This window comes from Helianthus annuus, chromosome 14 (genome assembly GCF_002127325.2).
Source record: "Helianthus annuus cultivar XRQ/B chromosome 14, HanXRQr2.0-SUNRISE, whole genome shotgun sequence".
NCBI classification, from domain to species: Eukaryota; Viridiplantae; Streptophyta; class Magnoliopsida; order Asterales; family Asteraceae; genus Helianthus; species Helianthus annuus.
In genome coordinates, this window is record NC_035446.2 from 121,628,426 (window position 1) to 121,700,514 (window position 72,089).

Sequence of the window (72,089 nt, forward strand, 5' to 3'; positions counted from 1 at the left end):
TATCTTAAATAAGGTAATAATTGCATTACATCCCTGTTGAAAAATAGAATTGATAAATTTAGGGAAAGTGAGGTTGAAAGATGTTAACCCAATAGTGGAGATCTCATTCTACAGTTTCAATAAATTAATGGTATTCTCATATAATTCTTCCTAGATGCTTCCAATGAAGCGGCACTTTGGACATCTATTGTCTTCAAACATCTATTATCTATTATCTATTATATATTCTATCTATTATATATAATAAATGAAATAGATAGACTTTCATTTATTATATATAATAGATAGAATAGATAATAGATAATAGATGTTTGAAGAACAACAGATGTCCAAAGTGCTGATTCTTTGGAAGCATCCAGGAACCCTTATATGAGAATACCCTTAATTTATCGAAGCTATAGAATGAGATTCTCCACTGTTGGGTTATCATCTTTCAACCTCACTTTCCCTAAATTTATCAATTCTATTTTTCAACAGGGATGTAATGCAATTATTCCTCTCAATCAAATATACCGACCCTTGCTTCCTCTCAAAGTGTTATGGAATGGTTATAACAGCTGATCATGCTAAGGACTGTTATAACTAACCACTGCTCCTTATAAAAACTGTTGGACTTAAAGACTGATGAGGCCTATCCATTATTGAAGACAAATCCCTGTTAAAGTTCCATGTGCTAAGGACTGTTATATCTAACCACTGCTCCTTATATAATCATCGTTCCAGTATCATTGTTCCAACATCGTCGTTTCAATGAAGCTTCCCATCACACATCAACCTTTCAATATCGATGTTGCAGTATAATTGTTGCAACATCGTGAAAAGTTGCATGTGCTACCTTCTTTGATGGGAAAGTTGCAACTTGAACGGACGATATGTATCTCTCCCTCAAATCTCTTCTTCTCAATTCTCGGCATTTGTTCATAAAGGATAAGAGAAAACTGAAGCTCTCTCTGACCCATTTTCAGAAAAAATTTTGGTGATATGTGGTTTGCCTTGATAATGGTATGTGTTTTTGTTTATGATTTTTACTGAAGTTTTGTTATCTGAGTTGTGACTAAATGATGATTGTGAATGATCTACTGCAGATGATGATGATGATTGTTCTACGGTTGTTTCCAGTATCATTGTTCCAACATCGTTTAAAGTATGTGTTTTTTGCTACTCCAATTTTGAAATTTTGAGTTTTTTTATTTTGAAGTGAGATACTCTAATTCTCGCTTTATATTTCAGTCTAATCACAGTTGTTTGAAATTCATACAATCTGCTGCGGGTTATTATAGGTTTGTATTAAAAGAAGCATAAAGTTAAATTAAACACAAAGAAAGATTTTTAAATCTACATTTAAAATAATTTTTGCTGGTGACTAATTGATGATTATATATGACTCTGGGCAGATGATGATGATGATGATGTAGAAGCCGCAGTAGTTCCGACTAATCGCAAGAAAGCATCTGCTATTGCTGTAAGATAAGATTTTATCTTACTAGAGTAATGGTCTTTCCTGCCTTTTTTGTATTAAAAGAAGCATAAAGTTTGGTTTAAAGCAGTTCTTTATGAACAAAGTTAAGGATTAAGTATATGAGGACAGGGCTACTCTTCAACAGCTGAAGAAGTGTTTTCATGTACTGCATCTTGGTCTGTTCACGAGAGATCAGGTTTCTATAAATCCTTATGTTGATGCATTGAGTACTTACGTGGAGTTCATGGCGATTGTCGAAGATATAAATTGATGGAGTTTAAAGCTAAAAGCACTAAATTTTTGTTGTTAGGTTCGTAAATTTCTTGGTGTTGTTCTTAGATTTTAAATTTTTGCTGTTAGATTCGTAAATTTCTTAGTTTCGTTTTTTTTTTTTTGAATTCTATGTAATTTTGTAAAGAAGTACAATAACAAATAGTGGTTTGAACATCTGTTTGCATTTTGGTCAATAGTTAATGGAAACCCATGTTAGGTTGAACAGTGTTTTTAAGAGGAAAACAGTGTGAGAAGACAGTAGATCTTATTAAGTTGAACATTTCTTCAGGGTTAAACAGATGTTTGGCCTTTAACAGATGTTTGGCCTTTTATATCAGAGGTTTGGAAATAAACAATTGTTTGACCTTAAACAGATGTTTGGCCATAAACAGATGTTTGACCTTAAACATATGTTTTACCTTAAACAGATGTTCCGCCTTGTATATCAGATATTTGGACTTAAATAGATGTTTGACCTTAAACAGATGTTTGGCCATAAACAGATGTTTGGCCTTAAACCAAACATCTGTTTAAGGTCAACATCTATTTGACTATTGGCCAACATTTGATTGACTTTTGGTCAACATATGTTTGAATTTTGGTCAACATCTTATTTTGTAAAGAAGTACAAAAACAAACATTTTTACAAAATCCCAAATCACCCTATCATTTAAGTGCATTGAAGTAAAAGTGGAAATGATATTATTCATGTGGTCCTGTTGTGCTTTTGTTTGACCTCTAATATGGGTTCATGATTCAATCCGGTGATTTGAAGACATTGTTGTTTCATGTTTATACTAATAAATAAAAATCAAGTACACTTGGATGATTATTAAGCTCCTCATTTTGATTGTTTGGGTATAGTATTCTTGAAATTGGTCTTTTTTTTCAAACAAATGTTTATGGGCAAACATTTGTTTAAGCTCAAACATTTGTTTAAGGCCAAACATCTGTTTATGGCCAAACTTCTGTTTATGGGCAAACATCTGTTTAAGCTCAGACCTTTGTTTATGTTAACAGTGTTTATATGTAACAGTGTTTTTCACATCAGTGTTTTATAGTCTGTTAGGTTGTTAGATGTCATCACCTCAGTGTTTTATATGTAACAATTTTTATGACATTAGTGTTTATATGTAACAGTGTTTATCACATCACTTCAGTGGTTTGATATGTACTATAAATTGAACAGTTGTTTCATTTTTATACTAATAAATAAAAATCAAGTACACTTGGATGATTATTAAGCTCCTCATTTTGATTGTTTGGGTATAGTATTCTTGAAATTGGTCTTTTTTTGCAAACAGATGTTTATGGGCAAATATTTTTTTAAGCTCGAACATTTGTTTAAGGCCAAACATCTGTTTATAGCCAAATTTCTGTTTATGGGCAAACATCTGTTTAAGGTCAAACTTCTGTTTAAGTCCAGACAACTGATATATAAGGCGAAACATCTGTTTAAGCCCCAACATCTGTTTAAAAGCATGTTACAACCATTGTGTTGTTTGAAACATTTGATTGTTAAAAGTTATCCACTACTGAAATACAACCTCTGTTTCTTCAATTTTCGTGTTGACCACTGTCTGACCAAACATCAGTGTTTAAAAAACTGTTGGGTATCCACTGATAGGAAAAAATAGCCAATGCTCACTTTTTTACTGTTGACATCCATTGATATTGACCATCAGCGGTTTTCCTAAAAAACAGCCATTGTTCACATTTTTATTATTGATGGTGTTAATTAGTGATAGATTGAAATTATCAAATAAAAACTAGAATTACAATGAAATTACCATTTTATCTAATCGTTACATTCCAATGAGATAAGAGTTCCTCCAACATTGTTTTCGTGATAAAATTTAAAGTTAAATTAAAAAAAAATCTTGATGACTATTTGTTGCAAATCAAATCAGTAATTAATGATAATTTCTTGAGCTTTGGACATTTAAAATATGCAAAATATGAATTTCAAACTGACGGTTATTATCTCTTAATTAAAGTTAAAATAAAAATTAGAAAAGTCATCATGACAATTGCTTTCAAATCAGATCAGTAATTACTGATAATATCAGTAATTTTGAAATTCAAAATATGCAAAATGGTAATTTAAAATTGACGTTCTCTCTTTTTTTTTTCCTACTTTGCATTTCATTTCTAATATTTAATTAGTTTAATAAAGCAGGATATAAGGATATACACTACTTACCTTTCAGTTCCCAATAAACATCATGACAATTGTTTTCAAATCAGATCAGTAATTATTGATAATATCAGTAATTTTGAAATTCAAAATTCAAACCATATATTCTTATCCTATAAATAAGATATAATTATCTAGTTTCACATTCAAATCTCGCTCGCTCATATATTTGAGCGTATCTCTCTCTCTCAAATTCATCTTTCTCGTGATTCAGCCGCTAATCTTCGATTACACTTCTTTGTTCGAATGTTTGTTGATTATGTTTACATGTTATCGTTCCAGTATCATTGTTCCAACATCGTCGTTTCAATGAAGCTTCCCATCACACATCAACCTTTCAATATCGATGTTGCAGTATCATTGTTGCAACATCGTGAAAAGTTGAATGTGATATCTTCTTTGATGGGAGAGTTGCAGCTTAAACAGACGATGTGTATCTTCTATCATGAAAAGTAACATGTGATGTCTTCTTTGATGGGAGAGTTGCATTGTTCGATTTTCGTTAAATTGAAAGTCAGGTTTTGTTGCGTTAGGAAGATTTTCTCCTTTTATAGAAAGTATAGATTCGTGCAATATCATGAAAAGTCAGATCTGCTACAACAGTTGAAGATAGGGCTACTCTTCAAGAGCTGAAGAGATGTTTTGATGGATTGCAAGTTGGCCTGTTCACTAGAGAGCAGGTTTCCAGAGATCTTATGCGGATGCCTTCAACTTCCGTTCGTGAGCTTTGTGTTGACAGTAATATAGAGTGCGGTGATCGAGACGTGCAGTTCATGGCGATGCTGAAGGACATACATCGAGAGGTTCAGCAATCGATGGAGTTGAAACTAAAGTTTCTTAATTCTTGCTGTTATTCTTAGATTTGAACTTTAATATTGTTCAGTATGTGATGTAATTATTGGACTTTTAGTTTTAAGGTCATGAATAAATGAATAAATTTAATTTTATGAATCTATGTTGTGTTTTATTTTTACTTATTATTTAGTGTTTGAGTAAGATTTAGATTATGTTGATGTTGAATTTTGTCTGAACATCTGTTTGGTAAGTCAACAGAGGTTTAATAGTGTCAAGGATTGGTTTGATGGTAAACCTCTATTTCTTCATTCTTCATGTTGAACTTTAATATTGTTTATTCTGTGATGTAATTATTGGACTTTTAGTTTTAAGGTCATGAATAAATGAATAAATTTTATGGATTCTGTTTTTCAATAGGGATGTAATGCAATGAGTCCTCAATTGAATAGACAGACAATTGCTTCCTCTCAAATGGTTCTTGTGTGGTTATAACAGCTGATCATGCTAAGGACTGTTATCATTAACCACTGCTCCTTATAAAGACTGATGGAATTAAAGACTGATGAGGCCTATCCACTGTTGAAGACAAAGCCCTGTTAAAGACAAGCACTTATGTACCTAAAGCCTGATCAACGAAAGGAAAACCAGTGCTCAGTAGCAGCAGTGGTTCAACATCTACAGCGGATTCAACTTTAGTATTTCTATATCAGTGTTTCTTATGTAACAGTGTTTAGTGTAGTAGTGGTTCCCTATAGTTTATCTCTCGAGACTAACCTTTATACAAACTTAAAGACGAACCACTGCCCAAACATCTGTTTATGGGCAATCATCTGTTTAAGGTCAAACATTTGTTTAAGGCCAAACATTTGTTTATGGCCAAACATCTGTTTATGGCCAAACATCTGTTTAAGGGCAAACATTTGTTTAAGTCCAAACAACGGATAAAGAACGCGAAACATCTGTTTAAGCCCCAACATCTATTTAAGTCTAAACAAATGTTTAAACATCTGTTCAAAACACTGTTCAATCTAACATGGGTTTCCATCCAATTGTTGACTAAAAGTCAAACAGATTTTCAAACCACTGATTGAGTTATTCAAATTTCTGTTGAATACTAAATGAGATGTTGACCAAAACTCAAATTGGTGTTGACCAAAAGTCAAACAATGTTGAAGAAAAACTAAATGGGATGATCCGACCCGGTTACATGGGATATTTATAAACCTTCTAACTTTTTAAAGATCCTCACAAAATCTCGGTTCCTTTCTGTTGGGATTGAACCATACAGAGGAACAAATGATAAAAGCCAAAACTGGTTCAGATCAGTGGATTCACAATAAGCTGTGTTTGCACTAAGCTTTCCCCTTGACAGTGGCTCTAACATCTGATATAATCCAAGTACTGCCCTTCTCAACAACTGCTGATCCTGTAAACAACTGTTAAGTCAAAGCATAAAGATTGAAGCTCAAACTACTGATGTAATCTTTTGATTGTAATCTTTTGACTAATGAAAAGCATGTGTTTATGAAAAACTATGTGCCCTTTGATTGTGTTTACAAAGTTTGTTTCCATTTTCGCTGCATCTAATCTCATTTTACTTTCATTCATTTTTCATAAACCTTAAAAAGTCTGCCATAACCACTGTTTTTGGTTCAAACATCTGTTCTGTTAAATACTGTCCACTACTGAAAGTCAACCCCTGTTTTCTCATTTGAGTAGTAATCATTGTTGCTCAAAATCAGTGTTTTTCAACCACTAATAGGCTATCCACTGATAGTAAAAGTCACCCATTGTTCTCATGTCTTTATGTGGATGATATGCTTATCACTGGGAGTGATGAGAAATTTGTCAAACTGTTTTCTCATTTGAGTAGTAATCAGTGTTTTTCAACCACTGTTCTGTTGGGTTTCCTTCTAAAATTGATGTAAATAGGAATTATGCCTAGTGGAGATGGATATGATCGGGTGGTTCCGCTGGTGGCACGATGATACTCCAATGGTCCGTCAGTGATCCAAATTTCTCATTCAAAAAAAAATCTAGCCAAGCTCCCCCTTTTTCATTCCATCTTTTAACTTTTAATTTGTGTTTTCTTAGAATTTATGGTTTTCATTGCGTGAATTTAGATGATTTTTATTTTGTTGTTATTTGTAGTAAGGGGCATTTGTTATTTGACTGTTAGTTATTGTTGATGTTTATGGTTGTGATTTGTTTGAACGGGTGAAGAGGAAAAGTACAAGAAAACGAGATCACAAGAATATTCATAGTCATTTGTTATAAGCTTTTACTTTTATTATTATATATCATATCATGCCATATCAGTTTTTAGAAAACATTTGTTTCTAACGACAAAAGCCCCACCAATGTATTTATACTCATAATTATCCATACAACCCGGTCTAATTTTAGGTTTTTTGTTTTGACTTTTTGTGGCAGTTCGTTAGTTATTAATCATTTTAAAGACATCATAGGACTCATATATTGTCTGCATGAGTGAATAGAAGATCTTCTGTGATGTTGAGGAGAACCGACAAGCCTTCACAACGAGCAAGATCGAGTCCAATTTGTATAACTTTATTCACCACAACTATCAACATCTAGGACTTGAGTTTTAGCAGCCTCGACATCAATTAGTAGACATGTTTGTTGATAATTTAGGGAAGTCTATTGTAAAATTGGAACTAAATATCAGACAAGCATGTTTGTTTATTATTTATGAAAATCTGTAGTAAAATTGGAACAAAATATTAGAATAGTAATAAAAAATAGGGATATCTAAATGCATTCCCATTTTTTTTTAATTTTACTGGTTGTACTCCCCCCTGAAGTTTGTAAATAAATATCATCAACCCTTGTATTTTCTATTTTTTGAAAATTTGTATTAGGAAATATCCCTATTTTTTCTAGGGGTTTATCTACTTCGCCGTAATGTGAAAATTTGAAAAACCCAGAACCCTCTTCGCCCAAAGTTACTTGAAGACAATAATAATGTGAAAATGGAGCCCATCTCTTTTGCTATTTCTTTCTGTAAGGATGCAAGAAATGGTTTTGGTTTTATGATTTTTATGTAATTTATATTTGTAATATTATCACTGCTTTAATCAAATAATAATTAGAGATGTGTTTCACGCCGGTATAGCACGGAGATGTGAGTTTTAGAAAGCTTGAACATAAAAGTTTGAATATTAGTCAGAGTTTTGGGAGTAGCAATTCCTTTGAATAATAATAGTCGGAGTTTTGTTTGATCTTATTTTCAAAAAATAGAAAATACAAGGGTGGAATTTAAAAAATGATATTCAAAATTAGAAAATACAAGGGTGGGATTTAAAAAATTATAAAAATAATATTTTTGGAAAGGGAGGTATAAAGAGTAAAAATTGAGATGCATTTAGCCACACCCTAAAAGAATTGAACTTGGAAAACTTAAGTGATAAGAGCCATTTTGTTAATTGATTATGGTGAATCAGTTAGTATATGTTGTTAGTATATAAAAGAATATTGAAAGAAGATGTGATTAAACCATCACTAGTGCTCTAGTGGTGGTCATGGGTATTTAAGTTCCACCTATGGTGTGTCCGGATGAGTTTTCCTCTCCAGGTCTCAAGTTCGAGTCTGGGTGATAAGGGTTTCTCATTGAGAGGTTTAAATTGGGGATCTATTATGCGAGGGGGCTCTCTAGCATGGACCCGGTTAAGAAAACGTATGCTAGACCTCCCGACATTCGCGAATAATTCGCACCTTTTAAAAAAAGATGTGATTAGAACCGTCTTAAAAATTGTCATGTGTAATCATTAGGTTAATAATGTGTTATAAATTATCGGGTTGAGCCCACTGCTCAAGGTGATCACAGCAGCAAAACAACTGCTGTGAAACCCACACCTAAATCCACCAAAAGACCAAAACAAAAGAAAATACAAAAGCCCCCCAAACCTACAAAAAAGGCAACTCTGGAAGATGAGATCCCAGAGCAACTGCCAGTGACAACACAAAAGTCACCAGAAACCACTGCTACTACTTCCTCACAGCAGTTGGTAGAAAGATCTCAACCTAAACCTCAAACTCCTCCTATTTCTTCTCAAAAAGAAAAGGTCGTAAGAATAAGGACACCAAATTATGATGCTCTGGACGCACTTGAATCCATCATCCACAGCCCACTGCCCAGGGCAAATTCTCTTTCCACTCCCATTCTCACTGCCACAATTCCACTACAAACAAAACTTTTGTTGGATGCACTTGATATAGCTCAGACAGCAATCAGTTCCTCTCAACCACCTATCATTGAGAGCATGCCTCAGAAAGTGACTGAGTCTGAGCTCCCTATCATTGCTAACCTACCAACAACACCTGAGGAGGTTACACTGCAGGATGTACAAGTACTTCCTGTCAGTAGTTCAAGTGAAGCAGCTACTACAAGTGTTGAACCCACTGGTTTACACTTGGACAGTAGTTTCATCAATCAGACTTCCTTGAAGGCAATTTCTTCTATGGGAACCTTTCTAAACACTGGTGTGTATCTTGTATTCACTGGTGAGCTTAGATTGGTAACCTTTGCTGAGGAAAGAAGTTCCCAGTACCAAGAAAAAGGGGCAACAGGGGATGACTTTTGGGAAACTCTCCCTCAGTCAACCACTGTTACGACCACCTCTGGTGGGAAATTAGATGATCCCATTAGATTGGGTGATGGTTTAATGTACCTAGAATTGACGGAGAGGGTTAACAAACTGGATACATCTGTTGCAGAAATCAAAACCATGTTGCAACAGTTGTTACAAGCACAACAGGCACCACTTGCTCCCACTGACCTTTAGGCATTATTTCAACCTCTGCTTCACCAACAAAGAGCAAATGCTGATCAGCAACATGAAATTCAGGTTCAAAAGATCAGAAATATCATGGAAGCTAGGTTCAAAGACACCCAGGCAGATATAAAAGCCATCAAGGCTCACTTGCTGAACACCAATGGCACTGCTCCTCCCTCTATCATCTTTGTGGACAACCCACCACCAAATGATGCCAAAAAGGGTGAGAAAATGAGGCAGTTGAAGAAAAAGGGATATGAAGATAGTCTGTACATTGCACCAGATAATTCAAGTATGCTTGCAGACATCCCTTTTCCAAATGGTTCCAAAAGGGTTGATGTAACCTTAAATGCCATTGCTGATGCAAAAGAAAGGGTGAAAAAGGATATGGAGGCAAAGGATAAAGCAAGGTTTGAACAGAAGAAGAGAGTTTTTATGGAGATGAATGAGTAGGGTACTTCTGAGCCAAAGGATCAAGAAAATCCTCAGCCCACAAGAAAGTCTACTAGAAAGGTCAGACAACCCAAAACCACACCTCCCAAATCCACAAAACAAACTCCCAAACCTTCCAAAAGCTCCACACATCAATCTTCCAAACCAACAGATGTTAAAACACCTGTTGTATCAACAGCTATTGCTACTTCAGTGGTCTCAACATCTGTTACCCAACCAACTGCCACCACTACCACTTCAACACACACTACATCCACTCCCTTATCACCATTACCAAAAATCACTTCACCACCACCAATACCACCTGCCAAAAGGCAGAAGACAACAGTTGACACATCATCTATGGTAATGGCAGCAGTGGTTGAAACACCAGTTGTTTTAACAGCTGTTAGTCAAACACACACCATCACTACTCAAACACCACAAACAAAACCATCATCACAAAAATCACCACCTGCTTTAAAGCAAAAGACAACTGTTGATACATCAACAGTTGTAATGACAACAGTGGTTGAGACACCAGTTGTTTCAACAACTGTTAGTCAGTTACCTACCACTTCAAACAATCCTTCCCAAGCCATAATTCCTTTTGCTCCAAAACCTCAAATAGAAACACCTCCTCCTGAAAATGTGTATACTAGAAGAAAAAAGTTTCAAGTGCATGATGATGACATACCAGCACCTGATCCTGTTTCATCTGTACCTTACAAAATCACCAAACCTCAATTTTTCATTCCTCCAAAGTTGGTCAATCCAATCAAAGATCCAATAGCTCTTCAAGGATATGACCCTGCAGATACTACACCAGTAGCTGCAAGTTATCCACTGGAACTCCATGCAGTAAAGAATGAAATGAGGCAGTTCTACACAGTGGATGATCCTTCAAAAAGGAAATTCCCTTCTCTGGTTGGTTTTAGAGATCCAAAAAACATGGATGGATATCTAAAACTAAAAGCTATACAAGCTGAAATACTTGAATGCGAAGGAGAAAATGACAATGTGGTTTCAAGTCATTATCAGTTTTTACTCACCAAAGTCAAGCTCCTAGAAGACTATGCTAGAGATTTGAGTAAAGAAATGTCAAATTTACCTCCAGAAGTTGGCCTGCAAAAGGATCTGAGAAAAGACATTCTGGCACTAATCATGAGTGAGAAGTTCTACCCTGCCAAGGAAGAACAATTCCAAGATTGGCCACTTGTTGCTCTTAAGACAGAACTCAATAGAATTGAAAGAACAAAAAGAGATCCAAGCATGAAAAGGTCAGCACCAAACTGACGTAAATACAAAAAGGCTATTGATGATCTTACCTTGGAGTATAAAAGAAAGAAACAAGAGTTGGTTGATGCAAAGGTTGGAACTGCCAAGGCCATAGCAAAATGGACAAAGCAGTACACTGATGAAGCTTATGAAAGGCTGAGAAAAAGGAGAGAAATAGATCCTAGTCTTCTAAAGAAGCCTGATTACAAAACCATTGACAAGTCAAAGAAGTAGGTCCACCCACACTTTTGAACCACTGTTCACATCATCAGATACCTCTGTCATTATGTTAAACCAAAGAAAGAGGCAAAAGCTGACTGATGCAGAAGAGAAAAAGCAAGAAGTTGTGTATTTTAAAGAGGCCATCAAGAGAATGGCACTTAAAGATGACAGCTCAGCAAAAGCTGACTGATGCAAAAGATTTTCAATAATGAATGGTTTTGGCATCATCTGTTCCAGGGGAAGATTGTTGGGGTTGAACCCTACAGAGGAACATATGATAAAAACCAAAACTGGTTCAGTACAACAAGATCCACAATAAGCAGTGTTTACACTAAGCTTTCCCCTTGACAATGGCTCCAACATCTGATATACTCTAAGTACTGGTCTTGTAAACAACTGTTAAGTCAAAGCACTGATGAAGCATAAAGATTAAAGCTCAAACTACTGATGGGATCCAAGCACTGTTGAAGACCAAGCACTGTCCATTCAAGGTCTGATCACCCTTTGAAGAAAGCACTGATGCTCAACATAAGTGCTTAGATTACAACAGTGGAATGAAGAATCAGTGTTTATGTATCAATAGTTTGAATATAATCAGTGTCAGTTGTTATAGAATCAGTGTTTATGCGCAACATCTGATTGACTTTTGGTCAACATCTGTTTGAATTTTGGTCAACATCTTATTTTGTAAAGAAGTACAAAAACAAACATTTTTACAAAATCCCAAATCACCCTATCATGTAAGTGCATTGAAGTAAAAGTGGAAATGATATTATACATGTGGTCCTGTTGTGCTTTTGTTTGACCTCTAATATGGGTTCATGATCTAATCCGATGATTTAAAGACATTGTTGTTGAATCGAATGAGATGGTTGATGTAATGTGGTCGTATTAGTAACAAATAGTAATTAATATAACTAAGTTTCCCGAGCCTGGAAAGCAATCCCGGGTAAAAACCTAGTATATATATATAAGCTAGGAGTTTGCTACAAAATCCAAATTTCCTAAAAAGTGTAAAAGGTCATAAAACATTATAATGTCAACCATAAAACATATCAAAAACCACAAATAACATAATGAAGATTAACAAAACATCATATATGTGGGTTTTGTGTTGTGTTTTAGATGATAAGGCTCTGATTATGAAATGACAAACATTATTGTGTCTTATGTTGATTAGCATATTGTGTATATTCATAGTTTTACGATGGTGTGTTTGAAGTTTTTATGGACTATTAGGGTTTGAATATGGTGTTTTAGTAATCTTCACATTGTTATTTGTAGGTTTTAGGTGTGTTTTATGACTGAAATTATAGTGTTTTATGAACTTTTACACTTTTTAGAAAAATTTGGACTTTAAAGTCAAACCCCAATATATATATGTGTGTATATATATATTTACATACATATATATATATATATATATATATATATATGTATATTCATATAGTCTCTATGTGTGTTGTGTGAGAGAGGTTAAATGGTGAAAAAAAATAGAGAACACATGTTAAATATAACATAAAGAGTGAAATACCAAAATGGTCATTGAGTCTACGCTACTTCTGCCCCTTGAATCCCAAATGAAACCTTTTGTATATGGTCCTTAAGGTTTCATGTTTGGTGTGATTTTTATTCAATTGCCAAACTGAGATAGAATTATCTATTAACTTTTCCCTTTTTGTCATTTTCCACATTTAATTGAAAGGTATAATCGTCATTTTTTTGCCATAAAATATTTTAATCAAATGAGGAAAACAACAAAAAAAGAAGAGAAGTTAATAGAAATTTCTAACTCAGTTTGCTAATTGTATGAAAATGACAACAAAAATAAAACTCCAGGGATCCAAATACCAAAAAAATTATTTTTGAACTAGAGTAAACTGCCAAAATGGTCAATGAGGTTTGGTCACTTTTGCCACTTTAGTGCAAAACTCAAAACTTTTGAATCTGAGTCCCTTTGGTTTCAATTTTGTTGCTATTTTCATTCAAAATCAAAATCTGGTCAGATTTTTCAGTTAACATCCAGTTTTTTTTTTTTGTCTTTTTCATCTCTTTTAATGAAGGACAAAATGATCAGATTTTTTTAATTTGTTATACTAAAACGTTAAAATACTATTTTGCCCTTAATTAAAAGGGCGAAAAAAGACAAAAAACTAGGTGTTAACTGAAAAATCTTACTAAATTTAAATTTTGGATGTAAAAATGGCAAAAAACAAATTGAAACCACGCGGACCCAGATTCAAAAATTTTGAATTTTAGACTAAAGTGGCCAAACCTTAGGAACCATTTTAACAGTTTACTCTTTAAACAAAAGTGGTAAAAGTGACCTAAACTAAGACGATTTGACATTTACTCTAACATAAAAATTCAATTAAACATGTTAAAAGGTTTTTGTTTTTAAGAAAAATTTAAAGTTGAATGTAAAACCGTGTAAAAGTTATTCTAATAAAAAAAATCATTTTTTAAACAAATAATTTACCTTTTTAAGTGTTTTTAAGCATATGTAGATGTGTGTTTTGTTATTGACATTTATGTTGTATAGTGTGGCGGTGCTTTGTTGTAGTTGAAAAACGCTAGGGTTGTAAATCAGTCAACCTAAGTCTAAGCTGTCTAAATTCAAGCTGAAGCTCAAGCTCGTAGCATATAATAGGTGTACTCTAAATATCAAATAGATGAAAAACAAAATCCACAAACATACAGAAACATCATTTTGCTAAAAACACGAATATACAAAACACACGTTGCTTGTTATTTCATATATGCAAAGCAAAATACTTGAATTATTTCAAACAACATTTGATCATCGAAACTAACCAAAAAAACTTACGTACTTCATATGGTTAGGTTTCATTGTTGATAGCAACAACACGCCTCTTCTTTTCCAAATAGTCTATGAAGTGGTTAATATACCTTTTTTCCAGCTTAGTGTCTCCGAATATTTCACTCAACTCCATAGCATTCGCCTTGTAGATCTTCCCTTCATCACTGACTACAGCTGACCTCAGCGCTCTGGCCACCGACTCCTTGGTGAAGGAGCCATCTTCTTCATTTCTAGGTACCTCTATTCCCACCTGTTTGTCCACCAGTATACGAGCATTCAGACCTTGGTCCACCAAAAATGGTAGCATAATTAGAGGGTGACCAAACATTAGCCCTTCCACAATTGAGCTCCACCCACAGTGAGTCAAGAAACCACCCACCGATGCATGGCTCAGTATTTGTAACTGAGGTGCCCAACTCGTCCACACCACCGCACGGTGACGAGTTCGTTCCAAGAACCCGTCTGGCAACTCCACCGAGTTTGACTCATTGGAACCTGCGGGTTTTCTAAGAGCCCAAAAGAATGGCAACCCGGAAAGCTCGAGACCCAGAGCTAACTCTGCCAGCTCGCTTTTGCTAACCATAACCTCACTTCCTAACGCCACGTACACCACATGACCTTTTTGTTGACCATCGAGCCACGCCTTGACTGTCATCCACGTGTCATTTTTCTCTTCGCCGACGGTGGTGGGTGTTTCGGGTGGCATTAACCCCACGGGTATCACAGGTAGTTGGTGTAGCTTCTCTAAAAGAGTTAGCCATTGAGGTTCGAATTCATAGCAGTGTCTTATGAACATACAATCGGATCCTTTCAAAACCATACCCGAACGATATGTATCCGACACTCCAGAAGCATTTACTGAAAAGCCACCAAGCAACCAACTGGCTTCATGCTTCCGGTAGCATAGTTTGCTCGGAAAAGGAACCCACTTGGGTGGTGTCAAGAAATCCTCAGCCTTTGTTCGACCATCGGAACTATTTATCAAGTCGTCGGATGATGGTCCTATAAAAGCGCCAAACCACGCGTTGACAATCGAGAAGTAGGCCCGTGAGATTCCAAGCCCAGCCGCAACGGACGGCAGCCAGTAGGGAGCAAAATCGTAAATAATCCAGTCTGGAGACTCTTCCTCAAGAAACCGAGTGACCTCCGGGAGAAGACCGTCAAAAGCCTTCTTGAGGTAAGGAATATCATCAGTGTGGACGTCCATGGTGGCCTCTGCATTACGGGGCAGCTCTGGAACATGTGGAAGAGTAAGTTTAACAAGATTTATGAGTGGGGAGAGGTGGGAAGGGAGGGTGGGGAGACGTTGTATGTTTCTGGTGGTCGAAAGAAACGAGACTCTGTGACCCTTTTGAGCTATGAGTTTGGAGAGTTCAAGGAAAGGGATGATGTGACCGAAAGCAAGCCATGGGAACATGGCTACATGAAGCTGCTTACGGCCGTGTAAGGAGTCGGTCTCGGTGGTAGGCATTGCTGTAATGATACGGACGGTTCGGCCTGCCTTTGATTTTGGATTTATAGACCGATAAATCCAATGTTGTTGTCCATTTCCCATTTTATTTTATATTAACTTTAAATTGTAAACGGTATGTTTGGGAATCCTCTAGAGTCGATTCATGATTATCACTTTGGAAATCTATACTTTGGTTTAAAAATCATTTGAATAAATATTTATCGTTAATTTGAAAAATACAAAGAGATATGTTTTTATTGAACAGACTACCGCCAAATTTGAATTTTAAGATGATGTACTATGATCTATCGTTTTTAGTTGCGTTTTATCCCCATTTTAGGACTTTTAGAAACATAAATTATACCAATACATGGTTCAAACTTATATCAGTTGTGCTCTTCTAGAGAAATATATGATTTTTTTTTCTACATATTTACACACCTTAATGCCTATTTCCACACCTTTCTAGACGTCTCGTATAGGGCTATACGAGGCGTATAGGGTTGCTTTTCCCAACCAGCTTCTGCACCTCGTACAACGTCACATCAGTCACATCAGACGGGGAGTCTAGGCCTGTACGAGGGAGCAATACGAGGGTATTTAGACGCCTCGTATAGGCCTATACGAGGCGTCTTACTGACTGATTTGACTATGTGTCTGACATGTGACTTAAAGGCATACGGGGAGTCTAGAGCTATACGAGGCGTCTATATCTCACATAAAATGCAACATACAGTGCATTCTTGGTCCACACCCGAGCATTCAACAAACACACACATTCACACATTCTATTTCTTCTTGTATTTATTCGAAAGACACTCTTGTTGTTTGTATTTGCATTCTTATCATCCCGGAGTGTTGAAATGTCATCATATTGGGACGGCAACTATATCTTCGGGCAGTATTCTAGCGACAACTGGGTCCACGAAAGCGTTCCGGTAACAGTTATTAGCTTAAATGTTTTAATTACTTGTTGTTTTAGTTAATTATTTACTAATGATGATACGGTTGTCTATTTTGGAGGAGTCTGGCGTTCCCGATTCTAATGAGCAAGAGTAGGTTGTGTCTAGTATACAAGGAAAACAAAACAGACCGTTTCTAGATTTGAACAAACATCCTCCTGTTGATGAAACAGCCCCCGTAGATGACTCATACCATGCTGGTGGATACGGAGGAGACGGTGGATACGGAGGAGACAGTAGATACGGAAGAGACGGTGGTCATCAGCAATTCATTTCCCCGGGCACTCCTTACGTTCATCAAAACAATCCGGACGTTGGAGGATATGGTGGATATGGTGGTTATGGTGGATATGGTAGATATGGTGGTGAGGCACCTCCCATCCTGGACAGTTCGTACTTAAAAAAAAGCAGGTATAAATTACTATTTTATTATTATTATTATTTTTATTGTTATTATTATTTTATTATTATTATTATTATTTTATTATTATTTTATTATTATTATTATTATTGTCGATGTTACAGGTTTTCAACTCTTTAGATGACTAAAGAAACGGATACAAGAAAAAGCAAACGCGGATGGTTTCGTTATTGTCACCCGTCGATCAAAGAAAATCGGGGGAAGAACCGGGAGAGTATGGCTTGAATGTGATCGTGGTGGTGAGCACCAGACTATAGCAACACTTAGAAAAGTCAGAAGCAAAAAAACCGGTTGCCTGTTTTACCTGTTGGCTGTGCGAAACCACCCGTATGAAACCTGGGAGATAAAAGACAGAAAAATTGAACATAACCACGAACTTTGTGAGGACCTGTCGGCCCACGGGCTATGGTTGATCCACCGAAGACCCCATACGGAACAATGGGAAGATATGTACTTCCCATGTCTACAATGGTATACATCGATAATGAATCCTCCGCCAAGATCAAACCCCAGTCTTAATTACATCAATAGTGATACGGAAGAATGATTTTTGTAATTAATAGTATTTTTGTAATTAATAGTATTTTTTTTGTATTAATTCCTATAATTTTCTACAATTTCTATAATTTTTTTATAATTTCTATCATTTTTCTATAATTAGAATTGATTAAAACAGGTTAATAACATTTTTATAAAATTTATATAATTTTTTTATATTTAGAATTGATTAAAACAGCTTATTTGAAAATTTTCTAAAAAAAATTAAAAATATACGCCTCGTATATATCTAGACGCATCGTATATAATTGGTCAAAAGACCATTCTGCCCCTGATATGCCCCCATTCTAGGCTTAAATGAGGGGCTAAAAGGTCATTTTAGCATGACCATACGCCTCGTATAGAGCCGTATGGGTCGTCCTTAAGAGCGGGATTATTAAAATTTGAATTTTGAAAATTTGAATTTCAAAGTTTGAATTTATCAGAAATGTACGCCTCGTATAGGCCTGGACGGGTAGTCTATATGGGCGGCAACATTTTTTTTTTTAAATTTGAATTTTGAAAATCTTTTGTTTAATTACCAATACACCCCTTTAAAGACCCCAGTATAGGCCTTCAACAGGGGCTTAAAGGTAATTTACCACCCTAGACGACGCGTATAGGTCTATACGACCAATACATATTGGGCGACAACTGTTTCCCTTTTTCTTTTTTAATTATTAAAAATATCTTTATTAAATTACTATTTTACCCCTTTAAAGCCCTCATTATAGGCCTTAGTCAGGAGTAAAATGGTAATTAACCATTCCAGAATATCTTTATAGGTTGGTTAATTACCATTTTGCCCCTGATTAAAAAGCCTATACTATGGGATTTACAGGGGCAAAATGGTCATTTAACAAAAAGCACAGACGGGTCGTCTAGCTCTATACGAGGCGTCTATGCCTCGTATATGGGGGGAAGACCTAGACGACCCACATTATCACCCAAAACAAAACACACACACATATACGGTGCATAGAGGTTTATACGCCTCGGATACGTATTTGGACCGTATTTTCGAAGATTTGAGGCATCCCTGGTACGTATTTCTTCCCGTAGTTTTGTATTTTAGCCTTGTTTTTGCCATTAGACCGTAGGTTTGCCCGTAGTTTAGGTTTTGTTGGGTTTGAGGTTTTTGGGTTGAGGTTGAAGATGAAGATGGTAGAACAGGAAGCCCCGTATACCTCTATACGAGGCAGATACGAGGCACTGTATTTTTTTTAATTATTATTATTGTTATTATTATTATTATTGTTATTATTATTATTTTTATTATTATTATTATTGTTATTATTATTATTTATTTATTATTATTATTGTTATTATTATTTAATATTATTATTATTATTTATTATTATTATTATTATGTTGTTATTATTATTATTATTTAATATTATTATTATTATTATTATTGTTATTATTATTATTATTGTTTATTATTATTATTATTTATTATTATTATTATTTATATATTATTAATATTATTATTATTTATTATTATTGTTATTAATATTATTATTATCATTTATTAGTATTATTAATGTTATTATCTTTTATATTATTATTATTATTATTGTTTTTATACGTATACGGTATTTATTTGCAGATTGATTATGGAGGACGATGACATTCAGTTAGAGCTTGATGGGGCACTGCCGGGGGGTCAGCCGGTTTAGCAGGGTCCACGACGAAGACGGCTATTGCCTCCGGATACGCTGCAGGGTCACCCGTATCTAGAGTTTCCCGACGGCACCGATGTCGCCCGTCATTGCCAGAAGCTTAGAAGGATGGACATTGGATCGCATTCAACGATCGACTGGGATGCGATAGATGCGATTGGTGAGACGGCTAGAGTGCGTCGGTTTATACCTGTCGATTCGCCGTGGCATCGTCTTTTTGATTTGGCGCACACGCCGAGCTACAGGGATATGCTGGTCGAGTTCCTTTCATCATTCACATTTCACCCTCCTGGGGTCCTAGTGCCGCTTCCGCACCCAGATGCTCCCCCTCCGCCTAAGGTTTCTTTCAGGCTCGCTGGCGTTTTGCGTTCGATGACGCTAGCAGAGTTTGCGGTGCATTGTGGTTTATACATGCAGGGGGAGATCGAGACTGAGATTTACACAGCGGGGCTAGTGGTGGTTGACAGACCCACTCTTTTAGGATTTTGGCAGGTGATTGCGGGGGCAAATCATTGGAAGCACGAAAAGTCGAAGGGGAGGGTGTCGTTTATTAAGGACCCACTGTACAGGTACGTACGTTTATTACGGCAATTATTGTGATTATGTGTATTGTTTATTAATCTCTGTTTCTGTATTTCGCTAACACTATCTGCAGGTATATGCACCATATGCTCGCTACTTCTATTGCAGCGCGCGGCTACAGCCGTGAGTGGTGTACGTCTACAGATCTTTTTTTCTTTTATTGTTTGTTGTACAGGAGGCCGTGCGCACTAGCACACGGTCTAGCCCAGTACTACGCCTCCGCCCATCACCGGCAGGAGCGTGGATTTTTGTATGGCGGGGCGTACGTGACCGTCATTGCCCGTTCATTGGGCCTCGTACTACACCAGGACCCACATCAACGGACGCCGCCAGTCATGCCGACGCGGATGGGTTTTCAGTCGCTGTGGGGGATGAAGCTGCTCAAGAAGTTCCCCGTTGGCCCGCGGTTTAAAGACCGCGATGGGGGCATATGGAGACAGGAACCCCTACCAGAGCAGTTCGAGCCCGTCTACCCTCCGCCAGATCCTGCTGATGCAGTGCCCGTGGAGGACCCCTCCGGAGGATGTAGACGGTGCAGCGGTGCCACAGCCACCGCCACCTCCCAAGGCGCCTCAGTTTCCACGTCACGTTATTCCAGGTCATGCCTCAGGAGCTGCGCTACATCCGGGTGTACGAGCCGAGCTTGACAGGCTCAACGATTTGGTAGGTTGGCTGGTACGGGCCGAGCAGTATAGACGAGAGAGAGAGAGGGATTACCTCTGATACCGCTTCCACCGGCTCGAGCACCACATCAGCAGCAGCAGCCGCAGCAGCAGCAGCAGCATCAGGATTCAGATTTGGATTTGGATGCATAGACCTGTTGTTTTTATTTTTATTATGGATGTACAAACTTATCTTATATATTTTTGTTATGGATGTACAAAGTTATCTTATATATGTCATATTTATGTTTGTTTTCAGTTATTCGGTTACCTAATGATTGTTGTCTTAAATTGAGATAATACGGAAACAAAATATGTTTTGAATATAATAGGAAACAATATTTGAACGAGATAAAATTTTAATCGGAAGAATAATATTTAAAAAAGTAAAATCTTAAAAATATTATAATATTTAATCGATATAATATATTTAAAGAGCCGATTTTTAAAATAGTTGATTTTTAAAAAACAATAACTTTTTTATAGTGTAAAAAAAAAATTTAAAACCAAAAAAAATTTAACCAAAAAACACATTTTCAAAAAGTATCAAAAAAACCATACCAAAACCCACCAAAAAACCCCTTATTTCAGGCAAAAAAAAAAAAAAAAAAAACCCCAAGCATAAGACGCCTCGTATAGGGCTGTACTCTTCGTATATGTTTTCTTAAACTTTGCGCCTGACACCCTCTGAGACCCCCTTGAATCACTGCTTAGACGCCTCGTATAGCCCTATACGAGGCGTCTAGGGCACAAAAAGTGTGAAAATAGGCGCAGAGGGTGTCCGGATAACCCAAGCCTTTTTTTTTTTTAATTTAAAGTTGGCGCCCTGTGTATGTTTATTGAGTTCCATTTGTAGCATGTTGACTTTCAGTATCACGTGACAAATTACATGTATACTGCCTAAAGACAAAGAAATATGTAACTCATAAGGGTATCCGGAGTGCATGCGGGAGGTGAGCGGGGAAGGGAGTTGCCGCGAGGGGAATGTGCCGCCAACACTCGAACCACCTGAGGTGCAGTGGCGGACCCAGGAATTATTTGCTAGGGGTGCGGATGAGTGGCTCAAGCATATTTTCAAGGGGTGCGATCGGATTTTTTGCCTAAAATATACACTAAATTTTTTTTTCAAGGGGTGTGCCCGCCCACCTTGGGCATAACCTAGGTCCGCCAATGCTGAGGTGAACTCAGAATTCGGTAAATTGTTACCGCATGCAGGAAGAGGAGGGAGAGGAGTTAATGGTGGGTCTCATTCTCTTTTAACCAATAATACATTTTTCTTTTTTTTTAAAAAAAATGGTTTGGGTGAAACCACCCCTTGTTATTAAGTACTTAAGGAGAGTTGAAGAGGGGACTTGACATGGACGAATTTGATTGGCTCCGGTAAGAGGAGTTGAGGGGCAGCACCCTTCTCATGTTTAGTGAGTGGCGCATTTTCATCACCCCTTTACCATTACATAGGACCTAAAACACAAAAAGATCTAACTGAAAAAAAAACACGATAACCTTCAAAACACACTGTGATTAAACGTAACAAACTGGTTATGTGAGACAAGAAAATCAAAATACTTGAACTATTACAAACAACTGTTGATCATGTAAACAAACCCAACAACTCACGTACTCCATATGGTTATGCTTCATCGTTTATAGCAACCACACCTCTCTTCTTTTCCAAATAGTCTATAAAGTTGTTTATATACCGTTTTTCCAGATTAGTGTTGCTGAATATTTGACTCAACTCCATGGCATTCGCCTTGTAGATCTTCCCTTGATCTTCGACTACAACCGACTTCAGCGATCTGGCTACGGACTCCTTGGTGAAGGAGCCATCTTCTTCATTTCTTGGTACCTCGATTCCCACCTGTTTATCCACAAGTATTCGAGCATTTAGACCTTGGTCCACCAAAAACGGTAGCATTATTAGAGGGTGACCGAACATTAATCCTTCCACAATTGAACCCCAACCACAATGAGTCAAGAAGCCACCCACTGACTCATGGCTCAGTACTTGTAACTGAGGTACCCAACTCGTCCACACCACTCCACGGTCACGGGTTCGTTCCAAGAATCCCTCTGGCAACTCTATTAAGTTCGACTCGGTGGAACCTACTGGTTTTCTAAGAGCCCAAAAGAATGGCAATCCGGAGAGCTCGAGACCCAAAGCTAACTCAGCCAGCTCGCTTTTGCTTAACATAACCTCACTTCCTAATGCCACATACACCACACGACCATTTTGTTGACCATCAAGCCATTTCTTGATAGTCACCCACGTCGCATCTTTCTCATCACCGACGTGGGTGGGTGTTACAGGTGGCATTAACCCCACGGGTATCACTGGTAGTTTGAGTAGCTTCTCTAAAAGGGTTAGCCATTGCGGTTCGAACTCATAACAATGTCTGATAAATATACAATCAGATCCCTTTAAAACCATTCCCCCACGATATGCATCCGAAACACCAGAAGCATTAACAGAAAGGTTGCCCACCATCCAACTGGCCTCATGCTTCCGATAGCAAAGTTTGCTCGGAAAGGGAACCCATTTTGGCGGTGCCAAGAAATCATTAGCGATCGTTCGATCATCAGAACCATTTATCAAGTCATCGGGCGAAGGTCCCTGAAAAGCGATGAACCATGCGTTGATAATCGAGAAGAAGGCTCGCGAGATTCCAAGGCCAGCCACGACTGATGGCAACCAGTAGGGAGCAAAATCATAAATAATCCAGTCCGGAGACTCTTCCTCAAGAAAACGAGTGACATCCGGCTGAAGACCATCAAAGGCTCTCTTGAGGTAAGGAATATCATCAGTGCCGATGTCCATTGTGGCCTCTGCATTATGGGGCAGCTCTTGAATACGTGGAAAAGTGAGTTTAACAAGATTTATGAGTGGTGAGAGGTGGGAAGGGAGGGTGGGAAGACGTTGTATGTTTCTAGTGGTCGAAAGAAACGAGACTTTGTGACCATTTTGGGCTATGAATTTGGAGAGTTCGAGGAAAGGGATGATGTGACCGAAAGCAAGCCATGGGAACATCACCACATGAAGCTGCTTACGGTCATTTGAAGAGTTTGTCTCGGTGGTAGCCATTGCTGTGAATGCTCGCGGTTTGGCCTGCCTTTGGTTTTGGATTTATACAGTTACAGAGATGCGTTCAATATTGGAGTGCCGTTTTCCATTTTGTTTCCATGTTTATAAATATTTGTAAATCGTCTCGAGTCAATTCATGTTATCACATTGGAAATCTATCTTTGGTTTTAAGGTGGTGTATTATGACCTATCATTTAAGTACGTTGAGTTTTATTCCTATTTTAGGACATTTAGAAAGATAAACGCAGCCAATACATGGTTCAACCTTGTATCCGTCGTGCTCCTTCTAGCAGCATTTGATTTTCTTTTATACAATTGATTTTTATTTTATTGTTCGTCAAGAATTGGCACCTCAGCTAGTAACTAGTAATCATCAAATTAACATCTTTCTTTAAAGTATTTTCAATATTTTTGTCATATTTCAAAAATCAAGTCTTGACACGATTAAGTTTGTAACTGTATGTAACTTACCCAATTTTAACCTTTACAAAACATGTAACAGGAAGTTCTTATAAAGATTCTTCCTAAAGTTAATTGTACACTTTCACATTAAAAAAAAAATCAATCGTTAAATGGAGTTCTCACGAGTTTTCTTAATAAGAAAGATTTTCTCATAATCATTCCCCTCTATAAATATGCAAGCTTTCTGCTTTGACATTTATTGTGTCAACTTTCTTTTGCCAAAACTTACTAACAAATTTACATCAAGTCACATAAGGGTGGACAGAGTGCCCCTTTCTACTATCCTAGCTCTATCTGATCCTGCACCACCACATCATTTTTACCCCAAATTACTAATACTTTCACTTAAAATAAAATTATACATAATTCAAACTAAATACAAATAAAAAAAACATAATTCGAATAAAAATTCTAATAAACTATCCCCCGTCCGACTCGAGTAGGTAGGGTATATCTTGAGTTGCAAGATGTGCCACAAGATAAGATAAATCAAAGTCGAAAATGCGTACCCAAAACCATGAACTCACCAAGGGCAGTGTCGTCCAAAACGGGCTGAACCGGAGTGTCCTGTATGTGAATCGGTGAGAAAACCTTTCCCTCTTCCTTTAGGATTATGTTGTGCAATATAATGCACACAGCCCACATGGGTGATGCTTGTCGTCTAGTGATGTGTTGGTCTATTTAATTTAATAACTCTTACCACATTTTAGGTGGGTTAACTTAACAACTTTTAGAGACTTGCACCTAGCTTTAAATTTACAAGAAATGATTTTTTACTTAGGCTAGACACACAAAATAGGCAAACGTACCTATCATTTGTAATAGAGTTTTAAGTAAGAACCAAGTATCGTACCCAAAGGATACGAATTTCAATAGTTACTCTAAATTACCAACTAGTTTAATTAATTATCTTTTGTTATTTATATATTAAAACCAAAAAATAAAAGCAAGTAATAGATTATTAGTAGGGAATATCAAAAGCACAAAGAGTGTTGTGGATTTCCGAATCCACTTGGCATAAGTTATAGTTATTTTATTGGCAAAAGGTGAGGTTAATTAACTCAAAGAAATGGCTTCTAGCTAAGGTTTCTGACGAATTTTTGTTAGATTGACAAGATGTGATTTTATGGTTAAAATAGAATTAGAGCCGGCTAAAGATAATTCATTGCTCAATCTTAGAGAAATGTTCTTTTTGAGGAACAATCCCCTAATCTTATAGAAAATTTGGACTTTTAATAAGGTTTACAAATCAGATTTTTTTACAAAAAAGAACAACTTTTTGTAGATGTTTTTACAATGCAGATTTTTAACCCCCCCCCCCCCCCCCCCGCTTTTAAACTTTTTTACGCCCCGGTTTTAAACTTTTTTTACGCCCTAGTTTTAAACTTATCCTCATATACATCAGTATCAAACTCCAACCCACCCGATTTCGGGTTTACGAAATTTCAGAATCTTAACAAACAAACTCAACCAAAATCACGACTCATAGATGTCTCAAATAAGATAAGTTGATACTTATCATCGACTAAAATATAAAAACCAACAACAAAAATCAAAACCATCTCTGGATCTTGAATAAACAGGGTTTGAATCAAAGTTTCCAAAAATCATAGCTGCAAAGTGGGGTTGCAGGTCAAAAACTTACCCTCCACCATCCTTGCCACGCCATCGACATCAATTGTCAGAAAAAAATGTTTTCAACTATTATTGCCAAAAGAAAAAAATGTTTTCAACTATTACCGCATATGAAGAAAGTTAAAATTGCAGATGGGTCTCCATGTATGGATCTAAACACATCCAACTGAACAGAGCAAATCATAGAAACAACAGTGAGCTTCAGCAACTCAACCCATATCTTTATTTCACAACCAACTGAACATAGCAAATCACAGAAACAACAGTGAGCTTCAGACTTAACCCAAAAAGAACCAAAAACTCCTTGTAAACAAACCCGTTTTAAGCAACCAAAGATCAGAACCAGCACTCCAGCAAAAAAATCAAACAAACAAAAGATCAATATCAAAAACAAAGAACAAAAAAACACAGTTTCAAATAATAAAAAACTAAAGAATGGCAATTTACCGATGATATAAAAAATAGGCACCACCGGGATGAAACAAACAAAAGATCAATAACAACCAATGATCGGCACCACCGAGATGAAACAAAAATTTAGAAACTCATCGGCACCACCGGCATCACCCACCTCTACCCACCACCACCACCTAGAGTTCCAATAAGTGAGAAAGAGAGAAAGAGATCTGATTTTTGTGTTATGAGAGAGAGAGAGAGAACTAAACAACCTCCAACGTTCACCACCACACCGCCGCAATCAACCACCTCAAACACCATCGCCCTTCACTCTCGTCACCGTAACAAACACCGTGAACTCCGACCTTCACACTTATTGTCACTCCATCATCTACCACTTGAACCACCACACACCATCGCCGCCTTTACCGACCACCACCACATAGGGTTACGGTAAGTGAGCAAGGAGAGAGAGAGAGAGATCTGATTTCGTGATATGAGAGAGAGAGAAACAGATCTTTTGTGTGATAGAGAGAGAAAAAGAGATCTGATATACACCTCAAAAATCCATATATGTCAGTTTGGTTAATTTACAAAAATACCCCCCAATTATACACACATGTTTAATGAGGTGTCCACTCTTGATTGATTAATATTGGTTACTACGGTTCTCGCAACTGGGGGTGGTTTTCATTTGAACCGATCGCTATATATAAAGACGTATAGTATTTTAACATGGGTTCACCAACTCTTGGACCGTGCCAAGTCTAACATATAGACCGACGAGTCACCTAGACCAAGTTTTGGCTAATCATTGAGGCCTAACATATAGAAGGTGCATGCCAACAGTGATATTCTTGATAAACAAGGGTTGATCACAAGATGTGTTTCCACAAATAGGTCAACCACTTCTCCAAGATCAGATTTCCCTTATTAGGCTATTGGGTATACTTTAACGCCCTTTAACTACATGTAGGCACCACATCACCTACTTGATCCTCTTTCACCTTCATAACACACCAAGGAAATGGTTTAACCCCATTAACTCCCCTTAAAATTAATTAAAATACATATATATAGCATGTTGTTGTGTGTGTACAAATTTTGCAATGCTTGATTCTCTCCCTCTCTCTCCTAGTTAACATCTTAACATGTGAAGTTTTTAATGCCTCTTAACACCCTTTAGGAGCGGTTTAACAAGCGTTAACGGATGCCAACTAGGATTAACACCAATGGATGTTAGAGTATACCAGGTGGCCTTAGTATATGGGTTGTTACACACTATGAGTGTACTAATAAGCTTCACCTCTTTTGGTTATCAAGAACTCCCAAAAGATCAAAGACCAAAACAATCACAAACTCATTACGAAAGAAGAATGGTAGAAGGAATTATTAAAGACACAACACACCTCTTTGCCAAAGATTAAACATTTAATTCATATCAAGCTTCATCTTCAACCCAAGCAACATAAGGAGTTTAGCCTATAATGGCCATAGCTTGTCTATAAACAATGATTATTGAGTGAATCATCATGGATCAAGTATGATAGGATTAAACTACTTCGAAAGGGTTGTTGATTACAAGTACTCTCTCTCTCTCTCTCTCTCTCTCTCTCTCTCTCTCTCAAACTAAGCTATTACAAGTATTTAGTGGAGTGATCCCAAACTCCTTTTGACCTCTAAAGAGCAGAGGTTTAGTGTGTGAAACATCAAAGAGGAATGGGTGAAATGTGATGGTGAAAATGGGCAGCCAAGGCCTTCTATTTATAGGCTGGAAGAGACCAGGTGTGCACGGGCATGCCTAAGGGGCACGACCGTGCCTTGTGAGGATTCCCTAACACTGCTTGTCCTTTTCTGAGTGAGTTTGTTTTATTTTGTTATGGGCACGGACGTGCCTAAGAGGCACGACCGTACATGCTGAGATGTCCACTTATGGCGCACCCTTGGGTGGCGCAGGCGGATGCCATGTCACATGTCGGTACGGCGTGAGCTCCTTAGGCTCATGGCGCACATCATTGGACAAGAATGTGGTCGGTCCGCTTATGGCACACCAGTGGATAAATTAGGCGGATGATGTGGCGCAGGCCTCGCAGGCACGCAACAGGAAGTGCAAGGGCGCGCGAGTGTGAATGGCGCATGACCAGGTGGCGTCCTGGTATGCGTAGCGGCATCTGCATGGCGCAAGGCTATGTGTCCGCGCAGGTTCTAGTGCGGTGCGCGCATATGGCATACGGGCACGTCATTGGCTAGGGCGGAGAGTGCAGGTGGCGCACGAGTATGGATGGCACATGACCAGGTGGCGTCCTGGTATGCGTAATGGCTTCCATGTGATGCGCGACTCCACATGGCGTAGCGTAAGGTCCATGTAGCGTGATGCATGGACTGGCAACACAGTTCAGGCGCGCACATGTTTGCAGCGGAAACAAAACAGCTGGTTGGACTTGGGCGAACTAGCTGTTTCAACTTGTTTAATTCTGTAATGAATGAATATGATAGTTTCGTTGACCATATAAATTCCATTTAAAATAATTAAATCTTGTTTATTACAAGATTTATTGCCTTGTTAATTAGAGAATTAAAGGCAAGGAATGTTTTGATTTGTGAATATGTGTGTGTATATATATATATATATATATATATATATATATATATATATATATATATATATATGAACCTTGGGTTCATATAAGAGATGGACGAAAATGAGAGGATCTCATAAAATTCATTAGAAACATTCACAACCTATTTTAGAGGTGTACTCTAAAATAATTACAACTTCATTTCTTGTTTTTCCATAACACCAAACTATACCCTGTGTAATCTCGGGCGTGAGAGTCATCTCCGGCAGTACAACTACTGCTTCGGTTGTTGTACCCTGGGAGACAGAACCGTCTGAGAGGAGCACGTAATCTGTTTTAAGTGAAGCGTGTTAAGCACGTGACTCAACCACAACCGTCAACTTCAATTTGTTCATCATTGCAGCCAAGAAAGATTGCACACGAGATATGGCAGTCTGGAAGCTGTGCGCGTTAAACCCTATGGCTGTGTTGTTGTGCTGCCCGATACTGCTTGGGCGTATATGCGGAGTTTCGTACAAGAAGGTGTGGTTGAAGTTCTCTAAATACGTCGACTTCAATCAAGATTGGTACAATTATATTGTATTTATATTCGTTTATTTAGTTTTTGTAACCGGTACTGTACTAGTCGAATTTCCCACAAATAACGAGAGTCTCGTTATTTTTTTATTTTATAAATATTTTTTTTAATAAAACGTGAACCTAGTTCCTACACAGTGAAAATCTTTTAGTTCGAGAAATTCGGTACTGCTACCTGGTACTATTTGCTCATCCCTGATCACGGATAGTGTACGAATGACAGTACCAGACAATTTTTTTTGTTAATTTTCTTCAACTTTTAATGATTTTTTTTTTTAGTTTCAGGGGTAGGATGAGCTTGGTGCCAACCGATTCTGAATCGGTACTGGTACCGAAGATACCGGTTACGGTACCGGTATATGAAGGTAAAAACCGGTACCTGTAACACCAAAAGGCGGTACCGAATTGGTACTTAAGTGTAGGTCCGGCTAGGAGGATCTAGTCGCCTAATCCTTGTATACTAACCAACCCGGTTGTGCGGAATCCAACCGGAAAGGCAAACCGAGATAGAACACGCACAAACACGACACACAATATTCACCGATTAACACCACTGTATTAATACGTATGAAAGGTTCGGTTATAAGCTTAATGTTTACAAATGTATTTTGCAAACTCTCTCTAACTCTCGTGTGTGTGTGCTCTCTACAATGTGTTCTCTCTATGTGTTCTATGTCTTTTCTTATCCACAGACAGTGTATTTATAGCACAGACACTACGAATCAGACTCTCACTTGACGAATCACAGCTTGGCGAATCAGGACTCGAAGAAACACAATAAGGTTTGACGAAATTGAAGCATGTTTGACGAAACTAACTTGTTTCGTCAAGACCTCATCTGTTTCGCCAACTTGGGCTTGGGCCCAAGAGATGTTTCGCCAAACAGTTAATAGCCCATGACTATGTTCTTTATATGCTGCCCAAGTCTTGATTCACTAATGGTTGAAGCCCAAGGTCTTTGGTCACGATTTGCTTAGCCCAAAGACTAAGTCACGGACATTTAAGTCTTGGTTCGCTTCAAGTCTTCAAGCGCACGACGGAGGAACGTCGTGATTCAAGCTGAGTTGCGCCGAGTCGAGTCGTGTCCACATCATGTATCAACAAACTCCCCCTTGGACGCTACTCGCGAGATTCGCCTTTCATGTCTTCTATGTCGGAGGATCTTGAAAGTCTTCACGTCTTGAAAGCAGAAAGTGTATCAACAAACTCCCCGTATCATGTAGGAAGTGTGTTGACAAACTCCCCCTTAACATAAGCTCCCCCTTGAGTTATGCTCGTGAATGACTTGATCTTTATGAATTGAGATCCTTGTGGTGTTGATGATGGTCAGCGGCAACTCGATCATCTTCATCACTTGAGTGCCTTCACGTCGTGTCTTCATTCCGAAGCTTGTCATCGACCATGTTCTCCTTGCCTTTAGAATCTGCACATGCAAGAAATCTAAACGCGTAATGAGAACAACTGCCTGGAATATAATTAATATAAACAAATGACACACGAATGACCATGTCACAATCAAACACCGTCCGACAGTTTGAAAGTTTAATAAAATTTATCAATTTCAGTTTCTAACTTTCAAAACTTGCAAATTTCGACCATTTATGAAGATTTAGTCAATTTCGGTTTTCGTTCAGGTTTCAGGTAACGAAGACTCGAGATCCAACATCGTACGATCGAAAATAAAATAGAAATAAAATCTTTTTGGCTTTTATAAAGTTTATATTAAAACACACCTAAAATCTTTTTGGTATTTTTGAATATTTTGAAATATAAAGACTGAAAGCAGTAAATAAATATATACAAACATTCTTTTTGTGAGTTTCAAGGGTAAGAGAATCATATCAGTGTACGGTCATGCCAAAATGCTCTTGTTGTTCAATTAGTTAACATTAAGAGAAGCATCCTATAACGATTATCGGTATTGTTGTCCACGTAAGCTCAACTTATCAGATGTAATCATGGCAAGGGGATACGTTAAGGTATGATTTATGCTTACCGACCGGTGTTCATCCACATCACGACACATTCCCGTATCAAGGTATGCACGAGGGTTCATCTTACCGGTGAGTATACCGATTATCATCTGCTTGACCGTATATGATGTGAGATTCTCACTTATTTTGATTGAAAACAAGCCCTATGTGATAGAATCACTTATTGATGAGGAACTTGATTTTCATATGCATGAGGGGCACAGGAGCAAGTCCGTGAACAGGTCAGTACTTTCGTACAGCAGAGAGACGAACTTGACTCCCGGATAGATGTGATATATTATCACTTATTTTGTTTGGACATGTGATTGTTTATCACTTATTGAGGTCGAATGCAATATGTACACGTATGTATAGTATCATGGAAGATCTAGACTTGCATCCCCGTTATTTTTCGGTAAAAGATACAACCATGATACCCAGATGATAAGCAGCATAAAGACCGAATATCTCAGAACCTCGGCAATCTATCAAACGAAATTTCGGTACTAAGACCATATGCCAATGAATGGTTCCCACCTGTCTTCAGTCGGTTTAAGATTTATATCACCCTGCACACTTTAAAATGATTGTGAGCCTACCGATACATCTTATATAGAGCTGCTTATCGTTTTTCAGTTTAGGTTTAAAGAGGTTTGGATAGACCACTGATGTACTATCATTTTCTCTTTTACTCGCCAGGAAACTCATTTTTGTTTTTCTATTGTTTTTGTGTTTTTGAAATTTTTCGATGTTTTTGGATTTTCAAATTTTGATTTACTCCCCCTAAAATCAATAAACTAAGACAAATTTAAAAGACACAAAGATATTTACAAAAATGATTTTCCGATGTTGGTTAACTCGTGTTTTACCTCAATGCCGTTTACCAAAATTAATTTTAATCAGAAATGATTTTGTTGAATTTTGGAAAAATCAGTTGGCATGTCGGTAAGCGGTGCTGACCATGACAACATTGACGAGTTTCATAGAGAAACAATCACGTGTGAGGTGATATTCGAGATCAACGTGTCAGGCCAAAGAGTGCTGTATGAGATGATATAATTCATAAAGCAGCTTAAATATCGACAAGCATAGAAGAGATTAGAAATTCAAAACCATATCCTGCAACTGCTTCGTGCATTGCAAGGAATCTGAGTGCTCTCCCAAACTGGATATCCATCCGGTGTGGATTTCAAGGTCAAATTTGCAGCTACTGAGAAATCTCTTGACAGCAACAAGATCATAAACCTCCGGGTCCGGCTGCTCTTCCACATTGCACCAGCGAAGGTCTTTGTCTTTCTCTTTCAGAAGTAGTGTGCGGATGTTCAATCCACGCCAAGGCATTTGCACACATTTCATTGTATTCTTTCCTGAGGACCCGATCAAAAACCATAACAACCAAATTTTAGCACGTTCTTCATTTGGTCGAATTTTGCAACTTCATTCAACCACATTCTTTCACCAACATATTCTTCTTCTTTTTCTTTTTCTTTCCTCTCTCTCCATCAATGGCAACAACATTCTCCTAGTTTGTAACAATATTTCGGAGCCTTATGTCGCCAATCTTGTGCATGGACGCTCCACTATCAACAATCCTAAGACTATCAATAGTCTCCTGGAACATCCTGCACACTCATTTAGAGATTAGTTGGAGAGGGGGACCCAAGCCTTCACAGACTTGGTTCGTCCGTCATCATCAAGAATTATAACATCCATTTCCCGATGATTCGGAATTGATGTAGCTCCCCCTGAAACAGTTACCGGTTTTGGTATCCAAATTTGTTTCTGTTTTTCATGTTTAACATTCGATTTAACAGATTTTGTTTGGATGACCTCCGGTTTTAAAACCTTTTCAACTTCTTTTCTTTGTTTCTTTTTCTGTTTCTTTTCTCGTTGTTTAACAAGACGAGGGTTCTGTTTTGGTGAAACAGATCTTTTATGGTAATTGTTACCATGGGGGCATCAACTTTTGACTTTCCCTTGGTGAGATATGGACAATTCTTAATGATGTGCCCATACTCACAGCATTCAAAGCATGATCTCCGCTCAACAAACCTCGGAGTATCATAATTGTAATAGCTGGATGATGAACTTCGTGATCTTGAGGTACTTGGTCCTACATCACAACCGTTTGTTTGTTGTGTATAGTTGTTTTGACTGTTTCTTTTCAAAATTTTACTTTGTTTAACAGAATCCTTGTTGGATTTGTTTTCGAAAGTATCAATTTTATCAGTCCCTCTTGATTTCACGAAGTTTATCTTCCGGACCTTTTTCTGGTTTTTGTCCTGTTTGCCTTTTCCATTCTCTTGGGCGGCATGATTTTGTTCACAGGGATCATCAACCTTTGCTTTCAACTTATGAAGATATGGACAGTTTTGAATTATATGTCCAATTGTACCACATTCAAAACATGATCTTCGTTCAACAATCCCCGAAGTGTCATGTGATCGTCTTACCGATGATGAACTTTGTGATCCCGAGGTACTAGGTTTTGAACAGTCTGGTTCATTTCTTTTCAACACTGTTGCTTGTTTAACAAAATCTAAGTTAGATTTGTTCTCAAAAGTTTCGATTTTGTCCGTTCCCTTAGATTTCACAAAGTTCACATTCTTGTTTTTCTTTTGGGTCTGTTTCTTCTGACCCTGAGTCGGTGATTTTCCTTTAGGTTTGGTATGATTTGGCTGCCTTTTCTCTGTTGGTAATTTCTGATTGCCATATTGTTTTCGAATTTCGTCCTTTGGAATAGGAGGACACTGTGTAACTGTAACATGTGGTCATGTCTTTCCCAAAAACTTACTTGTCGAATTTTCAAAGACTTTACTTATTAAAGATTGATTGACATTCTTAATAGGAAAATCTTTGTCAGCGTAGATTTTATCATCACCAACAAGAGTGTACAGCAAGTTCACACCCTCCGACTCTTGTGCAGACGAGGACTCGATTGCAACAGTCTTAGCGGGTTTTGCAGGAGGATCACATAGAATGTAATTCTCGAGAGGTATGTCCCCATCTTTGACTACCGCATCAGACTTTGCTGGGACAGCATCATCAGATTCATCATCAGAAGAATCAGCATCCTCAGTAATGACTGGAGGATCCTGATTCAGTTCAGCAGAAGACACACATGTATCTGCTGATACATCTGAATCGGATGATACATCTTTCTTATATCCGAGTCCCGTTGCAAACTCCTTTACATCTAGAGGAACAGATGGTTTAAAGAACACTCTATCCTCCTCGTCAGGCATTGCATCATAATTGTGTCTCACTGGTGGTGGACATTTCTTGTAGCCTATGCATGTGACATCCCGTTTTTCTTTCTGAACGTCAATGATGTGATCCAACACATAGCTAGAGCTCAAATAACTGTCTAGCTTAAGCTGGATCGCTTCACTTTCAGTTTTGACACAAGCCATCTCCTTTTGCATTATCTCAAGGCGAGATATATACAAATTAATGTCAGTTTGTTTTCTGGAAACCATTTTAGTTAATTCGGTTTTATCTTTCCTCAAGTTCTCAATTACCGACTTAAACTCTTTTTCATGGTTCACATAAAACATGTTGGCTTCAGTGTATTTTGAAAGATCCACGGTCAACTTCTGGTTGTGGATAAACGTCACATCATATTTCTCTTGCAAAGCTTCGTGTTTGCTTTGCAATTCACACCACTTGGCATTCAATGAAACATGTTTGTCTTGCAAGTCAAACAAACTAGCTTGTAAAGCATCATGTTTGCCTTGCAACTCAGACATGTTTGCTTCTAAATCAGCACACCTAACTCTTAATCTAGCACAATTATCACAATCTACAGCAGTGGGTTCATCGACACATACCTGACTGGAATCACTCTCAGGTGTTGGCCTTTCTGCATCAGAATTAATAACCTCCCTTGATGATTCACATTCAGATCTATCCTCTCTTGAACTTGAAGTTGTATCACCCTCAACTGAAGTTGAAACATCTTCATCTGAACTTCTATCATGTTCAGAACTGTCATCATTTCCCGAGGATTCACCATTGCTGGCATCTTTGACAATTTCAGCATACAACGCCATTTTTGTCTGACTACTGTTCTTTGGATCAAGAGATGATGGTTCTACAGTAGAACGATGGTCTTGTAAAGCAACTGGGGGTAATGGATTTCCATACAAGTCTGTGGTTGGAGCTGGCTTTACAGGAGCTTGTATCGGATTGCCATATAAATCCGTGCTTGTGACAAACGCCGTTTGAAGTGGAGCATGTGAAACGGGTCTTGCAGACGAAGTACTGGAAGTTCCATAATACATATCAGGATTGCATGGCACAATGGATCTTGCAGAAGACGTACTGGAAGTTCCATAATACATCTCAGGATTGCATGGCACAATGGATCTTGCAGAAGACGTACTGGAAGTTCCATAATACATCTCAGGATTTTGTCGCACTAGTATTGCAGAAGTGGGTGCGGGATTTTCGGCCCATGAGGGAGATAAACGTGTGTTTGTATACTTGCTCTCTGCAGTGACGGATTACCCCACGCCGGATTCATTTTGAATGTATACTGACGAATACCTGAAGAAATCACTCAAATCAAACAGTTAAAACACTTTGGCAACCTTCTGTTTAAATTTACAAAGTGTTTCGACGAAACAGTTTCCACGAAACAGACTTCGTAATTTTAAAGTTGACGAACAGGAAAATATCTTTAGTGCTTGACGAAACTGAATTATAGTTGTTGGGCTTGATATGTGTGACGAAACAAGAAGGCCAATCCTGGTCAACGAAACAAATTTTAAAAAGCCCAATATTTACCCACTTAAACAAACGGCCCAAAGTCAATAGCCCAAAAAAAATCCTAATCGGCGAAACAAGAGCAGTTGGCGAATTAGACAAGAATTAATTATATAGCCCAAACCTTTTTCAACTAAATAAACCCACTAAGTGAAAAAATTGAAGTCAACGAAATAGAAATAGAAATGATAGTTGACAAAAATATCATCTCATTAATAGAACGTTCTACTCCCTGTTATATTTGATATATCATTCACTAATACAAAGGGGGGCCCAACTTAGTTGATGAAACAAATCCTTTATTGTTTGTTGACGAAAAGGGTTTTTTTTTTTTAATGTGGGCTTTGACGAAATAGAAATTATTATGATTATTTGGGCCGATTGATTTGACGAAACAGAAAAGCTTTTGTGGGCTTTGACGAAATGTATTAAAAGCCCAAGAGTCAAGCCCAATCCACAACACATGGCGAATCAATTCGTGTTTCGTTGACCGTTTGTTTCGTCGAAGATTCCCTTTTTGGCGAATCAGACTACTTTCGTCAAATGTCTGATTCGTCAAAAAGATGTCAGGGGTTGGTGAACTGTTACACTTGACCTTATCCTTCTGACACAACAAACAACTTTCGGTTAAGACATGATGCTTTCACCAAACAAGTAAGGTTGCAAATATTTTAATCCTATATCAGTTTCCAATGCACAAACACCTTCACATACAATTAACAAAGATCAAAAAGTGTAATATTTTGAAGAACACTTTGAAGATTGCAAGAACACGATGAACTTTTGAAGTTTCCGGTGAACCGAAAACTTTCCGAAATCACGATTTTGCTTGCAATGTTTAATAAAAACCAATATTTAGCATGTGGACATGAGTTTAACAAGGTTTTTAACAAAACACAAAGCAAAACAACAAGATTAAACCCGATTTTTAGAATGTTTTTCCAGAAAATATGAATTTTAACACCCGAAAAACAAACCAAGAACACACTCGGTTTTAACAAGGAGAAGAGCCAAGGCTCTGATACCACTTGTAGGTCCGGCTAGGAGGATCTAGTCGCCTAATCCTTGTATACTAACCAACCCGGTTGTGCGGAATCCAACCGGAAAGGCAAACCGAGATAGAACACGCACAAACACGACACACAATATTCACCGATTAACACCACTGTATTAATACGTATGAAAGGTTCGGTTATAAGCTCAATGTTTACAAATGTATTTTGCAAACTCTCTCTAACTCTCGTGTGTGTGTGCTCTCTACAATGTGTTCTCTCTATGTGTTCTATGTCTTTTCTTATCCACAGACAGTGTACTTATAGCACAGACACTACGAATCAGACTCTCACTTGACGAATCACAGCTTGGCGAATCAGGACTCGAAGAAACACAATAAGGTTTGACGAAATTGAAGCATGTTTGACGAAACTAACTTGTTTCGTCAAGACCTCATCTGTTTCGCCAACTTGGGCTTGGGCCCAAGAGATGTTTCGCCAAACAGTTAATAGCCCATGACTATGTTCTTTATATGCTGCCCAAGTCTTGATTCACTAATGGTTGAAGCCCAAGGTCTTTGGTCACGATTTGCTTAGCCCAAAGACTAAGTCATGGACATTTAAGTCTTGGTTCGCTTCAAGTCTTCAAGCGCACGACGGAGGAACGTCGTGATTCAAGCTGAGTTGCGCCGAGTCGAGTCGTGTCCACATCATGTATCTACATTAAGATCTTTCGATTCAGCAAATTCAGTACCAGTATCCAGTACCATTTGCTCATATCTGGCCACGGGTTTCATACGAACAACATCATTACCATACAACTTTTTGGTTGATTTTCTTTTCGTGTTTTTTTCTACATTTTCTTTTTATTCTTGTCAGCGGTTCCGTACACAACGCGCTCGTAGTTATTTTAAAACACATGTAAACACAGACTAACTAATAAAATAAGTTTGTCGCAACGCGTCCACGTAATTCAATTGATTATGAATAGTGCCTAGCACACACCTAAAATTATATATCCTTTTAGTTTTTTTTAATATTCTCATCTGATGGAGCCTTGAGACCTACCTTTTTTTAATTAATTTATATGTTTAGTTTAATAATATCACTAATTTTAAACATGATTTATTTTTTCTTGTAAATTTTAAAATATAAGATTTTACAAAATTTATAATATACGGTGACAACGCTTTTATTTTTTAGTAAACTTCCGTTTTGCTCCCTGTGGTTTGATCACTTTAACGGTTTTGCTCCAAACCTTTAAAAAAACAGTCTTCGTTGATATAAATTTTATTTAAAATCCAGTCAGGTCAAATATAATAACTTTTGGGGTTTCCTCTTTCGGTTACTACTAGGAGTGTCGGTACCATAACGAGTCGAAACAAAACTGACTAATTCATGCCGCGTAGCGTGGAATCTAGCCAGCTCAAATATAACATGTATATTGCGTTGCACGGGAACCAAGTCGTATCAAAACATATATTATATTTCATTTGAGTATTGGCACCACGACAAGCTGAAACGAAACCAACCGAATTTTCGCCACATATCAGAGACCCCACTCCACCATTTTTCGTGAAACTGTTAAAGAAATGTTGGTGGTAGTTATTACATCCTTTCAATAGAAAATACAACACAATTTTGTTTTTGGCAGGTTTTATTTTTGGCAAGAAAATAGTTATTCGTACCTGTTCTTTTACTGTCACTTTTCTTACACTCATTCATACATTTATGTTATAACCGGCTTATTGAAGTTGCATCACCATAACTTGCAATAGAACATGTGTGTAGAAGGTCAGAGTAAATGTTATCAGCTTATAGATTAATGTTGAGAAACTTCCATAAGGTCTCTCTAAACTTCCTTACAGGCCCTAAAACCTTAAGTTAGTGGTTGAAATGGATACATATGGCCAATGTTTGAAATGTCCATATCTTAAAAAGTTACAATATACAACCTACATCTGTCAAAGACTCAAAAGTAAAACATGCAAATGTTGACCACCAAATTATCCGAAGGTATGATGATCCAGTATTGAGTCAATGTGAACTAATAATTTCAAACATAACCATATTAGTCCCTCCGTAGTGGAGGTTATATAACGCCGAGCCCACCTATAGCGTCATATCGCGCCATTAAACACCGCCCCGAGGGGCGCCATATCCCTTCAATTCGGTTCCCCAACGAAAATTATAACGACGCCACCATTAGTTTCTCTCTCTCACACATATATATACATATATATATATATATGTGTGTGTGTGTGTATAATTTAAGGAGTATAACCCCACTATATACTCAAGTTATATAACCCCCATAACCCTCTTTCTTGCACTTTTTACCACTACACATATGGCCTTACAAGCATCTAAATTCACTTAAATCTATAAACACGACTTTTTCTAAGTTAACTAGAATTCTCACTGGTCTTAAATCTTAATTCGCAAGTCCGTAACAACACTTACTATTACTTTAGTAGGTAATTAAAAAACAAAAAAGATAGAGCAGAAAGATCTAATTGAGTAAAACACAAATACTCAAATTTAAAACACATAGTGATTCAACATATATAACGTTATTTCGTTCATCCAAAACAAAATACTTGAATTATTCCAAACAACATTTGAATATAAACAAACCCAACAACTCACAAGCTTTATATGGTTACGTTTCATCGTTGATAGCAACCACACGCCTGTTCTTTTCCAAATAGTCTATGAAATGGTCTACATACTTTTTTGGCAGCTCACTGTCACCGAATGTCTGACTCAACTCCATCGCATTCGCCCTGTAGATCTTCCCTTCATTGTCGACAACAACCGACCTCATTGATACGGCCACCGATTCCTTAACGAAGGAGCCATCTTCCTCATTTCTTGGTACCTCTACTCCCACCTGTTTGTCCACCAATATTCGAGCATTGAGACCTTGGTCCACCAAAAAAGGTAACATTATTAGAGGGTGACCGAACATGAGCCCCTCCACAATTGAACCCCAACCACAATGAGTCAAGAAGCCACCCACTGACTCATGGCTCAGTACTTGTAACTGAGGTACCCAACTCGTCCACACCACTCCACGGTCACGGGTTCGTTCCAAGAATCCGTCTGGCAACTCTATCGAGTTTGACTTGGTGGAACCTACTGATTTTCTAAGAGCCCAAAAGAATGGCAACCCAGAGAGCTCTAGACCCAAAGCTAACTCATCTAGCTCGGTTTTGCTCATCATAACCTCACTTCCTAATGCCACATACACCACATGACCTTTTTGTTGACCATCAAGCCACTTCTTGATTGTCACCCACGTGGCGTCTTTCGCATCTACCACGTCGGTGGGTGTCTCGGGTGGCATTAACCCCACGGGAACCACTGGCAGAGTATGTAGCTTCTCTAAAAGGGTTAGCCATTGGGGTTCGAACTCATAGCAATGTCTTATAAATATACAATCAGATCCCTTCAAAACCATCCCTAAACGATATGCATCCGAAACCTCAGAAGCATTAACAGAAACGCAGCCCACCATCCAATTGGCCTCATGCTTCCTATAGCAAAGTTTGCTCGGAAAGGGAACCCATTTCGGCGGTGCCAAGAAATCATCAGCGATCGTTCGTTCATCAGAACCATTTATCAAGTCATTGGGCGAAGGTCCCTGAAAAGCGATGAACCATGCATTGATAATTGAGAAGAAGGCTCGCGAGATTCCAAGGCCAGCCGCGACTGATGGCAACCAGTAGGGAGCAAAGTCATAAATAATCCAGTCTGGTGACTCTTCCTCAAGAAACCGAGTGACCTCTGGCTGAAAACCATCAAAGGCTCTCTTGAGGTAAGGAATATCATTAGTGCTAACGTCCATGGTGGACTCTGCATTCGAGGGCAGCTCTTTAACACGTGGAAGAGTGAGTTTAACAAGATTTATGAGTGGCGAAAGGTTAGAAGGGAGGGTGGGGAGACGTTGTATGTTCCTAGCGGCGGAAAGAAGAGAGACTCTGTGTCCCTTTTGGGCTATAGATTTGGAGAGTTCAAGGAAAGGGATAATGTGACCGAAAGCAAGCCACGGAAACATCGCTACATGAAGCTGCTTACGGTCGTCGGTTGTAGCCATTGCTGTAAAGGATATGGGCGGTTCGAACTGCGTAGGTTGGAACATAATAGAGTAGTCATATAATAATATTTCAACTAAATCATTGAGATCTTAAAATAAATTTCTTTCGGTTCAAATTCTTAGAAGGGCAAGTTTCGGTATTATTTAGTTGTGATAAATTGTCGCTATAAAAAAGAAATTTATTTTAGGGTATTAGACTTTTCGTATAGATTTCCATGATATTATATCGCAGGTGGTTGGTTGCATGTCAATAACAAATGAATATTAAAATGATTTTATAAAATTAACCATTCGTTATTCAACTCCTTTTTTTCTAGATGATAAGGATATATTAGAAACAGAATCGGAACTTAAGATCTCATTGACTTAGTTGAAATATTATTATATGATTACTCTATAATTGTATATATTCCAAGCGAGACAGTTCGAACCGCCCATATAGACCACTAGGTCATGGGACGTTGTTGGCTCACATGAATAATGAGTTTCTTAGATATTATATCTAAGAGGTTCAACCACTACCGTTAAAACTTACTAGTAAAACACTAAAACTCAATACTATTTCTCACTGCTAATAATCACACCTCTTACCAATATCAGGGGAAAACATATAAAAACACATAAAGAGCATGTAGCTTTTGTTGCATGCTTCTATGTATGATTGATTGGTAGCCATTTCTTTCTTTCTTTTTTTTCTGAACAACTAACTCAAACACACCCTGCCCAAACCTTTGTCCCAGAAGGGATGAGTGCTCAAACCACTTTGGTCGAGGAACACCTTATTGAGGTGTCAGATTCTAGATTCAGGAGCTAACCAACACATGGTTATGTCAATAATAATATGTTTAATCAAATTAATGTGTTAGATTACAAGATAACTGTTAAACACACTAATGGAACTAATGCTAAAGTTACTAAAATAGGTTGTCTAAAAGTTTCAAAATCTATCATTTTCAAAGTGTGTTTGTTGTTATTGAGTATTGTGTAAGCCTTGTGTCTCTACATAGACTGGTTAAAGATAGCAAGTTAAGAGTTGTTTTTCTATGAGGAAAATAGTTACATTCAAGATTTATACTCAAAGGAAACCCTGGTGACTCGTAGACAAACTGATGGTCTGTATTTCTGTGGTAATGTGTGTAATGTTGAGTTTTCATGTTTTAATAGTGTTGAAAACGTAAAGTTGTGACACTCTAGGCTTGGGCATCCATCGCAACAAGTTTTAAAGGTTTTGAAAATTAACCAAAATAATACAGAAATTGATCCTTGTGAAGTGTGTCATAAAGCTAAACAACATAGAATTTCCTTTCCTTTGAGTAAACACAAGTTGTTGGTGCATGTTTATGACAACAGCTTTTAGATTGGGTCTTTGGATATCTTGTAATTAGTGAAACGATAAATGGTTAGCGGGTTTAGCTTTGTATTAGTTAGTTAATAGTGATTGGGCCAAACCAAACCCACATTGGGGGAATGGTAGGCGAATTGGGCTTGTCCAATTCGCAGCCCATGTGCTTTAACCCTAGCCCAGGTTGCAAACTTGTGTTTATAAACAAGGTTTTGCATTAGGGTTTAGGTTAATCACCATAATCACTAGAGAAAGAGTTTACAGAGAGTTTAAGAGAGAATTCGTGAGACAAAGGTCTTGGGCGAATTTTGTGTGTGTTCGGGATCTTGATTGATTGTAATCAGTTTGATAGATAATCAATAAACATCAGTTTGTGGTGATTTCTGCTTCTACACCTTTCTGTGATAATCTGATCTAGAGGATTCCACACTCTAGATTATTAGACAATTTTATGAAAGATCCATAGGATTAAGGGACCTACAATTGGTATCAAAACTTTAGGCTCTTGATTGGCTTGGTTCAGAATTGTTTGCTACAGAAAACTAGGGTTTTTAAAGGTGTTGAAGGCTGCTACGACTATGAGAGGTTGTTTGGTGTTCCTCTGTTGATGCAGAATTATATTTAAAGTTAGAATAATATTTAATTCCTTAATTATCGAGTCTTTTATTAATTATCGTATCTTTTATTTATTTAATTTATTCGTGTCTATCTCTAAGTTTGTTAGGGTCTAGTATAAATAATGGTCTTGGTTCAATGTTTACGATCAGTTTTTGATATAATTTTAATAGAAAAGAACATTGTTCTTGAATCTTTGGTTTCCTTTATCGTATTTGATTAACTATTTGTTCTTGAGCCATTTGATGCAGAATTATATTTAAAGTTAGAATAATATTTAATTCCTTAACTATCGAATCTTTTATTAATTATCGTATCTTTTATTTATTTAGTTTATTCGTGTCTATCTCTAAGTTTGTTAGGGTCTAGTATAAATAGTGGTCTTGGTTCAATGTTTACGATCAGTTTTTGATTGAATTTTAATAGAAAAGAACATTGTTCTTGAACCTTTTGGGTTCCTTTATCGTCTTTGATTAACTATTTGTTCTTGAGCCATTTGATTGCACGCGTAACTGCATCAGGTGGTATCAAAGCTTTGGTTTTCAAATGGCTCTGCGTGGAAGAAGATGCTTGCTCGATCGTAGATTCACCGACAGATGCAACGACAGAAGTATGTTCGTTTCATGTGCTCGTCGAGAAGATCAACACGTTGTTCGTAGAACCGCCAACCTAGGCAACGCAGAGTTGATTCCAACCCACGGGATCTGAAGATCAAACGGCTCCGACAACGAGTCCGAGATCTTGAAGAGATCCAACGGCTCCGACAACGAGTCCAAGATCTTGAAGAGATTAAATGACTATACCAACGAGTCCAGTATCTTGAGTTACACCGGGATAGGCGCATTAAGGAAACTGAATCGGGGCGCGTCGTTGGGAACGATGTGAACGAAGAAGAGGAGCAACCTTTCGGCCATTCCCACACTTGGTTCCATGAGCTGATTTATCAAGAGTGTTTGTCCGAAGACGAACCAAGATTTGATGAAGACAGGATTATACCAGATGAAGAAGAATGTATATATATGTGCACCCAGTTCTTAACGGAGTTACCATTCAAGTGAACAAACAAGTGAAAGATGAAGAATGTGGTGCTATGGTTCCTACGATAGCGACTGGTTGTGCTTCGATGGTCAAAAGTGATCATGCGTTACCCTTGGGTCACACAACAATACATGTGGTTAGTTTGAAAGCTTTGAATATTGCCGATAGAATGAAATCATCTCCTAAGAAAGTGGAAAAATTATCAAATCCACTTACTAGTAGAGAAATTGTTAATATGGAAATTATATTGAAGGGGCCCACACAAAAAGATATTAATCGTTTCTTGGAGGATCAAACTAGTCATTTAAAATATGCCCATGGAGTAAAATTATGGGATACAGTTCTATTTCAAAAATTGATTAATGGCCATGAATGGGAGGATAGACAAATTCGGTTGATACGTGATCCCTCTCATGTTTGTGTTGATAGAAATAAAATTGGCAAATTTCATGGTCACTTTATGAAAAAGGGCAATTGGGTTCGTAGTTTACAATTATATGGTTATCTAGGTGGAGCTGAAATAATTCAATGGTTCAAGTCGACAGTGAACATGAGAAGGTTCAATGCTCCATTCGACCCAGGAGGTACATGTCTAGAGTCGAGAAAAACAACTCGTAAAGGAAAACTGTTTAGGCAGGTCATGAAAATAAGAATTCAGAATCGAGTTGATGTTCCTTTTGATCCAGGTGGCTTTGGTCCGAAGGCAAAACTCGAGGACGAGTTTTCTTTGAAAACGGGGAGTATTCTGCAGATGTATATTTTAAGTTAGAATAATATTTAATTCCTTAATTATCGAGTCTTTTATTAATTATCGTATCTTTTATTTATTTAGTTTATTCGTGTCTATCTCTAAGTTTGTTAGGGTCTAGTATAAATAGTGGTCTTGGTTCAATGTTTACAATCAGTTTTTGATTGAATTTTAATAGAAAAGAACATTGTTCTTGAACTTTTCGGGTTCCTTTATCGTCTTTGATTAACTATTTGTTCTTGAGCCATTTGATTGCACGCGTAACTGCATCATGTGTATTTATAACAATTTCTGTGTTTTTAGTTCTGCTGTTTTTGCAGGATTTTTTGAAGAGTTTTGGTTGGAAAATTTGAAGATTCGAAGAACTTTTCTTCGTGTTCTTCATTGTGTTCTTCAGTTTTTGTTTGAAAATCACTGATTTTGGTTGTTTGATTTTGCATGTTTCTGATGGAGAAGAGATAAGATCTTTTCAAATTCTGAAAAGATTTGATCAAATTCTGAAAAGATTTGATCAAATCCCAAAAATTCGGAGTTGTTGGTGACTGGCTTGCAGAACAAGTTTCTGCGTTTTTGTCATCTACGTAGTCTGGACCTGCATAATTGGCAGACCCGCGTATTTAAATTCAAATGTGACTTTGGTGACAGTGATAATTGTCTTCTGCGACATTATCACGGTGATCTGCGACTTTGCTAGTCGTCGTAATACTGAACCGACCTGCCTGCGTAATTAACCTCAACGTATTTGGAACCCAGCGCATTTAACCAGCGAGTTTGACTTACCTACTTAATTAACCAGCGAAACTGGCTTGCCTGCCAATTTGATTTGCCAGCTTATTTGTGGAGAAATTAAAAGGCGGAGTACTTAAAGTAGAGTATTTAGCTACATATAGAGTATTATGATAGACAATAATGCCACAATTTCCATAATAAATAATCCCGTAAAACACAGTCACACAAAAATATTGACATTCGTCATCATTTCATACGGGATTGTGCTGAAGAGAGAATGATTGAACTGCATAGAGTCGACACATTAGATAACCTAGCAGATCTTTACACAAAATCTTTTGACAGGGCTCGTTTTGAACATCTAGTCGAACTCAACGGGATGAGGAATCCTGAATAACCAGTTTTTCATAAGAATTTTGTAAATAGTTTATTGCTTTCTTAAAAATCAAAAATTATAAAAAAATAGAAAACCATAGAAATAAAAAATCAAAAATGAGTTATCACTGTGTGAAAAAAAAAATGATAGTACATCAGCGTCACACTGGAACTAAAATTTAATTGTTTAAGTGTGATAGTAGCTTCATCATATGATGTACTAGTAGGCAAGAAACATGAAATAATCAACTTACCAAGGTGATATAAACACAACAAACTATGTCTGAGTGGTTAACATATTAGTGGCATATGGTTTTATAACCTTAAATCTTGCGTTGATAGATTGCCAAAATCCAAGGTTTTAGGTCTTTATACTGTTATTTCATCCGGGATATGAGGGTTGTCCTTCTGCTGCATCCAGATATATGCTGGCATAGGCACAACCAAGATATCTTAAAAGAGTTAAAATGCCAAAAACCTAAAAATTGAAGAAGCTCTCCTATAGAGTCATTCAAATGTGCAAAATGCATAAATCGTACCAATCTTTGGTATTTGCCTTACCCTCGTTGGATATTGGTCTCTCTGTTCTACGAAAGTACTTACCTGATCACCTAAGTTCTAATGTTGTAAAACAAAAGGATGAATTTACTCACATACTACGAGGAATCTTTGTGCATAACTTGATCGCGGGGTATGTCCAGGAGTGGGGCACGCTAGTACATCAGTATAATATTACCTTAACGTATCACCAGGTAAAGGTACTTGAAATGTTCATGTGTTTTGTTTAGGTGGATAAACAATACTGGTAATCGCCTTGAACTGCCTTTCACGAAAATTAACTTGAAGAATTAACTGCTAGCGTGAAACAGTTTGAGTTGGCTGATATGATCTTCTTAACCTGTGATTCTCACAAAAACAGGGTGTTTATTTTCATTATTATTCCCTTTTGTTCTTTATTTGCTTTCGGAAAATATAAAAATCCAAAAAGATTTATTTTTTCTTTGAAGTTCTTAACGTACGGAAAATGGTTGTTCATGGAGGAATTGTTACCGATAGGGGGAGGTGATGTTAGATGATGACATCAAATTTTTACACATTGTCGGTTCTATTATGTTGGATGAAAGTTTTGAGTGTTGGTGTTGAGTTGAAGATTGCTTAATCTGTAATACGGTTTTCACATCTCTTGATTAATGATAATTTGTTAAACTGTGTTGAAAAATTCTTATGGTTTCTCGAGATGTTTGTTTTGTATACAGATTGTTGCAATTTGTTCCTGTGAAGCAAAGTGAAGTGAAGTGAAGTGATGAGTTGCTGTGAAGTTTAGTAAATAGGAGTCTGATTGGATGCATGGTAGAAGCCTCCTTTCTACATTGCAGACAAAGTTTGAAGAGTTTGAAGATTGCTATGGAAATGCTGAACTAGAGTTTACTCAAGTGCTAACGATTTTGAAGATTTGGTGATTGGATGCATCAGCTTAGAGGGAGTCTATTGCTGATAGAAGCTATTGAAGCTGAGCTATCTAAAGACCAAAGACGATGAAAAGATTACATGAAGAATGCAAGATGACTGAAGACAAATTTGTTTTATGAAGCTATTGTCAAGGGGGGTCTGTTGGTGCATGTTTGTGATAACAGCTTTTAGATTTGGGTCTTTGGATATCTTGTAATTAGTGAAACGATAAATGGTTAGTGATTTTAGCTTTGTATTAGTTAGTTATGTGACAACTGTCAAAATTCCAAGTGTCCGTACAATTAATAAATAATGATTAGTGCTTAATGACTGTGTTGAACTACAATTGACTGTTTGAATTGCTTTCTGATTATTTCCATATACATACGTGTGCATCACATATTGCTTAATGTTATATCATTATTGCATGAGAACTTTATTGACTTAAGTGATGCATTAAATACAGTTAGTACAGTTATCAGACAAATCAGATAAAATGCTGACGGAGTTCAGTAAATAGACAGACGTTGTATTGAGACCTAGAATGGGCCAGAAACCATGTATCACACTAGTATAGTGTGTAGGAAAAGAAGGATCATGAAACTGCCTTCCTAGAGATAGTTTAAGTGCCGGAAAGTGCCTAAAACTCACCTAAGCTGCAGAATTCTGCAGAAAATCAGCAAATTCAGCATTTAAACAATCTAATATCATGCAGAAATATGATTAAATGGTCCCGAATGCTTTCCGGAGTGTCGGGAATTAAAACTGTCACAAAAGGTAACATAAAGCACACTAAACTGCGTAAATTAGCATCTTAACGAATCAGTAACTAACCGAACAACCAGACACTACCCGAAACACCAAATTTTCACTAGGAGCACTGTTTTAGCATTACCAAGCTCGTTAAGGTCCTCAAACATCATAACACATCATAAAAATATCTAGTAACTAAATCCTAACTACATACTTGAATTTCAACTAGTAACTAACTTAATTGGTTAAACCTAGCCTACTACCCCCCCCCCCACCTAGTAAACAGCCAACATGGCCCCCACATTGTGATTTTCTTTTGTTTTAATACTAGATCTTGTTCCCTTATGATAAGCATAAGAACCAAAGGTAATTGTGTAATGTTGGATTATAAATATAACCATAAGTATCATAACATTCATTCCTCACCAACATAACACACACTTCACTCTCTTCTCTTCTTCCCCACTCACGGCCATAAACAACCCCCCCCCCCACACACACACACACACCACCACCATCATTCATTCATCTTCAACTAGTTTGAAGCATACTCAAGGGTGATGGAAGGTGCATAAGGAGGCTAGGAGCTTTCGGAAGATCAAGGACCTCTTTCATTTATTTTAACCATCACTTAACTTCACTTGATCATCCCTAGCCTTGAGCTAGTGGTAAGAACTTTGATCTTGCTATTTTACATCTATTTCAAGTGGTTAAAAGATATTACATAATGATAATCATGAAGAACACTAAGAATCACAAGAATAAAACTTGAACATAAGCTTGAATAATGAAGAAACTAAGTTGTTTATGTGTTTATTTGCTTGTTGATTGTTGTTTATTCATGTAGTTGATGTAGATCATCATATGATCTTGCTAGATCATGATTAAAAACATAATCTAGCAAGATGAGAGGATGAAAGTGTTGTAGGATCATAGATCATCCTCATAAGAAACATGAACTTGAAAGAACATCTGGTTTTCTTGAAAAATAATGACCAAGGTAAGTTGTACTACTAGTAGATCTAAAACTTCATGGATGGTTTTTCAAAGGAACCAAGTTAAAAACACAAGATTTACTTGATCTTGGTTCTTACATAAATAAAACCTTATTTTGGTGATTAATAAAGTGTAGAAACATTTATGTAACAAGAAAGATCCATGAAGAAACATCTTTAGAAAACATGAATATAAGTTGTAAACATCTACTTTCTTTAAAAATGAAGATTTTAAAGAATCAATCACACTTTAAAGGGTAACAAGGCTTACTAAATACACTAGTAAGTTACTACAAATTTTTGTGAAATTTCAAGTTCATGAAGTAGTAGATTATACTTGTTAATGGCAAAGTTGATGTGTATTGTTGATTGTGGATTGATTGTGTTGATTTTACAAAAGAAAATGATATACATTCAAGGTATGGAAACCTCCATTTTTAGGGGAAACTATGGCAAAATTTTTCTAAAATTAAACACTTAGAAAAATATTTCCAAATAAATATTTACAAGTGTATTTCAAACCTTGGATTTTTCACATAAGCTTTGCCATAATTTTTTATTACAAAAATATAAATATTGGAGGTTGGTTTTTATAAATAAAAGTGACTAAATATGTATTTAGGAAATATATATATTTAGAAGTCTCCATGTATGTGATTATTTGTATACTTTGTGTATTAGTTATATTATTTTATAACTTGAAATAATATAACTCATCATAATACCAAAAATTACAATCCAAAATATTACCAAAGTTCCAAAGATTTAATATACAAAGAATGCCCAAAATACCAGTAAAACCAAACAAAGGAATATAACTTACAAAATATTCCGGAAATATTATTCCTATGTATATTTTTGGGTAAATAATATTTTGGACACCAAAGGAAACAAAAATATGATTTTTAAAATTATTACAAAGTTATATCATATTTTTGACAAAAAGAAAAAATATTATTTTTGGGTAAATAAAGATATGTATTTTCTTGGAAATATTAGAAGACATGTTAATTTTGGAAGAAATATATATTTTCTCAAAAAAAAACGGAATATATTATTTTGGAGAAAAATAAACATATATATATATATATATAGTAGGGTTCCAGCGTGAACCTAATCCCATGCGTGAACTGATCTAGACCATTGATTTCCTTTTTAGTTGTTAAGGGTATGATTGTAATTATATAAAAAATTAGATTTAAATCATTATTTTAATAATTGAATTACGTTACATCTTTCCTATTTTAAATTCATTATCCACATTATCTTTTATTTCATTTTTATTTTTTAGATTTCACCACCAGAATTCGGATTATGATTTTTAAGATTCACGTAACCTTCATATTTCAACGGTATACACATGTGTACTTTGATATGAATTGAACAGTACACATGTGTACTCAGCATGGTACATATGTGTAATTAGCTACATAATACATACATATAAACAAACAAAACTTGTAAAACTAGTTTATATTAAGCAAATAACAAGTTACATAATGTTTGCCAAAGCAAAAAAAAAACATACAATTACAAGTTCCAGTTTCGTGAAAACAATAAACGCAACATAATCGGAAAAATAAAAAAGACATAGTCTTTTACAACTATTCGCCGCGTTGTATGTTGAATCATCCTTATCGACCAAGCAAAGAAACATACGTGAATCATCCTTATCGACCTTCCATCTCCACTTTTCTCGTTTACGACGTCTCCTATAATAACACAAAGAAAACTCAGCAATTAGTACTTTGCATAATTCACAAGTGTACATCAACAACTTTACACATTCAATACACAAAAAAATATGAGATATCACAAAAAACAGACGCTGTACACATGTGTACATCGCATTAAAAACAGAGTAAAATCAGAATACACATGTGTACAGCGCCTTAAAAACAGAGCAAAATGAAAATACACACGTGTACAGCGCCTTAAACCCAGAGTAAAATGAGAATACACATGTGTACAGCGCCTTAAAACAGAGCATAATCAGAGCCTAATAGTCTGGTTGATAGATTTTTCTCAATTTCTGCTTGTAATCTTTTGAGAAACAACTTAAACGACACCATTGTTCCAAAATTAATAAAATCAAACTGAATAAAACTAAATAGCTAGATAATAACAATTATGTATAAATAACTATAATCGAATAAGAATACCTTATCTGATTGCTTTCGATTGCAAACATCCTCCTACTTGTAATCGACGGCGAATGAAAGCCTAGGCCTAGCCCTAGCCCACAACATTTTGGGCGGTGAGAAGTCCGGCGAAACGATTACAAACATCCTCCTACATCACAACTGAAATCTACAATAAACAGTTGCTAATCATAATCGAAAGGAATCGGGTATTGTAGAAACTTACAGATCGATTGAAAGACATAACAGATGATGTCTAGGGTTTTTTATTGAGGCAGATAGATGAGCGATTGAGAGACGCGGCCTATCATTTCCGATCATGTTTACAACCTTCCGTCATTGTCCCCGCTGTTTCGTCGGACGCCGCCACCAAAAGTAGTGGCCGGCGGTTATCTAGAGGCATAGAGAGAGAGAGAGATAAAGCAGCGGGAGAAGAGACGGGGGGCAGGGCGATATCTGCGACAATCTGGGTGGCGATGCAGTTCCGGCGACAGCACTGTGTGGTGTGGTATGTGTGGGTGGCAATGCAGTTCCGGCGATTTTAGTTTATGTCGGCTGTGATACGTGAGAGAGAAAGATGTATGGGATTTTGAAACCTAATTGTAGATATAAACGGGATTTATGCAATCAAGATGATATGGAAATTACACATATACCCTTATTCCCTTAATTAAATGGTAACAAATAACCAAATAATTACCATCATGCCATTTACTTAAAATCTCAAGATCATAAAAATCAAAGGCCCAGATCAGTTCACGCAGTTCACGTTGGAGAAAATGTTCACGTTTGAACCTAATCCTATATATATATATATATATATATATATATATATATTTTCCAAGTTAGACTTGAAAATGTATTATTTTGGAACTCATATGAAATACAACTATTTTTGCCAAAGGAAAAATTATAAATAATTTTTCTAACTAATATTCCTCAAAATATATATATTTTGGAAATATATATATATATATTGATGTATTTTTACTAGAAGTATTATTCCGGAAGAAATAATACAAAATTTAGTATAAAGAATACTTAATAACTACCAGAAGATACGTATTCTCGTACGTATAAATACACACCGGAATACGACCCTACATACATGGCAAAAATATACAAATACAAGAATACGAATACACTCATCCTTGGGAAGAAAATACAAGTATAAATACTCGAGGAGTATTAAGCAAAAATATAGTGTTTTAACAATTATTGCAAAATTTAATAAATATAATTTAAGTTAAAATAATTATTATTTTAACAAATAATTATAACTTGGAATAATATCGAAGACACGAAGAAACGTAACTCAAAGACACTAATTAATACTAAGTCAAGGCACGACCCGCTCGTCTAATAGACCTTAGCACGTTGTAGGTAGTCGTGTGTATCCGAAGGAGCTTTGAGTTACGGTGTTTACGAAGACGCAAAGCTGTGAGTTCATGTTCCCCCTTTTCTTTAGCTGTTTTTGGTTTTGTAAGTTCGAGAGTGAAGTACATGTTACAAACTGTTTACAAATGTTTATATGTGGTATGGTTAGCTAAGGAAGGGTACTGCTAGATCATGTGAGTGGTGGGTACGACGCTTAAGACCATCAATCCTCTTTGTAGGACCGAGGGACATGAGTGATAGATCTATTTGGGTGTAGCGAGCCCACACCCGTGTGGACCAAGGTGGCCCGCGAGGTGACTATGTCTTATTGCCGGAGACAAATTTGCTAGGTTTCAGTCTTCCTGCATCACTTCACACATATTAATGTATTAGCTACACATTAATGATCTGTTTTCCTTGTTGCTTTCATACCGGTTTTCAAGTACATACAAACATACTTATATATGTTTCCAAGGTTTATTCGTGCACACACACTAAATACATGAACTCGCTCAACTTTTGTTGATATTTTCAAACTACATGTATTTCAGGAAATTAAGTATGGATCTGGCGGGCGTTGGATGTTTCAAGTTATGTTAAGAATAAAGGATGTCATCCGGTGTCCTAGGATTTGGTTAGTGTGTCTTATCCTAGATGAGACACATCTTCCAAGGCCTGGTTTTATTTAAAGTCTTTTGTCGAGTCCTTATGGAACTCTAAAACTAATTGCATGGTTTGTAATTCGAATTTGAAGTCTATGATTTAAGACAAGGTTGTCATGTTTTTAAACTTACTTAATGGATGATCAACTTTGGTTTTATCATATAGTTGTTGTTATAATTGAATGCAATGATATTAAGCAAGTCACACCAAATCACGCTTCCGCAAAAGTCAGGGTGTGACAAGTTAATAGTGATTGGGCCAAACCAAACCCATATTGGGGGAATGGTAGGCGAACTAGGCTTGTCTAATTTGCAGCCCATGTGCTTTAACCCTAGCCCATGTTGCAAACTTGTGTTATATAAAGGCTTTGCATTAGGGTTTAGGTTAATCACCATAATCACTAGAAAAAGAGTTTACATAGAGTTTAAGAGAGAATTCATGAGAGACAAAGGTCGTGGACGAATTTTGTGTGTGTTCAGGATCTTGATTAATTGTAATCAGTTTGACAAATAATCAATAAAGATCAGTTTGTGGAGAGTTCGAGCAAAGGGATGATGTGACCGAAAGCGAGCCATGGGAACATCGCTACATGAAGCTGCTTACGGCCATCCACGGAGTCGGCCTCGTTGGTAGCCCTTGCTGGATATGATCGATATGGGCGGTTCAGCCTGCCTTTGCTTTTCGATTTATACGATTACAAAGCGTTAGTAGAGTGCCGCTTTCCACTTGGTTTTTATGAGGGGTGTGGGAGGAGGTTTATCAATGCCACGTCACACATGGGCTTTAAGGCCTCGCCTCTTAACTTGAAGGGTGTGGGATAAAGCCCCTTCAAGCTATACCCCCCCCCCCCCATTTAACCAATCCTTCATCGATAAAGCCCCCTTGTCTCTGTTACCATGTTGGCGAAACCACCTATGGCGCCCCTAGTTGAATTGGTGGGTGTGGGTCGATGGCGTCGGGTGGCGCTATAGGGGCTGAGGTGGCCCTGGTGGTGCCTCCATACCCTCCGGCCTGATGGGATATATACAATTACAGAGCAGTCAATTCAATATTGGAGTGTCGTTTTCCGCTTTTTTTAATATTACATCACTAGGTTATAACCCCGTGTATTACACGGGTTGAGAAAATAAAATATCAAATAGTTAATAACGAAGATTTAACAATTATAAAACGATATTTTAAGACACTTTTCTGATATCCGAACAAAATGTTGTTTTATGTATGATCAAAACTTGTGATGTTTGTCAAGTTTATAAATATAAAAACATTTGAACCATCGATTAGAAGACAATCGATTAGAAGACATACTGTATCATCGACTTTCTCACGACGTGAACCCAAGTTTTATTTTAAATAACAGTGGTCTTAATTTATTAGTTCTAAAAATATTGTTGAAATGTTTAGATTAGGCATATAGCAATTAGCCAATTAGATAAACTTATAGCTACAAAATAATATTTAAATTAATTAGATAAGTATAAATTCTCGGTAATTATTAAGTTATATAACTTTAAAATTTAAACATATAGACTTAAGTTGCATCTTAAAAAGATGGTTGTTTTTTGATAAATTTATTAGTATGATAAATGTAGTTATTATTCTTCTTATATTTTAAATATATTAAATAAATAAATTATTTGTTAAGCAAGAAAATCGTTCCCTCCCCCCTCGTTGTGAAAATGCTCGATATTTGTTTCAATTATTAATATATAATTTTTAATCTAATAATTAATATAAAGAAGAAAATCGTTCCCTCCACCCTCGTTATGAAAATGCTCGATAGTTGTTTTAATTATTAAGATATAATTTCTAACCTAGTAATTAATATAAATAAATAATAAGATAATTTATGGAACTTTATCTGTAATTTCTTAACATCTGAGCCACCAACGTCTTTTTTTCTAACCCTTTTAGCCCCTAACAGTAACCCTATCCATTAAATGTTAGGGGCTAAAAGGGTTAGAAAAAAGACGTTAGGGGCCAAAAGATTAGAAAAAAAGACGTTGGGGGTTCAGATGTTAAAAATTCTTTTTGGGCTAAAAGAGTAAAAATGCTATAACCACAGGGGCCAAAATCGTAATTTACTCTATTAATTAAATAAATTATATTATAAATGAGGAGGAGATTAAACTAAATAATAATTATCTATAAAAAAATTAAACTAAATAATATTTAGTATGAGAATTATCTATACTTAATTAGGAAAAACTAAACAAAAATAATACTTATCTATAAAACATGCCCTAATATGATGACAAGTGTCTGCAAAATGGTTTCTTTTATTATATAGTATAGATAAACACAATGATTGAGAATAATCTCGATTCAATTCATGTTTATCACATTGGATGCTTTGAAATATTTATCGTTAATTAAATTAGTAAATATGAACAGATTAACGCCAAATTTCAATTTTACTATATATTTCAAGGATCTATATTCACTTAAATCCGTACAATCATGTACCCGTAGATTCTAACTTGTCCATTAACTTAACTTGTTCTCTTTAGTCTTAATTCGCAAATCCATAATAACACTAAAATCATCGACAATCACAAGTGTCAGTGACCCTCCAATCAATTCACAAATCCATAACAACACACCAAAATCACTGACGCTCCACTCGATTCACTAGTAAACAAACGTTTATCCCTGGTAGTCTGTATCAAGTACATAACCCCGTTTCTACCAACCTAGCATTGATCTACATTAAGCCAAAAATGTCAACTAACAAAAGCTTTGCCAGATTGCATTGCCTCAACCACCTGCTCCAACCAAAGCGACTTAAGAACCCACCTACGGTTAATATCTAGACCTTTCATCTAATCCTCAAACCCTTCCGACTGATCAATTAGCTGATAATCCTTAAAGCTACATCTCCTCGAAAGAATAGGAGCTCGGGGTTCTCTAACCAAATGCAATTACAGTGCGTTCTTTCTGGCCTGGTATGTAAGCTAATGAGTAATGAGAGTCTACCACAGTTTTTTCACTTCTTCCGATTTGGGTTCTCACCATATGCCGTGAGGGGCCGTGGGCCCACATGAATAACTAGTTTTTGGGAGACTTTTCTAGGAGGTTTAACCATTTAGATTCAAACCCAGTACTATTTCTCACTGCTAATACATTATAGTTTCAAAGAACAATATCAAACCAAAAAGCACGTCACCCTATCATCATCCTTTATGTTGTAATCAAATAAGTGCATGATTTCAAAGTACTTGTATGCAATCATGGTATCAAACAGAGTCAACTTTGGTGGCACAAGGAAGTCTTTAGCATGCTAAAAAGATGGACTTGGTAGTAATATTTAGAGACATTTCATATTATATCATGTATGGCTTCATCACCCATCTGCCCATGCCGCTCATGAATATATGTCATGTGTATATAAAAAAGGACAAATAGAACACGATATAGATAATAAAAGTTATGGAACTGATTTACAAAACAATACATTATTGAACAGTCTAAATACAAGTTCCATTATGTACTTTAGATTTCCATGTCATCCTTAAAAAAAAAACAAGTCCCATAAAACGCATCCTGTTTCAGTTATCAAACAGGAACAGAACTGTTTACATACAACAGAGTAAACATTGACCATAGGGGTAAAGTTCTACAGTGCAATGAAGAAAACGTAACATAAACTAAATGTCATCTCAAACGAAAGCTCAATTTAGAAAGGATTAGAAATAGACATGGACCTGGTTGTATTACTACATATGACCAGTTTAAAAAAAATGAAAAAATGTGTACAGTAGCTCAAAACAACATTTTGAGGCGTGTATGACTTACCAACTTATAGTTCAGTATTTGATAACAGAATGACGTAACCACAGATCATACATGACCATATGAAAAGCATCGTATGGAATGGGAGGTGTATTCCATTGGAAATGCTTCTGAACCTACAGGCAAAACGTATTTGGTTTATTCATTTATTACCTTCGTTTTATTCTATGTTGTCAAAAGAGCAAAAAGCGGCGCACGCCGAGCCTGGTGGTAGCCTAGGCGCAAAAATGGGTTTTTTTGGAAAAAAAAAACGGTGCTGAGGCGCAAAAACCGAGTGCGTGCAAAAACTGAACTGCCTCACGTGGGCCCAGGTTTTCGGAGCTGCATTCGTGTCCGCAGGACGTGCGGGCACGCACGAGTTCAACCAAATTCCAGCTCAGAAACTCGTAACATATTTTTATATTTTTTGAGACTTTTATTCACACACCCAAAACTTACAACATAACATATACGTCCTAAACTTTTGCTACTAACTATTAGCTACATGATCTTAAATGGCATATATAATAGTTTTTTTTTATTTTATATGTGGAATCTTATTTATTTTCAAAGCATAACATATTTTTTATATTTTTTTTTCTCTATGTGCGCTTTTCTTCAAAAAGCCCATGCTCTTTTTGCACCTTGCGCCTAGGCTCCGGGCGAGGCCGATGCGCCTCGCGTCTTTGACAACATAGGGTTTATTCAAAAAACTGTGTGTATGTATGACAGAAAAATAAGAGATTGTGACCTGCACTAAATTGTTGTGGAGAGTGACAAATTGTTCGTTGGATATGTCCTTGAGAATTTGCTTTAGGTCATACACGTCTTTCTCCTTGAGTATGACCGAAAATTTACTCCAATCAAGAATATCGTTGAATGGCAGATCATAGTAATTGGACAGAATTACTGCAAAATAATCACACCTCTTATCAGTCACACAAATCTGGGGAAAAGATCTAAAAACACGTAAAGAGGATTAACAGCTTTTGTGTGATCGTACCATTGCATAATGGTATGTCAAAAAAAAAATTCATTTTAAATTATTTCATAAATTGATTTTTTAATCATTTAATACATTCTTGTTATATTTATATTTGTTCATTTTGCAATAAAAATAAAAGTAAAAAGTGAAATTATTCAGATCAGGGGTAATATGGTCATTCAGGCTGTTCATCAACACAAAAAGTAAACAATTATTCATTTTGTAACTTATTGCATACATCCATTCCTGGTCTATCCATACAGGACTTGATGGGCAAAAGGTACCTAATTTTATTGTAAAATAATGTGTTTGGAAAACAACTAAGTGAGCTTATTACAAAGACCCTTGATTGGACTTTAATCGATTGCTTTCAATTCATAACAAGCTACGGTCCGCCTTGAGGAGTGTTACAAAATAACCTTCTTTACTCTGCTTGTATATAAGCATATTGCCAAAGACACAAATATAAAATAAATAAATAAATAATAATAAATCATCGTCTCAATCTCTTTCACAACTTAAGGTTGTACTTCAAGTTATTAGCTTTGTTTTAGGAGTCATAAGGATTGTTGATTATTTAATTAACTATGGAATTTCCTTTTTCCGGTTCACGTATGCAGGTTTCCTTGCATTCTTCTACGTATGATTGATTGGTGGCCAATTCTTTCTTTCCCTTTTTTTTGAACAACAAACTCAAACACACCCTACCCAAACCTTTGACCCAGATGGAATGAACCCCCAACCCACTTTGATTGAGGATCACCTTATTTACACATTGGGACCGCTAAGGCTCATTGGTGCTTGATTGGTTGATATGGATGGTAAAACAAAAGAAACGTAGGGTTTAGAAATTTTTAACATTGTCCATGAAGCTATGATATTTTCATTCTGACCAATACAGTTTCATAGCTTCTGCCTTCTGCTTTGTTCTATAAGGTTCGATATTCCCGGCTATGAAGTTATAGCGGTCCAAAATCAAATAGCGGTCAAGGTCCGCTATATGATATATAGGTTATACGGTGGTATATCGGTAATTTTTATATTTACGTATTTATATTATATTATATATAATTATATAGGGGGAGGTTATCTTGAGCATAGTTATCGATAGCGAATAGCGGTCAATAGCGACAGACTACCTATATGCTACGTAGCGATAGCGATGAAATAGCGCCCGCTATTTCGTGTTTAGCGATAAGGTAGTAGATAATTAAAAAATTAAAAATAAAAAAACAGCTACTTATAATTTATATATGTATTTTTAATGTTAGGGTTAGGTTCATTTGTGAACAACCCCTTGATAGTGAACTGTGTGAACTAATCCTAGCCCTTGATTATCAATACACAAGTGTAAATCAATGGTTAAGATTTGATCAGGATTTGATGATGAAAATACACTAGTGTATTTTATGATTTGATGATGTAAATCAATGGCCAGGATTTGTTCACTCAGTTCACAAATACACTAGTGTTCACTCTAGAACCCCACCCTATAATGTTAATTTTATACTTCTTATGTATAAATTAAAAAGTTTAAGGACCAAATGTAAACTACTGAAGATAGAGGGGGTTAAATGTTTAAATACACAAACTACTTTTACACTTTTTAAGTAAAAAATACAAGTTTTAGGGACTGAATGTAAACTAGTGAAAGATAGAGGGGTTAAATGTTTAAATACCTAAACTTATTTAAACCCTAAAAGCCTAAAACACTCATATACGCAGCCGCTCTCTTCTTCTTCCCCCTTCTTCCTGGTTTCCGGCTGAAAGCAGAACCGTCGCCGGAATTCACGTCAGAAGTCGCTATATCGTCGCTACGTGGTCGATATGTACCTTGTAGCAGCATATGGCCGCCACGCCACGCTATAGCGGCCGCCATAGACGCTATTGATAACTATGATCTTGAGAACACTAAATATTAAGAGAACCATGAGAACGAATGAAAAAACCAATAAAAGTCATTTTTTTAATACAAACTTCATCATAATTAAAATACAACATTAAAAAAGGAATTACTCTTTAAATAATTCATCTCTCCTCTCAAAATCACACTTAATAAATTTTTTACACGTGTGTAAATAAAACAAATTTACACATGTGTAAATGGCAAACTTATACGTGTAAATTTTCTTTATTTACGAATACATGTAAATTTAATTTCTGATAAGTGTAAAAGAGAATTTTGAATTTGAATTGTTTTTGACAAAGTTCATGCGGTTCTTTCATCCGTTCTCACGGTTCTCGCAATATTTAGCGCTCTCATTTACCCCCCCCCCCCATATATAAATATATATTTGAAAACTAATATCAAAATTCATAGTAAAATCATGCAAAATATTAATAGTAATTAGGGTTGAAAACGAACCGAACGTTCAGCGAATAGTTCGTGAACCGTTCGGCGGACAGTTCGTTTACGTCCGTTCGTTTAATAAATGAACGAACATGAACAAGAAATTTCGTTCGATTATTTAGATGAACGAACATGAACATAGGTCTTGTTCGTTCAATTGTGTTCGTTAACATTCGTTCATCTTCGTTTGTTTATGGTGATCATGAGATTTTTGTACTTTATCTAATTTTTTTGTTCTTTAACTTTTATCTATTTTATTATCCTAAAAATTAAAATAGAAAACCCTATTTTCACCGTGTTTATGCATGGTTCCCTTTTCCTTCCTCTATATTCACTTTGACGAACACTATTGACCTTTGTTCTACGATTACGACTTCAAATTCTAGCTGCTCTCTCCGCCATCCACCTCTAGCCTCCGTCGCTTTCGTCGATTTTTTTTGTATTCGTGAACATGTTTATTTCTTTAACGAATGAACAAGAACAAAAAATCTCGTTCAGTAAGTGTTCATGAACCGTTCGTGAACACATTATTTCCTTAACAAACGAACACGAACAAGGCCTTTTTCGTGTTCGTTCGGTTCGTCGTTTACAGGCTTACAGCCCTAATAGTAATATCAAATTCAAAACATGGAAGTGTCAAAGTTTGAAACACGATCTAATCATAAGCAATGAAATCTTCTTCTGGCCTTCGTCGTACCGTACGCACACAATAGATTTAGGATTGGACTAGGTTTAATTTGTGTTTGGGTCTTTACTTTTGGGTTATCTCAGACAAAAAACTGATTTTGCGGGCTTTACCCAACTTTTGGCCTCAAAATTAAAAAAAAAGAGTAAATTACAAAAATCGTCCTTTATGTATGTCACTTATCGCAAACTAGTCCTTTGTCTTCAACAATTACAGAAAACGTACTCGATGTTTGCAAACCCTTGCAAGTTATGTCCTTTAGCCCTAACTCAGTTAATTTTTGTGGTTAAATATGACCAAATGGACCCCACATGAGGGTATTTTTGTGGTTAAATCTGACCAAATAGACCTCACATGAGAGTACAATGACCAAAATACCCTCATGTGGGGTCCATTTGGTCAGGTTTAACCACAAAAAATTAACTGAGTTAGGGCTAACGGACATAACTTGCAAGTGTTTGCAAACATCGAGTACGTTTTCTGTAATTACTGAAGATAAAGGACACAGTTTGCAATAAGTAACATACATAAAGGACGATTTTTGTAATTTACTCAAAAAAAAACTAGAAAAGCGGTGCTACGACCGCTATACGAGATTCAAAATAGCGGTCAAATAGCGGTGTTTAGCTCCACTAATAGCGAAACCGCTAAGCGATTGGATGTCCGCTAACCGCTATAGCACGCTATTGACTGCATAGATTCTCGCCTTCTCGGACTTCACTCATGCTTCAATTTTGTTTCCTTTGGTATTATATTGAATCGTCTCTGTATCACTTATTACCAGGGCACTCTCAATAGGGAAAATAGTATGTTTTCGACTTTTCGTAGGGTATATAGTGGCACCATACAGAAAAATCTACGTGTTTGCCTAATATGTGTCATGGTCTCTACTGAACTAGATTATGCGATAGTAAACAAAAATGTTCTGTCAATAAAATTGCTAATGACTTAAATGTCTTTTTTGGAGCATGTGGTTAGAAGATTCAACGTTGTGATTTAGCTTACAACAGTTAGAGATCTCTTCAGTAAAAAAAACCAAATATATCTGTTCCAATCTGCTAACGAACCTAAGTGGCATGGGGGTGTCAATATTATAACCTATGTTTTAGAATGAATGATCAAGGCAATCAAATACTACGAAGGAGGTCATATTGCAACTCTGCAATAGTAAAAGAAGGAGCAGCATAATGTTCAAGCTTGTTACATATTTACGTACCTGGAATACAACCATAATGGATTGAATCTGCTATGCGGGCACTGTTCACCTGTGAACCACCGGGACATATGCAGAATTTGGTTCTATAAAATCTCTTTTGATATACAAGATGCCCAGAAGCCCTATTTATTCTGTTGTTTGATATATCAAGTTCTGTGTCGTTCTCCCACGTGCGAGCCAAGATCACTCTGATTCTGGAATTCCTATGACCAGCCCAGAAACCAAGTGTCGTTCTGCATTGTATCAATAGTTATGAGTAATGCAGCTACCAGCATGATTTATTTACAATACCTAAAAAGAAAATAATTGTAAGTATAACTCTATAAGAACCTGTTTTCAATATCATTTCCGCCACGTGGAAGAGCAAAAGGCTGCAGTACTTGAGGAAGAGCGATATCTTTGTGGGGGATAAACCCAACATCATAACTTGGGGAACACACAGCTCGTATTGAATTCTTAACAAGCAACGGAAGCCCCTCTGTCGCCCTTACACCAACATCGTGGCAAGTGACAAAAAAATGATCAGCACCCAGTGTTCTGTTCCAATAAGGATACTTTGATATTAAACCATCTACGTAATTTTGTACGATGATAGTCATGTTTTCATATGAAGTTCCCTGCATGCCATTGCAAAAGATCACTAAAAGTAGACTGTAGCATACATTTCAACAGAAGTAAATCTTGTTCTAAACAAAAAGAACTTACTTTAAACTCTTTATCTACCAAAACTATTTATAATGGCTAATAATTACGCTAAAGAATCTTGTACGAGATCAGCTGTTTCCTGTTTCTTTCTATTTCCAGATTTCAAACCACATAACTTTCGCTACATTACGTAAACAAGTTTATATCCTTAAACTTTGCATTGCATCTCACATCTCCAATCAAGCTACTTACAATCTCACTACTCACATGAATTCTCTACAAATTCTCACAAACTAAACAAGATCTATAACTTAAAGCAATAATATCAATGCTACTAATCAACAAACAACATCACATACCTTCCCTCGCATCTTATGACAAGAAATCGGTATGAAAAACAAGTGAGCTTCATCCGGATCTTCAGTCCTAAACCTACTCTCTCTAATATTCTGAAAAAAGTAGCCCTCACTTGCATACTTTCCAGTAAGCTTCCTCGGCGTCTGATAAAACGTCTTCGGATCGCCATCCGGATATATGTACACCTTAAACCTCTTCAACATCTCAGCATAATTCAACCTAAACACATCCGGTGTATGATACACATCCGAAAATTCAGCATCCTCCTGTTCACCGATCAAATTCGAAGTCAAATTCATTGCTTGTAAGCATAGATCTGAACAAATAACCGTTTATTAGTTGTTAGTTTGTTAGTAGTTAGTTACCTTGAGTGTAGAACTGGAAGCAGTAGGTATTGTTGTTGTTGTTATTGTTGGTGAAGGATACGAATATGTGGAGCCTAAGGAATTGGAGGAGATGTAAATGAGTGTAAGTAGGGTTAGGGTTGAGAGGATTAGGATTAATGCTTGTTTTGTGTTGATGGCGGTGAACGGCATTGCAGGAGGCTTCGCCGCCGACATCTGTGGAGGAGGAATCGGTGGAAGTTTGTTGTGATTCCGGCGCCGGTGAGGGTTTTACCGGATGTTAGTGATGGAGTTTGGGGAGTGTAGATCGGAGGAGATGAGATGGAGTGAAGTTGAGTGTGTTGTGATAGAATCTGGTTTTGGTGGGTACTAACTTGCTCTAAGAAGATTATATTCGATGTTCATCATTTCTATTGAATTAATTAAATATGTTTTTAGACATATTATTAAGAGTTGTTTGTCAACATCTGAATGATGAAAGTGTTGAATTAGCAAGAGTTCTGAACCATTAAGAGCCTGTATAATGCTTAACCGTTCAGAGGTAAATGTCTGATCAATTCAGATTAGAGGTCTTAACCATTCAGACTCTGTATAATGCTTAACCATTCAGAGGCAAATGTCTGAACCATTCAGACATCTGCTCGTGAAACAAACAGTCTGAACCATTAAGTGTTGAACCGGTAAGAGGTCTGAACCATTAAGAGCCTCATTAAGAGGTAAACAAATAGCCCATAAGCTTTTTGAAACAACTTATTGACTTATTGGTTTTTTGAAAAGTCATAAGGGCATACGGTGTCAAGTCGGTAAAGGTGGTTGGCATCGATCGGTGACCACCACCAAGTTTGTTTATCGTTCAACATTACCGATTTTGGGGGAGAAATCAGTGAAAGTTCACCGACTCGGTGAAGGGAGGGAAGAGGAGAGAGAGGGGTGTGTGGTGGGGTCCATGTCATTCTTAACCAATCACACATTTTTCCTTTTTTTAATTACCTAAACCCCATTAGGTAAACCACCGCCAACGTTTTTTAGCATTAGGTAAACAATTGACATGACGCTATGTGATTGGGTGATTTGGGAGTTTACCTATTCAAAGTGTCTAACCACTCCTTATACCCTAAGCTCCAAAATGATGTTTTGGTAATAAGGGTGTATGTGAGGGAAAAAAGCCAATAAGTCAATAAGTCACTATATACTTACTTTTCCAAAAAGCCAATAAGTCAATAAGTTGTTTCAAAAAGCTTAGCCAAACATGCCCTTATATTCGATGTTCATCATTTCTGTTGGAGAAAAGTGCCTGGATAGTTCTGGTTTGCCCATTTTTCACATATACTCCCTAACTTTCTAAAATTACACCTATAGTCTTCAACTTTTTCAATTTCGTTCTCGGATAGTCCCTGACGCGTAACTGGGTTAGTTTTTGGTGTTAGGTGCGTGTGAAATGACAAAAATACCCTTACTATCAAATTAATAGCTAAAAACTTAAAAGAAATATAATTAGTATTTTACAATTTATGTGAGACTCACCACCCACTTCATCTTCCCCATTCCACACCACCACCACCACTCACCGGAATTCCTAAAAACGACCTCAAACCAATTTCATAAACGGGCAATGGGCAGGCAACCCTTCTTCTCTATAAAACCCCAACTTTCGATTGCTTTTATTACCCACTTTCTTGCAATTTCATTATCTCTGGATTCATATCACAAAACTCTTTCATGGAGGCAATGAAGATGCTCAATCTTTTAAACCCCAACTTTCGATTGCTTTTGCTCCTCTCCACCGTCTTCCTCTCCATCGTTGTCCGCCTTCGTATCCAGTTCCAAATCTGAATCTTCATCAGATTCACACAGCCGCTACAAATCGAAATCAAAATTGTGAAAGAAGCGATAGAGGATGGTCGGTTTTTCCAGTGGTTCAATGGCGGTTGTTGGTCATTGATGGTGGAGCAAGGTGTTCGAGTGGTGGTGGTTCGTGGTGGGATGCGATGGGCGGTCAAAGGTGGAGGAGGTTATTGGAGGCGGTGGAGGCAGTAGAGGGTGGAGGTGGTGGAGGGTGTAGGCAGGGGTTAAGGGGTTGGAGGTGAGGTTATGGAGAAGATGACGCTTTTAGGTTTTTAATATAAAATGTGCCCCCCCCCCCCATCTGAGTTATTTATTTATTATTAAGGGCATTTTAGTCATTTTATCCTCTAATTAACTGGGAAAACTAACCCCATCCGCACCAGGGACTATTCGGATACGAAATTGAAAAAGTTGGGGACTATAGGAGTAATTTTAGAAAGTTAGGGACTAATGGTGAAAAATGGTGTCACACCCCGATTTCCACGTGTCTCATCGGTGGGCCCGGTGGGGGATTACCGTGACGTAGTTGGCAACAATATAGTCAAACCACACAATATATGAATGCACAGCGGAAGCATAAAGATAAATATATTTCAACATTAACTGTAATATCAAAGTATCACCATTGTTGAAATAAAATCCATAGGGGATCAATAATAATAACAAAAGTATTGTTCAACAGACGAAGGCATCTTAAGCTTGCGAGACTCTTTATGATGCTAAGGAGAATATCGCCAGCCAATTACGTTTAGTACCTGCATTTAATCTTTTTGAGAAAATACGTCAGTTTACACTGGTAAATACATTCAACCGACACTTTTGAAAAATGTTTATTAAAATTGATTTGAATGCACAAGGCACAAACTCTTTTATAACTTGGGAGAATTATTTAAATATATAATCTTGTGAACGAATTACATGTTCCTTATGCGTTCAGTAGCCCGGATCAAGTCCGGGTTAAAGATCAATTGACACACCACAGCGAACTATTTATGCACTGACGAGTGTACGCCTACACTCCGCGCTTAGGTCGTGGCCATTTCGTAAAATGATGCCAGGGATATCCGGGACATGGTCATTAACCCCCCAAAGGCTTTTAAGTAACAAGACTGTTTAAACGAGCCGATCAAATTTATTCAATTACCCACTCAACGGTGGAGAATTTGATGCCCGATCAAGCGGTATGCTATATACCGTAATCCAAGCCCGTATAACGGAAAATAAGTTAAAAGTATTTACCTTTGCAAGTATAAATCCTTAATCGAAATAAATTGCAGATAGCTTTTACTGGTCTCCTATTCTGGAACGGAGGTTTAAAATAACCTATTAGAATCTTAACGGGTCTTTATTTTAGCCGTAGCTTAGACCGGTCAGTTTCAAAGGATAGCTACGGCTTAATCGCGTGAAAGGCGAAAACCGTGAATGGAATGTGATTTGAACCCAACAAGTTTGAAGACTTGTTTTATATGGGTATAATAACCACACTCTGGATTTTGGGGTCAAAACAATATGGTTTGACCCGTTTCGGCTAGTTTATGTAAACTAGTTACATAAACCGAACCGTGCGCGCAAATGGCGTAACGGGTAACCGTAAGAGTCCTACACTGGTTTTCTAAGTCAGTATGCTTTAAAGAGGTTGTGGTATCAGTAGGATACCTTCCGTAATGCCCGTAACGAGTTTAAATCCATTTTATGCCCCGTAGGGGTATTTCGGTCTTTTTAAAGATCATAAAAGAGATTTCTGAGTTCTACAGGAAATCTGAGTTTCCTGAACAGTTTATAAAGTCTAAAATACTTTATTTATTACTTAAAATCAGTAGCAACTGGAATCGGGTCAAAAGACCTTGTAGAACTCAAGTTATGGCCGAAAGGGTATATTCGGTATTTACCGAACTGTTGCCATAACCGCAGGTTATGAGCAGGTTAAAAATAATTAAAAATCTTTAAAAATCCCAAAATATTATTTTACATCAGTGTGTAAAAGGTTTGGTGTCGAAATCTGGGTTTAGATAGGCGTTATGCTAATTGCGCTATTAAATTACTAAAGTTTCCGTAATTTGCGCTATTTAGCATAACTCCTAATCTGGACCTCGGTTTGACGTGAAATTTTTGGGACATGCTTAGAAGTCAGTAACTAAGGTTATGGTTCTTTCACATGTCCGAAATTCTCGTTTTAAATTAAAAGGGCGTTACGGTCAAATTTTAAGCATTTAACGGAAAGGTGTAAAAGACTCGGACAAACAACGAACCGGTCACAGAGGGTTATACCATCATGTAACCTGGTCCTAAGAGAGTCCTAAGGCATATCTAAATCATACTTTAACGGGTCAGAACTGAAGTCAAAGCAAAAGCCAAAGCTTTGCGACTTTCGGCTCCGAACCGGGTCAAAACAGTAAATGGTCGGATCAAACAAGCTTAGACTAGTTAATATACTTATTATCATGTTTTATGAGTGTTTAAACAGGTTACACATCATCTACATTACTGATTATGCATTAAATCGCAAAACGGCATTTCTGTTGACTTTTTCTAAGCACGTTTGACTCGACATTCGGACTAGTTAGAGTGGGAATCAGAGGGTGCCCTTTTAGGGGTTTAAAGCCCACATGATTACCAACATATAACTATCTTTGATTCGACAAACCACTGGACCATTTGTGATTTATCGCAAAGTCAATCGTTAATTACGACGGATTGACTTTTAAGCTAAACTAAGCAAAAACTAAACCATGAAAGGGTTGGCATACTTACAGTAGCTTGGTGCACGACTAAGGATGTAAGAAGAATGCTTTAGAGCTCCAGAGATGAACAAGAGAGCAGGTTTGAGGTGTGATTCAATTGTGTGTAATGTAGTGCCTTTTATAGTGAAAAATTGGGCTCAAGATCATTACAACTCACCCTACCATGGATCATGGATGATCAGCAGGTGGCCCTGGATGCTAGGGGGCATGTAGAGGGCACCCATGCTTCAATAAATGCATCAATGATCGTTCACAAGCTCAAACATTGAATTTGTCCAAACTTTCTGCATCTGGAGAGCGTACGCGACCCGCATTAGAATTCAGGCAACATGGACGCGGGCCGCCTGAATCTTCATGTCAGTAAACGAATCAACAGGTGGCTCGCGGCCCGCATTAACTTGCTTGTTTCACCCACGCGGGCCGCCTGAGGCCTGAATTTCAAGATTTTCAAATCTTTTGTCATGATTAACCTGACCTTTCGGTTTCGAAGGGGTAACTTAGCGATTTGGCCCTCGATTATTTACAATTAAGGGCCTCGTGACTTTTACCCGTATTGTTAAGTCCCTGGTTAGTTTAATTACTATCCGAAAAGCCTTAACTTTCATTGTTGACGCTTTTAACCCCTCGCATACGAATTTGATCATAACTTTCTCGTTTTAAAACGGAACTTCGCGAAATTTATATAGTATATTCTAGTGAGCGTACTTTGCTGTTACAAAGCCTCGGGTTTGTCAAAGGGTCACTCAGAGGTATAAATTAAACATGTTGACACAATTAACCCCTGTAGCTTGTAATCTCTCACTTTCTCCCGCGTTTCGCTCCGTACGATCCATGATTTATTCGTTTGAAGGTACGAGCATCATTTAGGGTTACTATACAGTATATTTACCCTTCGTTGACATTTATAACCCTCGAATTTACATACTTTCAAGGTTTGTCAACTTTAGTCCTTTATTTAGTATTTAATACCACGTGTAAACTCATGACACGTGTCAACACATTATTGGACACAAAATTTCGAGGTGTTACAAATGGGCAAACCATAAGGACTATCTGGGCACTTTTCTCTTTCTATTGGATTAATTAAATATGTTTTTAGACATATTATACAACAATAACAACCATACCCATAAATCTCGCAATTAGCAAAGCTGTACCAGAAAACCACCCAAAACAAAAGAAGTGGTGAAAGCAAAAAATAGTAAAGTGAAGGTAAATATAGCCTCATAGAGAAACATACTCGTATCCATATACATATCATAAGACAATCACCCTCCAAGACCAGTAAATCTATACCTTATTTGACAACACCCAACCACATCTTACCTAACCCCTAAAACCCCTTAACTTTAATCCTACGTCTCCACGAACTCCTATCTTGGACCATGTCCTTGGAGAGATGCATTTCTAACAAATCCTGCCTAATCCGCTCATCCCAAGTCAATTTGGGTCTACCTCTACCCCTCCTACCATCTACAGTGAGGGTTTCCACTACTTTAATTGGGGTCATTGCTTGTATCCTCTTCACATGTCCAAACCATCTCAATCTCCCCTCCTTAATCTTATCTGATATTCAAGACACCCCTAACCTTTCTCTAAAAACCTCATTTCTTATTCAGTCTAACCTTGTGTGACCACACGTCCACCTCAACATCCTCATATCTGCCACCACCATCTTGTGTGTTGCACTTTCTTAATGGCCCAACAGTCTGTCCCATATAGCATTGCAGGTCTTACTGCAACATGATAGAATTTCCCCTTTAGTTTAGTTAGGAACCTCGAGTCGCACAATATCTAGTGGTTACTCTCCACCTACACCAGCCAGCCTGAATGCGGTGAGCTACATCACTATCTAACTCCCAGTCTCTTTGGACAAACGATCCTAAATACTTGAATTTAGTTGCTTCCGGAACCACCTGATCTTAAATGGTGATTTGATTGTCTTCGACACCCCCTGCATCACTGAATTCATAGTAGAGGTACTCCGACTTAGACCGACTGATCCTTAAAACCTTGTCCTCTAAAGTTACTCGCTAGTCATCTAACTTCTCATTCAACCCCCGTTTAGTCTCTGCAACTAAAACAATATCATCTGCAAAAAGCATGCAGTCTCTTAAATCGACTTGGATAACTCATCCATGATAATCATAAAAAGAAAAGGGCTCAACACCGACCCTTGGTGGAGCCCTATCTCCACAGGGAAGGAATTGGTATCCCCTACAGGCGCACGAACACTAGTTTCAGTTCTATCATACATATATTTAATTATGTCTATATACTTCCCAAGAACCCCTCTACCCTCCAAAGCAGTGTTGTAAAAATCATGACTAGGTAATGTCGGGTCAAAATATGTAGTATTATATAGTAAATCGTGTCAGTTTTTAGTGTGTTAAAAATCATGACTAGGTAATGTCGGGTCAAAATATTTATCTTATATTGGTGTTTATGTTGCTTAACAAGTGTTAATCAGAGTAAACGAGAGGAAACAAGTTTGAAAGTGGATGGATAAGACAATGCAGGGTCGGAAACGAAAGAAACTTACCTGGGGGACCTCTGCGATGCGCTACATAGTTCCAAGCCAGCTCCACGTACCGCCAAGCCCATCAAGTAAACGTCGGCTCGATTAAAACAAGGTCGGTCAAATGAGTGACCCCGCGACACGCGGGGGTGTCTTGGGTTCACTCCACGATGCGCGGCCGAGATCAAAGTCAGGAAACCTATTTAAACAACATATGTTCGCTAATTAGGTCACCACTTTCATTATTTTTGAATCACAGCCGACACAGACGACTTGGGAGGCAATTCTTAGCACTCTGAACCATACTTTTCATCCATCTATGCCATTCAAGCATGTTTAATCAGTTTGGTATGACAACTGATGCTGTGAAGACCATCATGCACGGCTAAACTCACGGTGACTTCTGCCCGGATGAACGTTTGTTCGGTTTGACATAATTATCTATTTTCTGATTCTTGTAAACTGGTATATCTGGATCACTTGTGTTAATTTCTTGGTAAACGTTGATTATGTTTGAATTATTTATCGTTTATTAAACGTATTGGCAACTTTCTTGCGTTGTTAGCGGGTTGGTAAACTGGTGGGTAATTGATACAATTAAACGGGTTATTAAGTTGTATGGTGAATATTAAAAACTATCATTAACAATTAATCAAAGTCATTAATTCCAAGGTCATGTCTATGTTGTGTTTTGAATCAGTAAATGGATTTTTGTGTTAAAACAGGTATTCGGAATTCCGGGTGGCGGTTACTTCTTCTCATTCTGATAACATTTTTCGTGACAAACTGTGTTTTCATTTAAATCAAACAAACAAACCCCCAGTTAGAAAGTTTAGTTTTAATTTAGATTCTTTTACACTGACCACAAATTCTCTGTGGATATGATACCCTACTTACGCTATCTACGTAGTTTAATTAGGTTTTTGATTGACCCATACGACAGTCATCAAAATGGCGCCATTGCCGGGGAATTCGTGCGCTTAGTGTTAGTTTAGAATTAGTTGTTTTTATTGCTTTCAAAAATCTAAAAAAACCGAAAAATATTTCTTTTTGTTTATTTTTGTTTCATTCGGTATTACGCTCTGTTTCTTGTTTACTTGTGTGTAGGTGATTTCTTATTGCATGCATACCAGGTTTTCAAGAAGATCTTCACCACTCTTATTCGATCCTGAAATTGAAAAGACCGAATTTCAAAATTTACTGCTTCGTTCATCGTTGAAAGGAAAAGCAATTAAGTCCGCAATGAATCCTTTAGAAAATCAATCGACCCCGAT

General features: G+C 37.0%; 4 protein-coding genes across 4 annotated transcripts; all 4 read right to left on the reverse strand.

Moving 5' to 3' along the window:
* Nucleotides 1-14,180: 14,180 nt before the first annotated feature.
* LOC110909232 (UDP-glycosyltransferase 91D2) lies at nt 14,181-15,786 on the reverse strand. Its single transcript, XM_022154268.2, has one exon. It carries the CDS (start codon nt 15,742-15,744, stop codon nt 14,293-14,295), a length of 1,452 nt encoding a protein of 483 aa, XP_022009960.1. The 5' UTR covers nt 15,745-15,786; the 3' UTR covers nt 14,181-14,292.
* A 6,404-nt stretch (nt 15,787-22,190) lies between these two features.
* LOC110905833 (UDP-glycosyltransferase 91D2) lies at nt 22,191-23,654 on the reverse strand. The gene has a single exon (XM_022151294.2). It carries the CDS (start codon nt 23,652-23,654, stop codon nt 22,203-22,205), a length of 1,452 nt encoding a protein of 483 aa, XP_022006986.1. The 3' UTR covers nt 22,191-22,202.
* A 15,880-nt stretch (nt 23,655-39,534) lies between these two features.
* LOC110909231 (UDP-glycosyltransferase 91D2) lies at nt 39,535-41,243 on the reverse strand. Its single transcript, XM_022154267.2, has one exon. It carries the CDS (start codon nt 41,176-41,178, stop codon nt 39,697-39,699), a length of 1,482 nt encoding a protein of 493 aa, XP_022009959.1. The 5' UTR covers nt 41,179-41,243; the 3' UTR covers nt 39,535-39,696.
* A 15,587-nt stretch (nt 41,244-56,830) lies between these two features.
* Nucleotides 56,831-64,102, reverse strand: LOC110909230 (probable glycosyltransferase At5g03795). The gene is made up of 6 exons (XM_022154266.2): nt 63,733-64,102; nt 63,370-63,633; nt 62,696-62,982; nt 62,366-62,598; nt 57,881-58,038; nt 56,831-57,266 (listed from the first exon to the last, which is right to left on the reverse strand). Exons 1-6 carry the CDS (start codon nt 63,925-63,927, stop codon nt 57,165-57,167), a joined length of 1,239 nt encoding a protein of 412 aa, XP_022009958.1. The 5' UTR covers nt 63,928-64,102; the 3' UTR covers nt 56,831-57,164.
* Nucleotides 64,103-72,089: the final 7,987 nt, after the last annotated feature.

What these genes read in the sequence shown, in the direction of transcription:
- LOC110909232 (XM_022154268.2), bottom strand. Translation starts at nt 15,744, where the DNA reads ATGCCTACCACCGAGACCGACTCCTTACACGGCCGTAAGCAGCTTCAT.
- LOC110905833 (XM_022151294.2), bottom strand. Translation starts at nt 23,654, where the DNA reads ATGGCTACCACCGAGACAAACTCTTCAAATGACCGTAAGCAGCTTCAT.
- LOC110909231 (XM_022154267.2), bottom strand. Translation starts at nt 41,178, where the DNA reads ATGTTCCAACCTACGCAGTTCGAACCGCCCATATCCTTTACAGCAATG.
- LOC110909230 (XM_022154266.2), bottom strand. Translation starts at nt 63,927, where the DNA reads ATGTCGGCGGCGAAGCCTCCTGCAATGCCGTTCACCGCCATCAACACA. An exon ending in GTCATAAGATGCGAGGGAAG is followed by an intron (nt 62,983 to 63,369) that starts GTATGTGATGTT and finishes AATGGCATGCAG; the next exon opens with GGAACTTCATATGAAAACAT. An exon ending in GGAAATGATATTGAAAACAG is followed by an intron (nt 62,599 to 62,695) that starts GTTCTTATAGAG and finishes GATACAATGCAG; the next exon opens with AACGACACTTGGTTTCTGGG.